This window comes from Falco rusticolus, chromosome 11 (genome assembly GCF_015220075.1).
Source record: "Falco rusticolus isolate bFalRus1 chromosome 11, bFalRus1.pri, whole genome shotgun sequence".
NCBI classification, from domain to species: domain Eukaryota; kingdom Metazoa; phylum Chordata; class Aves; order Falconiformes; family Falconidae; genus Falco; species Falco rusticolus.
In genome coordinates this window covers 16604819-16674550 of record NC_051197.1, presented here as the reverse complement: position 1 = coordinate 16674550, position 69732 = coordinate 16604819, and the positions used below count along the sequence as shown (strand labels likewise).

The 69732-nt window shown below is 44.6% G+C and overlaps 4 protein-coding genes across 7 annotated transcripts in view; all 4 read left to right on the top strand.

Moving 5' to 3' along the window:
* DDAH1 (dimethylarginine dimethylaminohydrolase 1) overlaps positions 1-1328 on the top strand; it is a 61010-nt gene extending 59682 nt beyond the window's left edge. Inside the window, 1 exon segment of the mRNA XM_037404477.1 lies at positions 1-1328. This exon segment is cut by the window's left edge and continues 3298 nt beyond it. The gene's annotated coding sequence lies outside the window, so the exon portion shown is untranslated.
* A 3771-nt stretch (positions 1329-5099) lies between these two features.
* Positions 5100-13380, top strand: BCL10 (BCL10 immune signaling adaptor). Of its 3 annotated transcripts, none has more exons than XM_037404482.1 (3): positions 5100-5264; positions 9543-9831; positions 10973-13380. In XM_037404482.1, the coding sequence occupies exons 1-3, from the start codon at positions 5181-5183 to the stop codon at positions 11338-11340; spliced, it is 741 nt and encodes a 246-aa protein (XP_037260379.1). In that variant the 5' UTR covers positions 5100-5180; the 3' UTR covers positions 11341-13380. The 3 variants fall into 3 exon arrangements, with proteins under 3 accessions (XP_037260379.1, XP_037260380.1, XP_037260381.1); XM_037404483.1 differs by lacking the exon at positions 10973-13380 and adding an exon at positions 10473-10954; XM_037404484.1 differs by lacking the exon at positions 10973-13380 and adding an exon at positions 10405-10471.
* A 903-nt stretch (positions 13381-14283) lies between these two features.
* On the top strand, positions 14284-16706 carry C11H1orf52 (chromosome 11 C1orf52 homolog). The gene is made up of 3 exons (XM_037404733.1): positions 14284-14798; positions 14927-15134; positions 16146-16706. Exons 1-3 carry the CDS (start codon positions 14538-14540, stop codon positions 16226-16228), a joined length of 552 nt encoding a protein of 183 aa, XP_037260630.1. The 5' UTR covers positions 14284-14537; the 3' UTR covers positions 16229-16706.
* Positions 16707-37642: 20936 nt separating this feature from the next.
* On the top strand, positions 37643-68146 carry SYDE2 (synapse defective Rho GTPase homolog 2). Of its 2 annotated transcripts, none has more exons than XM_037404586.1 (7): positions 37643-37888; positions 41368-42096; positions 50306-51405; positions 54138-54264; positions 59699-59880; positions 60752-60983; positions 65639-68146. In XM_037404586.1, the coding sequence occupies exons 1-7, from the start codon at positions 37780-37782 to the stop codon at positions 66139-66141; spliced, it is 2982 nt and encodes a 993-aa protein (XP_037260483.1). In that variant the 5' UTR covers positions 37643-37779; the 3' UTR covers positions 66142-68146. The 2 variants fall into 2 exon arrangements, with proteins under 2 accessions (XP_037260483.1, XP_037260484.1); XM_037404587.1 differs by lacking the exon at positions 37643-37888 and adding an exon at positions 38110-38998.
* Positions 68147-69732: the final 1586 nt, after the last annotated feature.

The window sequence follows — 69732 nt, the reverse complement described above, 5'->3', positions numbered from 1 at the left end:
TAAGAACGAAAACCATGCCAAATGCTTCTTGTTCTTGCTGTTTGCTATTTTTGCTGTTGCCCAAACAGAATTCAGGTGGGAGGACATTTCTGCTGTGATACATATGCATCTAATGGGCATCCTGTACATCTTGTCACCAGAACATTTCTCAGATGCCCGATATAAATCATCATCCTTGATTAATATAAATAATAAAATCCCAAACCAAAAAAGGAGATGAGACACTGAACACTAATAGCTCCCCACATAAAACCCTTGATAACAACTGTTGGGCTATATGACACAGCAGGGCAGGGCAGAAGTTCTTGTGGTTAATAGCTCAGCAATGGGGCTTGAATTACTCATCAAAGGTTGTTTGGGTTTGGGGTTTTTTTTTTTCCTTTGAGCAGTTTAGCTCCATTCAAATGAAAGAGCTACAATGGACGTTACAGATCTTTCATGGATGTTACCTTAGCTAAGAGTTTAGGGAGAGCTGTGGTATGTGGGTTTCTTGCTTCACCAGAATGTGAATACAGTGTCTCTCTCTGCAATGAAAATGTGAATGCATGATGTACCTTACAAGATAAACTTGAATTCTTCCATATCTGCATTTTTGTGTTTTCCATGCTAATACACTCCTTTTTGGTCTTAAATAGATGCCACTTTTTGAAGCTATACTCTGATTTTTTTATAAATTTTTTTTTTGTGATTTCCATGTCATAGGCAACATTATGTCCAGTTTTAAAAACAAAAAGTCAGTGCACAGAATGCTGTTTGTTCACAGCAAATTGGGGATGAAATATGGGAAAAAAAAGAACTTTTGATTTCATTCAGCCTCTTATACATTATATCAGTGAAGTCAGAGCCAAATTACTTTGCTAGAAAACATAAGCATTCACATGGAACCATTTGAGGAAAATAACTGTTTCTCTTATTTTTGCTTTTGTCAATAAGGAAGCAGAAAAGATAAGACTGCTTAAAGATTGGTATTTGTTAAGTGATAGTGAACAAAGTATCATTGGATCTCACATGTATTTTCAGAAAAGTTTTAACTGGACCTATGGAGTAACTGTATAGAGTTGCATGTGAATCGTGTTAGTCACTGTTCTACATTGTATCGTTCTGCAGTGCACAAATATGACTACTGAACACAGAAGTGTTACATTTCATTAAACTTAAAATCTTGTTGCAGTATATATAGTTCCACAGTTTTTGTGCCAAAATCATCAATACATTCCATCATCTGTTCTAATAGAGGTTTGCACTTTGATTATTTTTCTTTTGTGGCTCTTGCAGTTTCAATACTATATATCCCCATCACAAAGGAATAAAGTGTCAGTTGTACTGTGCACTGTGTAGTTTTTGCCTCTTGTTTTGAAACTGAAAGCATATGCATTTAATACTGTTTCATGCCATCCTTTTATTTGGAAGCTTGTTACATGCCTAGAAATAAAGCCAATTATAGACACTAGTGCTAAAAGATTGTTAGAAGAAATCTTGACTCCTTGAAAACAAACATGATTTAGGCTCCACATTTAAGAATAATGTGTAGAGAGGGGATATTGCCTGTGTGTTCTAGATACAATGGTTGTGACTAAATTTTATTACTGCCCAAGATAACTAAACAGATGTTACTGTAGTATAGTATTTTTTTCTGCATTTCCTATATTTACTGTAAGTTACAAAAGGTGAAGCTACAAAGGTTTATTGGGATGACCATTATGGTTAAATTATTCACATAGCTCTTGTGTCTTTTCTCCTCCAGGACGTCAAGAGAGGTGACAGCGTTTCAGACATTGCTTTGTGGTAACATGACAGATGGTCGCACGTTTTATGTCTAAATACTACTTGTGGCGTGCTACAAATAGTGCATGTGGGGCTAATCTCTGCGTGTACGCTGATGCTCTAGTATTATTAGGTTATGATATGAGGATTAACGACCTCGGGACAAGGCGGTTGCTCCAGGCTTCATGGGCATGTGTCAGTGCTCGTGGGCCTTCAGTGCCACCCTGCGGCAAGCCAAGATTCAGTTGTTCAAGGCCTCAGTGTTGGTGCTTCAGCTTCTTAAGAAACCCAACATAAATTAAGAGTACTGTAGTAAAAGAATTCCATCACTTCCGAACTGTACAGCTTTGCTAAGTAATACGACTTTAAACCATAATCTAATACTCTTCTTGGTGGAGAAGCAGGGACAAGGAAGGATTTCATTAGGGCTGATCTCTAAATACAGCCTTTGTACTAATTTAACTACACTGGTTGAAAGTATGGGGTTTATACTGATAAATTTAAATCTGTGCTTACATCTATGTGGATACATTCAGCTTGGTTCAATTTAAAGTAAACTACCACACTTACCTGCATCTTTGTGTACCCATATCTACAGGAGAGTTGGTACCAATTTACTTGAATTTGTTTCTAAGTGGCAATAATTAAAAATAACAAAAGCTATGCAGTCCACTCCCACTTGCCACATTAAGAAGTTTGTCATAGAGTAGCAAAAACAAAAGCATAATAGTAATTTAGGAGTGCCCTTTGCAACATTTAGCTGTAGAATATTAGTTCAGCAAGTAGAGACTTCTGCACTTGAGTGTAGGAATTCACTCTCCACCGTAAGTATGTCCTGCCAAAAAAGCATCAATCAACAGTCTCCTGCATTGTGAAGTCCAGACATTCTGATGCTCTTGGCAACCTCACCCCCAAAAATTCATGAGCTGTAGGTTGGCTGTTTTGGGTTTGTAGTTGAAAACTTGCCATGGGTAGCTGCAGATAACGCTTCAGTTTGGGCAAGGCCCTGGATCTGGATCTAGATCTGTAACTGAACCAAATTCTCTGTCCCTTCTCTCTGCCTGGCACCTTTCCTCTTCCCTAGGGAAGGTGTAGAGCCCTGCCACTCTCACTCTATCAAGGGGCTGAAGGGGCTGGAGGTGTTCTGCCAGCTCCAAAAAGGGGTTGTCCTGTGGCAGGACCCAGACCCTTGAGTTAAGGACCAGGAGGCAAAACGGGATGGGAGCACATGAAGCTCCCAGGTAGAGGCTCCTGCTCTGCAGCAAGGATGGGCTGCTCAATGAGGGCAGAGGGGGAAGAAAACCTGGGGTTATTCACAGCTCTCAAAAACTGACCAACTTGTTCTTACAAACTGTGACAGCATTACAACATTTTTGAGGACCAATACCATGAAAGATTTTAACAGCTCTGGGTTGTAAGCAGTTTCCAAAACTTACTGGGAAATTTACTCTCGAAGTTTATTGTAGATGAGCATTACATCTGTACATACTCATGAAACCAATGCAGTGTCCAAAATCTTCCCAGCTACCTTGGAAGAAATGATCTCTAACTCACTCTTCATTGAGGCTAAATTCTTGATATTGAACTGATACTAACCTCCTGAAATGAGTTTCTTGCTGAGAGTAGTCTTCTTCCAGCTGCCTGGACCATTAAATCCTGTTAGGGTTTATCGGCATTAAGTCTACTAAAATATATTCTATTCTTGTATTCTCCAACCACATGCTCTTCTCCTGATTGCTGAAGTTAATTCATTTCAGTTTGTCTTGTACATGGCTCAGGAATCCAGAAGCCTAAGCCTCCAGACATAGCGTGGCTTTGAACTGTGCCTCTCACTGAGCAAGGTTATTAACAAATACTCTAAATCCGGAATGCACAAGAGCTTTTTTTACCAGCAGTATTGTACGGAGCCTGCAAAGTCTACAATATAATTCACCTTGAAGGGCAGGAGCTGGAAGGCATTTGGCTTAATGAACAAGGTGCGAGTCAGGGGGCTGGGAAGACGCCTGACTGTCTCAGAAGTGCCACAGTGGGCTGGCTGGAGCATTGGATTCTGAAACCGTTCCGTGTATTTGGATGCTTGACACAGATTAGGGAGGATCAGCATAGTCACTTGGACTTGAAAAATGGCCTGTCCTGCAGCTCTCTGGGCAGGAAGATGGGAGATAAATACTCATTTACTTTATATTTCACGTGTTCAATCCAGAGATATAGAGATAGTGTTGAGAAATTCAAATGCACTACAGCAAACTATAGCTTCTTGGGGTGGGAATAACACCACGGAAGGATTTGGGTTGTGAGCAGAGGTGTGCTGCCAAATTACCAGCGATCTGGTCTGCAGGGCTGGATGGTGGGGGTGAGCCACCATCGGGCAGACGCGTCCTGCACAGCGGTGGCAGGGAGCGGAGCTGGCCACCAGTTTGAGGACTGGCAGTGACTGTAACACCCAGCGCTACGGAAATGGGCACGGTCCCCAGGTGAGAATGGCGACTAGTCCTTCATTTTCCAAATGTTCTGGGCAGGACCTTTGCTATCCAATGTGTTTATTGAAAAGCTGGGAATGCTGTAGAACAGATACCACTGCAGCTGGTATTTATACTCTGGTACAATGCAGAGTGTGACTGCGTTAATTAATGAGGCGCATCAAGGACTTTACCAAACACCGTAAAAGGGGTACTTTTGCCTTACTGACAGCAAAACGCACTGCTGATCGCTTCTGCTTCGGTACGCCTCCAGTGTAACTGCTGGTGGGAGCCCAGCTCAGGGCGGCAGCAATAGCCTGAGGTCTGCCCGGCAGCTGGAAAACGGCGATTAACGGAGCCGTGTCCCCTGGCCCTCCCTCACGGGCCTGCTCCGGAGGGCCCGCGGGCCGGGGGGGTTCGAGGGCCGCCGGCGCCCGGGGCCCACCGCAAATCCCCGCGCCCGCCTGGCGTCGGCCATCCGGCTTGCGAACACGGTGACGAGAGGGACCTGCACGCTGCTGCCCCCGGGAGCCGCAGCCCGAGCCGCCCGCTCCGCCCCTCGTCCCCCGACGCCTGGTTTAACGGGGGCGGGGGGCGCCGCGGCACGGCTCCGGAGCAGAGCAGGGCTAAGCCGCCGAGGGGAGCCGGAGCCCCGCCGCCGCGGATCGTCGCTCCCTGCGCCCGATGCGCGGGCCCGGCCCGGGGCGGCCGCCGGCGGGGCGAGACAGCGCGGCCGGTTGCCCCCGCGCGCGCCAGCGAGGGCGGGCCCCTCCGCGAACGCGCTGCTGGGCGGGGCCGCGCTCCGGCGAGCGGCGGGTGGGCGGGGCGGCCTTGGGGGCGGGGTGCCTGCCCTGGGAGCCCATTGGCGGGGGCGGGCGCGGGGCGGGGCCCGGACCGGAAGCGCTGCCCGGAGCCGTTCTCCCCCGCAGCGGTGGTGCCGGCGGAGCGGTTTCCGCTATGGAGGGCGCCGGCCCGGCCTCGAGCTCGGGGGCTGCGGGGCGGCCGCTGACGGAGGACGAGATGGCCGAGGTGAAGAAGGATGTAAGTGGCCGCGGGCCCGAGGGGCCGGGGTGCGCGGGGCGGCGGGGTGGGGCCAGGGCCGGGCCGGTGAAGCGGAAGCTGTGTCAGAGCCGGCGGCCCGGGGGGCGGGGGGGCTGGGCTGGGCCGGGCTGGGCCTGGCCTGGCCTCGCCTCGCCTCTGCCGCGCCGCCCGGAATTCCCCGCCGCCTGCCCGGCAGGCGCCGGCGCGGGCGGGCGGGTCACGCCTGGCGGGGCGGGGGTGGCGGGCCGGCCCTCCTGCCCGCAGCTCGCCGAGAGCGGCAGCCCGCGCCGCTGGGATCCGCCGCCTTCCCGGTGTGGGGCTGGCCGTGTGCTGCTGACACTCAGCTCTGGGGCCGGGAGCGCACCGGAGCGCTCGGTCCCCTCGTTTTCCTGTTTGCCGTCTCTCTCTGCCGCCCGTTGGGGACAGCGGGTGGGGGTCGGTTTGGCGGTGCCTGCCCCGCCGTCGGGCACCGGGGGCAGGGTGCGGGTGCCGAGCGGTGAGCCGGGTGGCCGGAGGTCGCCGCGGGTGCGGGCCCCTCTCTGCAGGGGGGTGGGACTCTGCCTTACAGAGCGAGGCGCTTTGGGTTAAATACCGATAACTGTCTTGGAGGCTTTTTGTTCTATGTTTTCCCGAATTTATACGCCCCCCTCCCCAGTTTTATTCACTAGTGTCAAGAATTTGAGGGAAGATTCCATCCGGATTCGGTCTGGTTTTACTGATCTCTTTGTTAGACTGGGAAGCAAGCAACGTGCTAATCCACCTCAACAAGTTATCGGTTCACTTGGAAAAAAAACCAAATAAAATCGGAGTTTATCAATTATTTATTGACCATCCGTCCTTCTGTTTGTAATCAATAGTGTCTTATATTTGACTTATTTCGGGGGTTTTTAATAGTACTTTAAAGTACAATTAAGAATGTATGGAGTTCAGTTTTAGTTTCTTACTAGCTTTTTGCATATGTAATTTTAATTTTAAATGCTTTGTCACAGTTTGTGAGGCTTGTTTTTCAAGTTATTACTTGCTTCTGTGGAACCACAGGGTTGTACAGCAATAGTTAGCATCTGGTAGTTACATTAAAAAAAAAAAAAAAAAAGATAGCCGCTTATATCAGACTATATATATATGACATGATATGTACATTCATCTGTGTCAGTGACTGAATTCACGGCTGCATCTCACAAAAGTGCATGAATGTCGCTTTAGCCCTTGATCTTACAGGGTCTCCCACAGTAATTAGAGGACTTTTGGAAACCTAATATGTAGAAAGAAATAACATTAGTTTTATCATCTAAATACAGGCCCGTAGATCTGACTTCAGAGCTTCTTCTCTCAGATCTCGTATGTTGCGGCTTCACAATTCCAAGCGCCAGTTCAGTGTAAACTTACTTAGCTGTTTCAAAGCTGCTCAGGTAACTTGATAGCATCACTGCAGTGCTGCATTACCAGAAGTTCTGTGTATATTATGTGCCAGCATACCACAGAAAATTAGCTTGAAAGGTTAACTTGGTCTGGATAAACTTGCTTTGAGGAAGAGCTATAACGGTTGGAATCTTATATTCAAGAGCTGGGAAGGAGACTGTGATCCGTACAAAATCATTGAAATAGAGCAAAGTATATTTAAAGCTTCCGTTCTAATGTGTTTACTTTTTCTGTCCCTAATAACCTGTTGACTTATGAGGCCAGTGCAGAGGGAAATTCAGAATTGATACACTTCATACAGTGAAAAAGACTCATCACAGGAAGGTGTTAGTCAAAACACAATAGTCTTTCTATGCAATAATGACTCACCCTATTCTTCTAGTGTTGTAACGTTGACTGACTTCTGTTTCGGAGTGGAGTTTGTTGATTGATCCTTCTTATGGTACGATGAGATTTCCATGAGAACTGAAAAAAACCCGTATAGCCTACTACATTTGTAACCGTTCAGGTGCGGGCTTGTTGCAATTGGACACTTGAGAGTATTCCAGGACTGCCTAAATTGATGTAAGCTGTAGTGTTGCACTCCTATGCTCTTGTATTTGTTATGCTACCACTAGTGCCAACATGACTGCAGACTAAACTGGATCAGATAATTAATATGGCTGGGGGGGGCGGGGAAAGCACCAGTTCAGTTTCTTGACTGGATCCTCTGATCCACCAGTACAAGGGAGAGGGTAGAAACATGCAGCTGCTGCGCACGGCAGAGTGTTCCTTGCACTTCAGTTGGCCACCATGGAGCTGCACCCTTACGTTCTCAGTTTTAAATTGTATTAAACCTAGTGGTGATAGTCTACTGCCCAAAGCCTTCCTTTTCCTTCCGTGCATGCTCATCTGATGCTTGCTCTAACAGCCGGGTAACCACAGGCTGTTTATTGATAGCTTAATATTTGTTGAATCCTGAAGAATGACTAGAAGACATTTGTTCTCTGCTGTACTAAATGGAGCAGTCCAAGAAGTTTTTTTCTTTAAGAGTTGTTGGTGCTTTCCCTAGCACCAGTATGCCAGACAGTATTTTGCTGTTTGAAATAGTCTGCCTTAAAGTGTGTCTTTATATCTAGCTTTTCCTCTGCTTCTATTTATTGAGCTAGTAAATGGCTATAAGGCAAACTGTCACTTTAATTTTTAAATGCTGCTGTTATGGAATCTAATCTCAAAAAGCAGGAGGATATTTGAAAACGTTCTTCAGGAAAAAAGTTTTGTTTCTTTTCATCCCTTCATTTGTTCTTGTATGTGAAGGTGCTTTTCCTTCTGGCTTTCACATATTCTTTTTTTTCTTTTTTTGAATCAACTGAGACGTGGTGGGGGCGTTAGTTTTTTCACATCAGTAACACTCAGCTAGTGGGTATCTGACTACTTGTGTAATTCTGCACAGAGAAAAATGCTGCTGGGAGAAACTGCCGATTTTGTAGCATTATATAAAATGAGTTTGTTTTTCAAGCACAGAGACGTCATTTGTGACTCTCATCTTCACAGAATAGTAGATACTGAAACCGGAGAGTTGTGAACACATGCATTAATTCTGTTTCAATATTGATATCAAGCAGGCAGGGTTGTTAATGTACAGATTGAAGTAAGATTAATATCATTTACATTGTAGCAATGTTTGTGCTTGTATGTACCAGCTAAACAAGCTGAAGAAAGATTGGGTTTTGTTTTGATAACTGTAAAAATAAATTGGTCAGTATAGGAGAAGACACTTAACTTTTTCCGAGGAGGAAGTCAAAGTGGTGTACCTCCAAAATAAATGGGTAGTCAGGCTAGAAGTGAATCTGGTTACAAAATACAGCATGTTTCCTCAGGAGGAAGATCTCTGAGGCAAAGTGATCTGATACTGGGTGTTACAGTTCCTGAAGATGCCAAGTGGCGTTGCTCCTGAAGTGCTCAAGGCAGATGAGTCTGCTGCATCATACCCAGTGAAGGCATGTTAGGGTCTTTAGGTGGTGGACGGAGTCCCCTCCCGTGGGCAGATTGTTCCACCTCTTCTGGCTATAGAGAGGAGTTAAGCAACCAGTTTACACTTGTAAGCTGAAGTTACACTGCAAAGGGTAGAGTCATTTTGCTTTTGCCACAGTAATCAGTTGCACTTTCAGTGGTCTGTGCAGCGTGTTGGAGGTGTGCAAGTTGCTTCAGGTGTTTAAAATCTATAAACCAAAAGAAGGCAGCCTGATGAAGATGAAAAGCAGCCAGTAAAGTTGTTGAGAGTAGGTACATCTGTGGATGAAAGTGCATGTTATTTTGGGTGCCAGTAATCTGTTGAACTTGTAAATAGTTGCATTTGTTTAACCATCCTTTTAAACAATGCTCCGAGACTGCTTTTACTCAATGTAGAGCAAACATCAATAATTGCAGTATTTTGGAGTTGTGCCTCGTGGATACAAATGGTATGGAAATGTGGCAGTCGTGTAGTCAGTGAAAATGAGTGTCTGTAGACAAAGTGAATAGGTGCTGTTGTGTTTTCTTGGTGTAATTTCCTTTCATTTTTACTTGGTGACTGTTCTGATCTGTGATAACCACAGACCTGGTGTAATTAATATTTTTTGTAAGTATTCACTTTATTACTTAACATGTATTAAAACTCCTGAGTTGACTAAAAAAAAAACTAATGAAAGGGATAAGTAAATTAGGTAACGTGTTTGGGTTTTTTAAATAGATTTTTCTCAGTGTAAAAAAGTGTTAGGTAATACGGTGGCAGCCTTACAAATGGTTTCATTAATGTGTATCAAAATCATATGGGTTTCAAATAACAAGCTTCTAAATAAATGGAAATATTGACTAATACTAGTTTGTTTTGGTTTTCAGGCTTTAGAAAGGATGCGTCCTTACCTGTGTGATAAAATTATAGCTGAGAGACACTTTGATTACCTACGTTCAAAGAAAATACTCACGAGAGAGGATACAGAAGAAATTTCTTCTCGATCTTCCAGTAGGAAAAAAACTGGGAAGTTACTGGACTACTTAGCAGAAAACCCAAAGGGACTAGATGCTTTGGTTGAATCTATCAGACGAGAAAGAACACAAAACTTTCTGTTACAAAAGATAACTGATGTAGTATTGAAAGTCAAAAATGAAAAACTTGAAGCTCTCAAAGGTAAGAAGTTTATAATAATATTTTGTAAGACATAAGTTTTATTTTAAGGGACTGCAAAATTAAACTCCAATAATTATTTAATTCTTAGTACTGATTTTTTTTTTTTTAATTCCTCTAGTGCTTGGGACAACATTCTTGAAAATATCACTAGTTTGGGTTTAAGATCCTAGTACATGTATCCTGGCTTTGCCTTTTCTACTATCTGAACACATCATAAATAAAAAATTGCAAAAAACCTATCATGTGTTGTTATGATGGATAGGTCTGTCTTCACATTTTAGTTTTGCTTTCTATGAGGTTCTAATTCAGAACTTAGAATAGGTGGTTATCTTCCATCTTGCATTTCTCTTGAAGCTATTTACTGCAGTGGCAGGATGCTCTGGTTTTGTTCAACTTTCCACCTCAGCAGAAGATAAGCCAGCAAATGCAACCTGAGGGGAATTTCCCTATATGCCTTCAATGCCAAAACTTAGAATTAGTCACCGTAAATGTTTGGATGTGTTGTTTCATACAGGCAGGGAGGTTTTGTTGACACACAAAACTTACAGTGACTATATGTGCTCATATTTTAAGGCAGATAAAGGAAGTATACTCCTTCTAAACCAAAAACCTTACTTCCCATTCCACACCCATCAAAACAGACATAAAGAAGGAAGAAGCACATTTTAACCCGAGAGATGAAAGTCCTGAAGTTTTCTCTGGCTTCAGGTAAAACAGCCTTCAAATGCTTTGGAGTAGAACCATGTAGCTGAAAGTTTTAAAAGTTTGAAGAACACAGTGAAAAAATCTGTCAAAAGGTGGGTCAAAGGGCTACTTTGACTTCCTAAAATGAAGCTTAAATTATGGTGCATCTTTGTCAAATAATAGCTGATACAGAGATAAGGAAAAATGTCCTGGTTTCGGCTGGGATAGAGTTAATTTTCTTCCCTAACAAGAAATCATTCACATCAGCCTAGATAACCTGCACATATTTTTTTTTTTTAAATTTGTCATGAATATCGGGATGTGAGAGGTGAGATGAAGAGGTTAGTCTGTTAAAAATACTATTGATCTTTTGACATTCTTAGTGATATTAAATCAGAGCACAGTTTTAAGAGTGGACCACGTTGTATTTAAATCCAGTTTCTGTTTTTTATCTTAGGTCTAAGCTGCAGCACCTGTATGACCTCGCTGTATGGAGGAACAAATGATCTTTCTAGATCGTTTTCTGATGAATCTAATTTTTTTGATAAAACAAAAGACAAAGAATCTACCCAGATACATCATCCAGAAGAAGATTATAGCACTGCTGCATTTGTGTCTGCTGTCTCGCTTCATTCAATGAATTTACCGATTGCAGAGATGGGAAATGCGGAGTGTGCTGTTTTCTCAGCAACCCTTCCAGGGCCTGGAGACCCTGGTGCACCCCCACTCCCCCCAGAGCTCCAGTCAGAGCAGCAGGAACCATGTACTAGTTCAAGTGACAATTGCTTTTTGCCTTTAAGATCACGTTCTCTTCAACCACAGTGAACGTAGTGACTTTTGTCTGTTCATCCAAATGGTACTGAAACTTTGTGTGGTGCCTTATAAAAATTAAAAAAATGTGTTCAAACTGTTAACTAGCAAAATCAGAGAAAACAATCTATGCTATTTACTGGTTTTAAGTAGTAATTTTTTTAATTATTATTATATTTTTTTTTTAATTGGGTTACTCTGGAGCTGCTTAATTTTATGTTCTTTAGGAAGCTTCTTCAAAATATGGTATTATACCAGCAAAGGTTTGTTTTTTAAACCAATGTATTCAAGGTTTCACATTTTGCTGCAGATATTTAAACTGCAGTTATAGAACAATTATTTTTTTTCTTCCTACAGAAACCAACAAATTTGCTGTTCTGAATGTTTTCATGACAAGTGAACTGGGAAAGATAGTTAGGAAAAGTATTGAGTGTCAAAAAATAACTTTCTAAACTAAAAGCTTAAGCTTACTTACCAAAAAGCTTAAACTTGTTTACCAAATTTAGTGTTTCTCTGTAGGATAAATTCTGCCCTCTGCATATGTGTGTGCAACTCCGTTTGAAAAAAAACCAAAAAACCAAAAAACAAAAAACCCAAACAAAAAAAACCCTGAATCCAGCAAAATCTGTAGCTATGCTTATTTGCAAGGTGTCTTTTAATTGTCTGAACTTTGTCCTACTAGTAAGTCAACAGGCACTCAGTATCGCAGCGATTCGAGTTAGCAAATATACTTCCACAAGTCTTAGCATATTATTCTTGTGTATTAGTTAAACATTTCTGATTTGAGATGCACTTTAAATATAAATCCTCATTAGTACTGGAAAAGGAATGTAAACTGCTGTAACAGCATCATGTGGGCTGTAAGAAAATGTTGTTGTATAATGCTATTAAGGAGCAAAGCTTCTATGTTTTGCCCCAGTAGGTAAGTAGAGGAGTCGTCCTGTAGCAAGAAGGTATCCATACCTGAAGGACGCTTGGAAATGGTGCACTTCAGATACCTACTCTTCAAACAGATAGGGAAGTTTATGTTTCAAATTGTTCAGTGTCAAATGCATTTTAAACTGTTTCAACATGGGAAGGTTCTCATTTCTCGACACAAGAATACACATGCTGTATTCCTCTCACACTCTACTCTTGAGTTGTAGTCTACTTTTTGTTAAGTATATAATCACTTTAATATTACTAGCAAAGACAAACTCCTACTTGGAAATGTGTTACGCTCTGTTCTGCAGTACTACACTTTGAAGTGATGGGATGTTTTCGGTGTATCAAAGGGTAGGTTTGTATTTAAAGCTTAATTATTTTGGCGCTCATACAGTGCTATAGCTGTGTAATTGCATTCAAATTCAAACCCAGGTGATATTTCTAAACTATGTTCTCTTTTTGTGGAGACAGGCCATCTGCAGGACCTCAATATAGTCTCTAAATTTTTTTCGTGTTTACTCTGGTTTAGGAAGTAGGCTAAAATAAACTACAATGTCCAACTACGCTCCATGCTTGGTACACGAATAGCTTACATTTGATAAAGATGTGGGCTTCTGTTTAGTGTTTATAAAAGTCTTGTTTTCCTTGTATACATCTAAGATCATAAACCTTCCGGATGATGACAGTGCTTTTCAACAAAACTGCTTGGTTCAGAAGGCATAAGCAACATTTTGCTCTCTAACAAAAAAAAATTGAGGGTAGGCTTTAATCCTTCTATTCCATTAACTTGAAATGTAGTTGTACATGCTGGGGCTGTCTGGAAATTGATTTGTCTAAATGCCTGCTGTAACCACTTAAAGAGCTGGGCTTAGGTTTGGGTCCCTTCTTGGAATCTTGTAAATGGAGGAGCACGAACAAGCTTGCTCTTAGCTGAAAAAGAGCATCAGCTCAGGGTGAAGACTGCCTTGCACATCTAAATCTGAACACGTGAAGCATGCTGCCTGCCTGTGAGGGATCGCTCCTGCGGTGGAGCCTGTTAACCTGAGACTTTAGATGAATGTATTGTCTTACCAAATGTTTATAATCTGCATTTAAAAAAAAAATAAATTTTATCACAACTTTTGGAATAAATTCTTTTTTATAATTGCCTGTTTTCCTACCTACCTCTCTTATTAGCATGTGTAGGTTGTAAGAGCAGTTCACGCCAGTGTCTGGGTGGGTGGTTTCGGTTTTGTGTGTGCGGGAGGCTTTTGTTCTCTGTCTTGTTAGAGAGGTTTGTCTTTGTTGGAAAAACTGACTTAATGTGAAACACCTGTGCGTGTAAGACTGCATTCGAGAGCAGCGTGTAGGAAAAACATGCCTATGAGATCTGGAGCTTGGCTGCTGAACTACACTTTCTGTGGTCCATGATCAGTGTTGCTAACCTGATTCTTGCTTTTTTTTTTTCAGGTGACTCAATTGCTCAGCTTCTTAAAGATGGGAGAAGTGTTGCTTCCAGCCATGTGTCCATTGACTTCATTCTCAAATTAAGATTTTTATTAATAGCGGGGGAGAAACAAAACCTTTGGGTGCTGAGCAGCATGACTCAAAAATGGATTTGCAAACGTTGCAGGGGTTGTGGAGGCTCACGCCAGCGGTTGTTTTCATTGTACTCTGTGTGTAAGGTTTCTTTCAAAATAATCATTATAATATTGATCGAGAGATCAGCTGCTCGTGGTTTAGTATCTTTACTGTAAGGAATTGATCATATTATAACCAAAGCCCCTTCCTTGGGCCTTACCCTGCTTCTGTGGCGGCGTGAGTGGCGGGGCAGCCCCGGTGCGTGCTGTAGCCGGTGGGACAGCAGGGACACAAGCCTGGCTGACCGGGGGGGCTGGTACCAGCTGCTCCCGGCAGATGTCAGGATGTGTCGGTGCGGGCAGCCCGCGGGCCTCCGAGCACCGGCGGGGCCGGCCAGGGCTCGTGTGCCCCGGGCGGCTCCGCGTTCTCCCCGCCTGGGCCTGCGGGGGGGGAGGGGAAACGGGGGTGGCCTCGCTCGCGCGTCCCGTCCGCTGTGTCTCACCGCTCGGAGGGAGAAAATCCCCGAGGAGCCAGGGCGAGCCCCCGCGTCTCCCACCTACCCCCCGTTCGCCCTGTACGAGCGGGGACCCCACCCCAAGACGGCACGGTGGGGCCTTCGCCTCCCGAGGGGCGGCCGGGGGCCGGCGGCAGCGGGGGCCGCGGCGGGCCGGAACCCTCGGCGCGGGGCCGGTTTCCGTGCGGGCGGTGTCGCGGCGGCAGGCCCCGCCATGGCGGCGGAGGGTGAGGACCCGCTGGGCTATTTCGCGGCCTACGGCAGCTCCAGCTCCGACTCGGAGCCCGACGAGCCCCAGCCCGACGAGCGCCAGGCGGGAGGCGGCGCGGCGGCGGGGGGGAGCCCGGGGCGGCGGCCGCGGCTGCCGCCGCCCGACGAGCTCTTCCGTAGGGTGTCGCAGCCGCCCGCCTTCCTCTACAACCCGCTCAACAAGCAGATCGACTGGGAGAGCCGCGTCCTGCGGGCGCCCGAGGAGGTGCGGGGGGCGGACCGAGGAGGCGGCCGGGGTCGGGGGGGCGACCCGGGGGGGCGGCCCGGGGCCGGGGAGGGGGGCGGCCCGGGCGCCGAGCCGCGGCGTGACGGGTGCCCCGCTCTCCCCTGCAGCCCCCCAAGGAGTTCAAGGTGTGGAAGAGCAACGCCGTGCCCCCGCCGGAGACCTACAGCCCGCCCGAGAGGAAGCCCCCGCCGCCCCCCGCCCTCGACATGGCCATAAAGTGGTCCAACATCTACGAGGACAACGGCGACGACGCGCCCCGGCAGGCCGGCAGGGCCGGGGTTCTGCCGGGCGAGGAGCAGGAGCCGCCGGAGCCGGGTGAGGGGCCGCGGGCGGTGGGGGCTCCCCCAGCAGCGGCCCGGCTCCCCGGCCGGCCCCGGGCTCCCCCGCCGCTGGCGGGAGCGGGGACCGGCGGAGGCCGCCCCATGGCGCCAGGAGGCTCGGCCGCGCTCGGGTAAAGCGGAGAGCGGCGTGGGAGCTCCCGAAAGCGCCGCTGCCCTGAGCCGGGGCGCGGGTGCGGGGCAGGGTGTGCCTATAGTGTTTGCAAAGCATGGGGGCTAAGAGGGGAATTAAATAAAATGTCTGTGTGACAGGTTACGGAAGAAAATATTTACTGCTCTCACAGTACAAGCTGTAATGGTAATCTAGGAAGTCAAGAAATATTTGGAGGGAGGGAGGACTTACTTTTTTAAAAAAATTGCTGGGGAAAGAGAATAGTCAGTAACAATCAGGAGTCCAAAACCAGAAGAAATTCAGGACTTCCGGAGCACACAGTAATATTTTGGTTCACCAGTAAAGTTGTTACAAACCTTTTGCAAAGGAAGGTTGTTTTAGTGTCTTCCTCCTCCTTTTGCTCTCTGTGTTTCTTCCCCAGGGGCAGTTTCTCTGTCTTGCTCCATTTATTCTGTGTGCTTTTTTTTTCTTTTTGACTGCTACATATTTCTCTTAGTCAGCCTTCATCCAAAAACTGAGAAGATAAACTGTTCATTGACCTTGACATTACTTCCTGCATCTAAAATGTGATTTTCTAGCTTTTTGTCTTATCTATTCATATAATAAGGTTTTTAGAACAGGTACCGTACATTAGCATAGCAAAGCCTCTTCCTAGTTATCCTCAGTGGTCTGTGGTAGTGATAATAAGTAATCATTCCTATTCTGTCCACGTATTGTCCACTTTCCAAAAATGAAGATATCGTCAGTTAATATTACTGTGGCCTTTTTCCAGGCATCTCAGACATGGTTAAGTCTGTTGTTCTGAGACAAGGACAGTGTTTGATACAAAAATAACTGGCTTTTCTGACTTTGATTAACTCTGTCTTTTATTTAAAGATGATGAAAAAGACGATGAACCAGCTTCCGCTAAGAAACGTAAACTAGACTCTGGGGAGCAGGCAAAGAAGAAGAAGGTATAAGCAGGGTGTGCTGGATTTAGCCATAATGAGCCAAATGAGAATTTCAATGAACTTGGATTCTTCTGCTGGAATGGGAAACACATACATGTTTACTGAATTTCTCTCTCCCGTTGGGTAGGGAACTTTATTTCTGTAGTACGCTTGCCTTTTGGAAAGCACAAAATTAAATGGACAGTGTCATGACAGAAACTCGTCTACTGAACAAAACTTAAACCTGTTTATTTAAAAGAGGGATCCATTCTGATGGATACTTGTGCTCATGCCGGTTACAGGGCTTCATGGTATTTTGTTTATCAAGAAACCTGGTAACGTTAGCTTTTCTGGACTGACTTCGTTGTGTCAAAACCTTTTATAAAGGAGTATATACTAAAGATTAAGTAGTGTCCTGTGATATGTTTGCATAATGTTGTTTTGAAATGTATGTAAACACTGCAAATAGGTCACTGGAATAAAACTACATTTGAAAACATATGCAGTATAAATATTGCATTGCATGCTTGGTGAATGGGAGGGTTGAATTCTGTACTGTATGCATTTCAGTGATGTATTTCTAATGACTCAACAGATTCCTCAGGGTTTTGTTTGTAATAAATACACAACTGCAAACAAGAAGAAAACAAAGGACCTAATAATGGGGTTTAATATTTGATAATTATTTTTTATGTTAATGGATCTGAAACATGAGACTAATTGGTGCAGGAAGAATTGACGCGTTTAATGTATTCTTCCTAAAATTGAAAGTAGAATCCGGACATTTATGTGGAAAATAATTATGACAAAGCTGTGATGGAGACTTTACTGCTAAACTGTATTTATTTCAGTACAAAAAGTTGGTAATCTCAAAGTGCTAGTCAGTATATGTTGCATTTGTGATACGCTGCTGCATGGATTTTCGGGTCTGTATATGATAAAGTACCCGCAAAAGTGGGTTAAAGGGAGGGTTTCTCTAGGTTTATTTTCAAGTAAAGGTTCTGTGCCTTAAGAAATCTGCAGTGAGATCAGGCATACTAACAGAAGTTTATGTAATTAAACTACTAATGTAAACATTCATAACTTATTTTCCTTCTGTCTTGGACTAGCTTTAATTTGGCAGAACAGATTCTGTATGCATATATGCTAATACGATGTTAGTATTTTTAAAAGTGATTTTTTAACAATTATTTTGAACCTTAACATATAGAAAAGTGTATTCATTTTTGATGAGTATATGAAGTTAGCAACAAGTTATGCAGTTCCAGCCTTGGCAGCACGATAATGCTTTCTCTGCATCTTTCTTTACCTGCAGACCCTGCAGCCACTCCTTGCCAGTTTTACAGGTTGTTAGGCCACATCTGTGGTAACGTTCCACGCCTTCTGTGCTGCCAGTCTGGAAATGATTCAAAAAATGGTACCTGTTCACAGCTGAGGGTTCCCCATGTCCCAGCTCTCCTAGCACAAACCTATATATCTGACACTGTCATAGCAAGCTCTAAGATGAGGGACAGCATCGTGGGCAAAGCTTATGAAGTGCCAGATGTGTGTACAGTTTCGCAAACCGCTCTGTCTTGGGCTGCGATGGCTGGGCTAGTGCAGGGGCAGCAGAGCAGAGCTGGCCTCTGGCTTGCAAGGTGAAGCCTCCCATACCCTTCATGGTGACCCTGCTAAGTTCCAGCTGGGATAAAGACCCCTTTGCAGCAGTCAAATACAACTGCCTGCTTGCTGAAAGGGAGTTTTTACTAGGCAGAGCACCAGTGTGGCATGACAATTCAGGAACTGTGGGGACCTGGAGCTTGTTGAGTTGAGAGACTAAATGCCATACTTTGCTTTGTCTAGAATGCTAATATAAATTCTCCCTCGTTCTAGTAATAATGTGTGAAACTTCCACTAAAAATTACCATCTTATGCAGACCAGCTCTCTTGCTGGAACAGCTGTCTCCATGCAGGTGAGGATGCCTTACATCATCCACTTCAGGATGTGGATTGTCACAAACTGGTCGTAGGGTCCTGGTTGTCTGAAATCAAATGGTTTCTGTGAGCTTTGCTTACAAAGAAATGAAGGGTGTTTTTCTTGAAGTGCTGAACATGAAGTTTCTGAATGAAACTTTCCCTGTATCTGCTGTCCTATATGTAGCTAGGTTGAAGGTGCTAATCTTCAGAGAACGTGGTACAAAAAAAGACTGCTTATGCTCCTTTTTTAAGAGGAATGTGTTTATACTGTATCTGGCATAGAGAGCTGAGAGTAGGGAATAGCAGCAAGCTCCTATTCAGATATGAAAACTGGAGGTTTGGTTGGTTTCCCAAAGGTTTGGTTTGTGTCCAGGGAGTGAGTTGCAGATTATGGTATGTCTAGGAAGACACTTTTTGAGAAATCTGCCTCTGCTGTCCTATATGTACAGAATTTATCCCAGGTTACGTGGGATGAATGGTACCGTTTCTTGAAATTTGAAGGACTTGACAATGAAGTACGCTGTTCAGTGGACTACCTAATTCCCAAGTCTTACAATAGTTCTGTTTGCAGCTGAATTGCTCCTTGAAGAGCCTTACAGCTGAAGGCTAATGTCACCAGCTCTGGAAATAGGATGCATTCCTATGGCTGTGGTGACCAAGGAGGCTTTTGTTCTGTATTGTTTGCTGTACTATTCTATCGGGCACCTCAGGAAATTACCATGCTAATCACTCCTTTTGTTTTCAAATCATATGATATAGGTAGTATCCAGTTGTCTTGACATTAACACCATCTGATACTCAGCTTCTAAGGTCAAAACCAGCATGGCTAATGTGGGGGAAGAATGATCAGTCATGTTATTTACAGATTGAGGAAATCTTTGTAAGTAGCAACCATGACAGCCTTCCTATTCAGGAGAAATGGCAAAATCAGCCCTGCTTCTTTTTATTAAATAAGACATCTGAAACAAAGCTGTCTGAAGCTATCTGGGTGAATTGCTTCCGCTGCTGGAAGGTTTCTTTGGTTAGAGATGCTTCAGTGCATCATCTTCAGGAGATGATGGTGTGAGAAGTACTAGTACTGCAGCTTCTGAAGCGACTCAGAAGGTTTCTTGACATACAGGGTATACAAAAAAGCCCAGAGCAGGGCAAAGACTGACGTGTCTTGAGTTCAGACATAAGACTATGTGCATTTTATTGTAAGTAAATGGGATTACATAAAAGAAATGTTATGCTTGTATCTTGTAATGCAAACAACTACAGAACTCCTCGTAGTGGAAAAAATGCTGCAGTCCTAGCTGTGGTGAGAATATGGCTGGAGAGGCACAAAATGTTTCTGGTGATAGGCTTGATAGTGTGGTACTTATGAAGCAGTGCTTGCTTCTGCAGGGAAAAAACACAGGTATCTATAGCTGGTACAAAGGGGCTGTTTAGCTCAGCCCAGACATTACCAGATAGAATGGAACTACTAGCCAGGAGGGAAGAAAAGGAGAGAAATCCCACTGATTCTGCCAAGGATCTATAAGGTCTTATTCAGGTACCATAAAAAGCTACTAAGAAGAATGGGCAACAGGCTAAATTATAAATGCTCATCTGGAGCTGGGCTTCTAGGTCAAGATTACTGATAACATCTGTGGCATTCATAGCGACAAAGCTGTAAAATAACCAGCCATTGTTCAAGTTCCTCAATAAGTCACTAGGAGCATTACCAGGAAAGAAGCAGTCATGATAAGCCCTGCAATTATAGGGATGCATCCAACAGTCCCCAAAAGAGGATTCGAGTCTTCTCCATCCCCTTTTTGCATGAATCAAAGTGACACAGATGTACAAACCAAGAAAAAGTGATAATGATGCAGTGCTTAAAGGAAGCAGATCAGGTAACTGAAGAAATGAGCAACAAGAAGATTTTTCTTGATTGTTTTGAAAGTAGAAGAGGGAAGGACTCTGAAGAAGCTGAAGGACAAAGCTTGATGGAACAAGAAACAAACTTGTAGGTTTTCTTCAGGTTTGGGCAGCCAATAATGAAAAAGTGGCTACTCTGTGCATCAGGATGTCAAATGCATTACTGAACACTTCCTAAACTTAAACTGATAGCTCAGATGTTAAAAAAAATCTCTTGAATAGAGAACAGTTTATCCTGGATTGTCTTTCAAGAGGAGAGAGTGACAGCAAACATACACCCCTGCTGACAAGTGGGGAAGATTGCCTCTGAAAATTAGCCTTCTATTCACTCATCATTGCGCTGTTTCTGTGATGATGATCATTATGTGTAACAAGGGAAAAAGGCAGTAAAAAAATGTGTACAAGTTTGATTTGAGAAAATTCTCTTAAAAAAATGTGTCAAGATTAGAAAAACAGTGGCTGGAAGGCAGTTCATTTGCGATGAACACGTTGTGTTGCCTCCAGATGCTGGCACAATAGCAGCTACATTTCTTAGCTTTCCGAGAAAGGCAGGATGATCTGGAAAAGAAGAACTCACATCAGTATAGAAGTACAGCTGTTAAGGATAATGGCTTTCAAGGAAGGCAGGCTGCCTCCCAGAAATGCCAAGGGAGGGGCTGTTGCAAGGCATCCCTTTATTAGCCTGCTATTCCTATGCGACAGCTTGATGCATCCTAAAGCTATTGAAGAACTGATTTGCTTACAAATAGTTTGTGATTAGCTTAAGGTTGCCAATCTGAAAGTGAATCTAGGGAAATGCAGTGTGCTCCACAAAGAGTGATTTATCGTGAACCTGGAATCAGCACAGGAAGAGGGATTTTTTTAGCAGCAGAGAGAAACAGCAGTTGTGCAGTGCTGGCTGACTCTCAGGTGACAGGAAGCTCATTTGCCAGTTTGCTAATTTTGCAAAATCCTGGCAGAATTTGGGTGAAAAGATATAATGCTTTCAGTCACCAGCAGGATTCAATTTGGGTTTTCTTTTTTAGGCTTGTAAGGCCCTTGTGAGGGTTTCTATCCTAGCTTGCTGGTTTTCTCCAAACCACTTGGACTACTGGTGACAGATGTTTGTGCTTTTGCTTTGGGTGTGGGTTTGATGTGAGAATGAGGGAGGACTGTCCTTAAAGCCTGGAAGTTGATTACAGCTGAAACGTGTGTTCTTCGAGGATAAATGGCTGTACTAGTCGAAAGGGACCTGTGGCGATGGCTACAGCTATGCAGCATTTCCATTTTGAGAGAAAATGTAAAAGGTCACCCACAATTACTCATTAGGCTGGGAAAATTGGAAAGGTTGGTCTCCAAATAACTGGAAAAATGCTGGTATCATTCGGCCTGGACGGAGGTGAGCTGGTCGACAGGTGAGTTGCTCTAGCAGCAGCAGAGGGGAAATCGTTGCCCAGGCATGCTCAGGAGGAGTCACCGACTCCTCTCTCAATGATCCACAGGAAGGTGAATGTCACAGAGAAAAAAAAATGTTTCAAAAAGATGGCTAACATGGGATGTGTTTAGAAAAGCCTTGAGCAAATGCACCTTGCTAAGAAATCTGATTCCATTACTGCCAAAGGTGGTTTTGGGATGCATTGACTAAGGTGGAGGTTAAAGAGCGAGGCAAGGAGAGGCAGTCGTTAGCTAGGCAGTCTGCAGCTGTCTCAATGTCAAGACTGAAACAAAAGCAGTATTTCCATAGAGTAAAACGTTGGCAAAATACAGTAAATTGCTGAAAGAAACACAGTGCGTTCATTGCACAGGAGGCTTCCCGTGGGACATGGGAATCTCAGGGAACGGTTCTGTTCCTGAGGCAGACAGGTTTCTAGCAGTGGACTGCTTTCTAAAGGCTTGTAAGTCATATAATTAGGAGCCGAGTAATAGTAGGAAAAACAGAGGGACAGAGATTCCAGTGAGCTAGTTTGCCCTGCGCAGAGTACCACAGACCTAAGGGAGCTTTGTTGTCTTCAGAGGAGTCCACAGAACTTGCGTTGCTGATAGAAATGTGCAAAGATCAGTTGGAACTGGAAGGCGGAGTCGCACCAGAGATTGGAATGGGTTTGTGCTGCTGGCTCCTTTGAACTATTTTCTTCAGGGCACTTGTGAAAAAAGGCAGGAATTTTCAGGGAAGCCAGGACCTGTGGAGCTGGATTGACAGAAGAATGCAATGAATTTAATGAATGGAGATAAGCATTTTTGGTCCTTATCAAATCATTTTATCAGTGCTCTTCACTTAGAAGATGAAGTGCTCTTCATCTTTAGAATGTTTTCGTCTTGGTAGCTTCAAAAAATAAATCTCTGCTTTGCTGTAGCTGTGAGCAGCAACACAAGGACCCTGTGTTTTGCTGTCTTCTAACAAGGTAACTCACTTTTTGAGGCAAACACTGCTAAACTTCTCCCACTGTTTCTTGCTGTAGACGAACTGATAGGAAAACAAACACCGGATTAATACAGGGTAACCCCAGGAAAGTGTAACGGGAAGTTAAACCTAAACCACAAGATTTATCAGGAGAGTATTAACCCACTCTCCTCAAACCAACTGACCAACACTCCCACCCAGCAGCACGCTCTCACCAAAAGCAATTGGGGAGCCTTTCTGCTGGGAAGGATATCATGGGTCCGGTTTCGTTAAACAGGTGACTTCTCTGGCACAGGGTGATAAGGGATGCCTTGAGGAACCAGACCAGGTAATGTGAGAGGCTAATTTCACTTGTTTTGTAGGAAGGATCACAACTACTTAATAAACTCATAAAAAAGGGTTTTACAAAAAAACGTTTCTCTGTTAGGCTTCTGGTCTAGAAAAAGTGTCACTTTCTGTTGTAATTAGAAGATGCTTAAGAGAAATGCACAAATCCCTTCCTTAGGACTGATAAAATTGTGTTTTGTGAGACTAAGAGCTTATATATTGTCTGAAACATTTCAAAGAGTTGTATTATTTAACGTAGTTACAAGGTTGGCAATGGCAAAGGCTTGTTTGGAAGCATATTGTGTTAATAGGTAGGAATACTGATTTTTATACAAGATCTAAGGTTTGCTTATCGTTACTGACTTGTTCCCACAGGAACCTTGGTGCATGCCCCTTGGATAGCTGTAAATAAGCTGTATCTCTCTGACAGTTTAAGTAAGCCATGTTGCTGTGATCTTTGACATAGTAATGAAATACTGCTTACATCTTACAAACTTACGTTTTTCAAAGTATCTGTATAAAGCAACACATAGATTTATGTAAGGCAACACGGAGACTTACATGCCCTAGGATTATTACTTTATTATAACATTAATGGCTTCATTGCATTATTTCCCCACAGAAGCATAACGTATCTCCAGCTGGCAATATGAAAATAAGCAGAATCCTTATCATTAAGTCATTCCAATGCTGGTGAAAAAGGGAGACGTACCTGATACAGACTGGGGGTGTCTAAATCCGGGGCTCCTTTAATGCTGGAGAGCTAGTGGCAAACAAATTCTGCTGTGACCTTGGGAGGATCCCAGGTGTGTATCCCCCCCACCCTCCTGCTGGGGATCCCCTCTTTCCCTGCCTTTTCTCAGCCTTCTTGGGACAGCTGTTGAGCCGGTAAAGTACGTAGCTGGCAGAAAGATGCACGGCCCCATCGGCAAAACCATCCAACGGACCACTGGGCAAATGAAGCCCTACAATAATTTTTGCTGGCTTTCCAGCTGTGCTGCCCCAGTAGAGAGTGCTTTTGTTTACTGCTGGCATAAAGCCTGTTGGAATTTGCGGTACTGCTTTCAACTACGGACCCTGATTTTCTTCTGATTGTCTTTCTAATACTTGATTAAGTGTCTCTTGAAACAGTACATGTCTATTTTGGTTGCTTTCTTGATACCTTGCTCTAGATTTTCTTCGTACTACAAAGGCATTTCAGACAGGTTTTGCACTATAAATTTCACATAATTTTTGAATGCTGTCTGAGGAGAGTTACCATAATATTTCCTCTTTCAAAAATAGTCCTTACATTGATGGATCACAATGGAAAAAATATTTGGCAAACACAATTTTAGTTGAGTGTGTTTGTCCGCAACAAAGCAGTGAAAACCAGTACGAAAATAATGACTGGTGAAATGTCATGCTAAACTTCTATTTGGACAAACTAATTATCGAGTTTCAAAGTTTCTAGCTTAGTAGAGAAAAGCCCGAGAACAAGGGGTTTATAATCTTGTGATTGAAAGAGTAATGGTTGGGTTACATTTAAGAACACTCCAAAACAGCCTTATTTCTGCAAAGTATCAGTAGAAATCAGCAAAAACATGCAGTTGATCAAGAGAGTTTATAACTTTCTTTCCTATTTTGGGGAAGTGTATAACCCTTTTGAGCAGCTTTACGGTTCATAGCTTCGTGTTCATACAGAGCAAGGACTGCTGTGTAAGCACAGGTGTGGATGGCTCAGGGTGACGTATTTGGAGTTATAAAATGTGATCGATCTCAGGTTTTGCCTTGGCTCCTTGGTTGTGGCATAGCCAAGGGAAAAAACATTTTACCTCATTTTAACAAAAACCCCACAACTAATTCTAAGGAAATTGACAGGATTATAGCAAAAGGCATAATTTCTGAGGGCAGTTTGTCTGGTCATAGAACCAGCCCCAGTGCACTGCGTCCAAGTTTCCTTGGAGCAGGCTTCTGTGGAGGATTGTGTTGCTGCTGTAGTGGGGTAACTCGGGGCAGGATTTAACAGTCAGGCCCTGCAGTTCACTTAGAAGTTAAATTAGCCCTTAAAGGCAACTTTTTTCCTCAGGACTCTTCAGAAGGAATCAGAAGAAACTACCATTATACTTGAGAGAAGAAATGGAGTCCTAGAGATGGAACTGACCCACTCACTGTATGTGTTTAGGTTTTTAATTAAAAGACCTCATTTAAAATTTTCACAGGATTTTGGCAACTTAGGAAGCTGAAAGTTAACAGTCTTGTTTGCTGTGGAAATACCTGATGTGATTTGCCTAAAAGGGCTGAATATGCCATATAGTAGGTGGAAACTTCACTCGCTGCCTGCTTTGCCTGCAGTGAAACGGCAACACTGAGGGCTACACAGTTGTCTTCATGGATTGCTCTGAAATTCAGAGTTTGGTAAGTAGCATGAAGAGGCTTAAGTGAAGCAGTTATTTGATGTTGGGAATATTTTGCAGACCTCGATTTTTTTGTTTTTCCTTTTCATTCTGCAGAAGTCCCATAGATTTTAATAGCATTCTGCAGAACTTGACCTGAAAAACTATCACATTTAGTGATAGCACCCAGGAAACTCTGCAGGATTTTCCATCAGATTTGTTTTATATCCAAGATTATGCATATGCACTTGAGTGTTAAGAACCAGAAACAAAAGTGGCTGGCAAATTGTCTGTCCTGGTACTTGGGAAATAATCCATTTCAGAAGGTCAAATCCATCTTGAACCCGTTTGGTTTTCTCAATTATAGTGCACATCGCTTTTGTTTGTTAGGTAAGTAGCTCTTCTGGTTTTTTAAGACTAAGCAGGTTTACTGGCTCTCCTGGTTAATGCTATAGGGTTGCTGGGAAGCTGTATGTGATATAACCGCTTCAATTCCATTTCTCCTATCATGCTGAAGAATGCTGTTCAGTCTGTACTACATTTACATTAATAAGTCATCTGGGAGAACAGGAGAGTGCCTGTCCCGTGAGCCAGGCAGTGCTGCGGGCTGGCACTGCTTTGCCCCCATAGGCACCACGCTCAGCAGCAGTCCAAGTGCATTAAATGCTCCTGGAGTGCATCTTTCTGGTTCGGGCTTTGTCTGAAAGGAATCCAGCTGATGCACTCTGAAAACCAAAGCAGAGTCTGCCGGGCCGATAGGGAGAGTCACTTCAAAAGCAGCCTCCCGATCCAAACCGAAATACTTGTGCAGTCACACCCCACCTGAGCCAGGAGCACTGCACGCGTGGCACCCGGGTGTCTGCGGGACACACCTCTGTGCCCAAAACATGCCTTGCTGGGAAAAACACCGCTGTGTTCAAGGTTTGTGCTCTTGGTACCATGCCAGTGTTGCCTCCTAAATGTAGCTTTTTTCCTCACCTTAGATTTTTTTTATTATTATTAATTGATTCCCTGGATCTTGTATTAAGTACAAGGGGTGGTGGAGAATGGGCGCAAGGGTAAATTGCAGCACTGATCATTGCTTATCTGTTTCCAGACTGGTAACATTTCTCTTTAGAGATGCTGCATTAATTCCTGCAAGAATCTATACATGTGTATGAAGCTCAGCAATGTATGAATTCCACTCAATGAAAATTCTGTTGGATATGAAGCTAATCACATGTGAATTTACATTGCCATGGGCCATGGCATGGAGCCTCTGGTTCTTGATAGAGAATGAAGCCTTGTTGTGCACTTAGCAGTAGCGTAAGGACAGTGATTTGTGGATTTTAACTCCTAGAAAGAATGGGTCCCTTTCCCCTCCCTTTGCTTCCTTTGCAGGAAAACTTAACTAGCATCTGAATTTAGCAAGCTTACAAAAGCATTTTTTCATTTCAGTATAGATGTCTCAAAAGATTAATTTCTCCTTGAGGACATTTGGGCAAGGTGGCAAGAGAGATTGATCATTTCCAGATGCTCTTTGCTGATAGGCAAAGAAAAATTCTGCTTCAGGTTAACATTTGTGAGTTTATTTAAAAAAAAAATAAAAAATTGTATGCAAATCTGACAGGGAGACCGCAAGCCAGTACAACAAGCATATTAAAAGTGCCTGAGATGCATAGATCTGCGTTGTCATAGCTGCATTAATAAGATGGGGCTTGGCCCTGCTGAATAAGCTGAAAGCATTTGGAGCTTCCCTCTCTGTATGTAGCTGGCAAGCAGAGGAGATGGATGTACTTTTCAGACAGAAACACAGATGCCGTGTTCCCCATGCTTTACAGTAGACGATTGGCTCAGCAGTGTTTGCTGAACCAGACGTACAAAAATACATCATTCACCTTTTCTTTGATGCTTTGGGTACGTTTCCTAATGGGACTCCTAAACATTGCACACTAAGTGCTGGCAAGACTTGGCATAGCGAACGACAAGTAGTTTGACTTTGGGCTTCTGGGGTGTGCTCTGAATTAGCGAAGCAGGGAGAGCTGATGTCTTATGTGTTATCTGAGAAGATACCCAGTCAGAGAGAATGGTTGTGCATTGGCATCCTGCTGGCCACACTCTCTTTTGCCTCCCCGCAGAGCGTGAGCAGCGTTGGCAGCTGCAGTCACTACCGCTGGCACAAGAAATCAATGCTTGCTTTGATACTGGCTCTCTTGCCTGGCAGGAGTCTCCAATGGTTACAGCGTGAGGACTTCTTAATGGGGAAAGCTGAGCATCAACCAGTCCTGTAGGAGACCCTGATGCCTGGGAAGAGCAGATTCTTTTTCAGTTGGTGCAGATCTCTAAGGCAACAGCAGCCCCCGCACTGAGCACAGGGAGTCACAGGGCTCACGTCTGTTGGCGGTGAAGGAAATGCCTTCTTGGGAAGCTGTCCTTCCTAATGTCCATCCATAACAATTGTTGTCCTTCTCAACTGATGTTTGGAACCAGAAACGCCAGTGGAGACCGGGATGCTTTTGTGAGTCAGGGACTGGTTTTCACGGGGTGGGCAGAGGTGGGGGCAGCCAGCGGGACCAGCCGCGCATGCTGCTGCTGGTGCGCATCAGACCCTGGAGACACGGGCTCCTGCTGAAAGGATCGCTCAGTAAACCTGTCTCTGTTCAGATGCTGCTGACTGGTTTCACTAACTGACCACCGAAGAGGCCAATACACACATTGTAGCTCCCTAGGGAGGGCTCTGCTCCTGTGTGTGGCAAAGCTCACGGCCCTGGCAGCGTTACAGCCAAAGCCACAGAGAGAGGCGTGTGAGGGCTGCGGTAGCGGTGAGGACTGGGGACAGTAAAGTCCTGCTTCAGGTAATGAACCTTCTATGGAGCTGTGTCACGGTGCTTGCCCCAAAACCCCACAGTGAGCTCAGCTGTGGCAGAGTAAGTGAGGGTAAGGAGGGGATGAGGGGAAGGGAGGAAGTAAAACCAGGGGTATCGCTCTCTGGGGTTGTTCAGGTAAAGCAGGTAAATATCTAAGAGTTTTCATTAAGCCCATTTGCTGTTTAGAAAGGAAAAATTGCTGGCTTAGGGCATTAATTCATTTCTTGTGTTTCAGAAGCAGGCGAAGTGGAGGGGGAAGATGATTCTGAGTCAAATTTTTGGAGTGTTTTCTGTGAGTGCGGGATGTTGGTGGGAGGAAGGGGCAGGACTGGGGAAGGAAAAGGAATGTAACAGGTTTTGTCCATAAAGAAGGAAAACATGCTGTGCAAGCCAGGGTGTTCAATCCTAAGACAAGTTGTTAATGATATCTCGGCGTAAAAGCTCTGAGACTCAATACTGGAGTTAACAAAGCATCAGCTTTACTGCACCAGTAGCACTGCTGAAACAAACTGTCGGGTTTGGGGTTGTTAATAGAGCACAGGAGGCAGTCTTTGGTGCTTGCTTAGGGCTCTTTTCCCCCTAAATACTTAGTAGTGAACACATATGAAGACCTGAAGAGACACATGTGTGTGTCCCCACACACATGTACCTTTCCCAGCCTTCAGGCTTTGACCTGCCAACAGTTGCCTGGACAGGGTCCTGTCTGTCGCAGAAGTGTGTAACGCGTCAGCTCAGAAAGGCTGCAAGCTTGGAACAGGGTCTTAGCACACAATTTAGCCTGTGAGACCTGATGAACTATACGTGTGATCAGAATATGTGATGTGGGGATACATCTTCCGAAGGGATGCTAAAACTGGCAGCTCTGCAGCTTGACCTGATTTTTCTTTGTTGCTGGTGGTAAAGGCAGAAGCCACTACACAGTTAAAATCTGTTTTGTTGTGTTTGGTCGGTTGAGTTTTATTTTGAGGAGGAGTGGGATAATTTTAGTTCTTCAGAACTAAAAATTAGATCAAAATCCTGGCAGCCGTTCAAGATAAATGAGCAACCTTGCAATAAAGGGGTTTCTGTCACCTTGGAAACAACAGTTCAGAAAAGCCAGTTGGAGTTAATTTTAGTTTCAGACTTCCCTCTGCCCTTGTCCCTCCCATGCAAATTTGGTTTGTACACTCAGTGTATCCGGTTTAGCGATGTTTCTTTTCTATGTAGACGGGGAATTTGCCAGGCAAAACTGGAAGAACACTGAAAATTACTTCACACCTGATATTTCAGAACAGAAACTGGTGTTTGGAAACACACAAAGTTAACCTCATTGAAAAATAGATCTAAAAAAATCAGTCTTTTTAGATCTTCACAGCTCAATGTAAAAAATCCAGAAGTTGAAATACTTGGTTTTTACATACTGATGAGTCTTTTTATTCTGGAGAAAAATGTGGCATTTGGGAACAAACTTGAGCAATGAGAAGGAAGGTTGGGGGGTTAAACAAAGAAAAGTGACTTTGAAAAATGGATGTAATCTAGTAAATATACATGGTCTTTCAGAACCCCACCTTCGTGACATCTATCTGAAATTTGTTGTATTAGAAGGCTGTGGGTCTTTGTTGTGGACGTTACACAGGCATGGCTGGAAACTCAAGTAATTAGAGATTAGGATAAAGTAGTGCTTCTATCTGCTAAAGAATGTAAATATTTTGAATATTTTCAATAGCTCACACTTCTCAACAACAGATCTCACCTGAAGAGTGCCCTTACTGTGAGGGCCCACTAGAGAAGCCTTTGTAGACTTTCCCGTCTACTTGATTGAAATCAGCTGAGATACAAGGACTTTCCACTCCCACTCAGAAAATATTTCAAAGTGAAAAGTAAATAGATTTTCAATTCTTTGAAAGATTAAATCGCATTTAAATATATATTTTATTGTCCAGGTAACACTCCTGGAAACTCAGAGGAACCGATGAAGGACTGGATGACACCCCCTGTGACAGCATCTGGTGTCACCTGTGCCTGCTGTGCGGTCTGTTAGGCTGGATGGGAAGAGATGCCACCTAGGACAATGTGCCATGGTCTGAGCAGCCACAGAAGACTAGCAGGGCATTACACTAATACATCACGTGACACATGACTAGATAGAATAGTGGACTAACATTTGGGTTAAATATTTGGAAATGCTTCCTAACCACATGATTGGTGAGACTGTCGGGATAATAGGACCATATAACTTAAGATATTTAAAACGAGATTGGTCTGAATATGGGCAAACAAGAAGACGTGCGATTAAGGGAGCACGCATGAGATTATAGATCTGTTTTTCTTCACCTCCATTTTCTTGGATTAGGCTGTGCCTCCCAGGGGTGACTGAATGTTGTAATGAACATAAGAGAAGCTTGACTGTGCCATCTTCCCATCAGCTGCTGTATTTTTGTCATTCCTTGTTGTCACAGCAGTGAGTGAGTGTTGGGAGCAAGCTGTCAGCAGACAGTAGGCAGCAACCCTGGCAAGTCTGCAAATGGGGGACTTCGGCTGGAGCCGGCAGGATCCAGTACTAATCTTCTCCTTGCTTCGTTGTTTTTTACAAGTCAAGAAAGCTCATCAGGTCAAAACACATGCTCCATAGTGGCTGGCCTAAGTAGGGAAACTTTTTTTCTATGGTGAAACACAGTCTTACTCTGTTCTACTTGATAGGTGTGCTCCAGGAGATGCAAAAAAACTCTGGGGTTCACCTGTGTAGCTATACAAGAATGCTTTTCTAGTTTTCAGCCACTGTGCTGAAGCGGTGTTGTTCAGATTCTGCAGACAAGCCGGGTATGAGCATGCTAATGCATGCACAGACTTCATTGTCATAGTTTCTTACCATTAACTTATCTGATTGCTCCATTTGATGCACACACAACAGAAAGAAGAGAGTATTTCACATATGAAATTCCACAGATCTCTCAGCAGCCTGAGGTGATATGCTGGGTTTCTAAGGCTTCTTTTCCCCATATTTTTGCTTTGTAATATCCAGGATAACTATTATAAAATGATCATATATGCACACATAGAAAGTTTTTTTACTAATAAAATTACTTACCTTGCACAAAAGAGCAGAATAGACTAGATCCTTTCAACACATGAAAGTCATTGGCAGATTTTGGCTACAGAAACAACATGAGTTACTTAAAATTTAAGATTATAAAAACACATCTTTAAGGCATCCCTGTGATTATTTTAAGTACTTTGAGCACAGTACACTATATACACTTCTTAAAAAGGATCACCCTTGCAATTTAAGGACTTTTTCACTTCCCTTTTTAAATACTGCCTTTCCTTTTACAGCATTTAGAAGTACTCTGTACTTCACTCTGACTTGAAATGCAGAGTTTTGAGGCTGAGGATTTAAAAACCAGTTTGCTATTTCTAATGGTGAAAGTAAGGAACTTTAAGAAAGTGGATTCCCCTATGAATATATTAAATGTGTTCCCCCATTCTGGCATTTTGTTGGTTGTTAGTAGGTGATTGGAAGCCATTCAGGATATTCTTCTTACAGCATTTATTCTTCTTACAGTGTTTAAGTTTTGCAGGATTTTTAATAAGTACATTTTGCATATGCAGCATGTTTTAGGACCCTGTGCATAATGGGATTTATGGTAGATGTACCTTGCAACATCTCCTGGACTCTGTTGTGTGGACTGGCAGACCCTGGGCTGTGCTAAGGGTCTGTCGGTCGGTACAGCACTCCCCTACAACATTAACTGGAGCTGCTACAGGACACAGCTCAAAAACTTCATGACTCTAGCTAGTTAGGGGATGAGATTCACAAATATTGTGTTTAATCCAAATTTGGATTAATAGCCAAATACTGTGAGAGACCAAACGATGGCACAGACTTTGTGAAGGCACAAGGCCAAGAGGAAGGATGTCCCACAGGCGGATGTGGGTGAGAGCCAAGAGCTTTACTTCTCCCCTGCAGAAAGCAGGGGCAGAAACGGCAGGACTGCAAATGTGGTCCTGGCCTAGAGAGATAGGACAAAACAGACAGAGAAATGCTTATTTAGTGATTTCAGTTCCTCTGTAGAGGATATCCTAGTGTTTTGAGCATAAATCTGAATGCATCTTTCTTTTGCCCAAACATTTTACACTCTTTGTCGGTGTTTATTTTCTCTTCAACCAAGGTGGAGTGTCACCCGTCTGCTGGTTTTGCCTCCATGTTAGGAGAAGGTAATGGTGATGATGGTCATGATACTGACTATTTTTACCGCATGGGTAATGCTTTGACTTCTTTGTATCCAAAATACTTTGGTATTTTTAGCATATCTTCAGTGAGACTGGCACCCTACCATAGCACTGGCATGCTGTAAGATTGCAGCCAGAGGTGGTAATGACAGCCCTGAAGTTCAGTAACATGTTTTGAAAAGCTCAGAGGGATGTTAGCTTGCATTCTCTAAAAAGACAAATACCAACTTAAAAAAATAAGTGCAAGATACTAAAAAGAGCATGAATTACTGTCTGTTTAAACAAAGCACAGAAGGCAGAGCCATGAATGCTCCTGCTGCTTAACTTAGCTGATAGCTATGAGCAGAAGTATTTCTACAACACCGCTTGTTTGAATCTAGGCTAACCTTACGTGGTTCTTAAAATCCTATCCTGTTTAACTTTAATCACACCTTAACAAGGCAAGTAGACCATGCCACTGGAGCAATGGGCTCAGCACTTCACATCCAGGCAGGGTAGCCACCATCCTGATGCTACAAGTCACATTGCCAGAGCCCAGGCGGCCCATGCCACAGGAGTCAGAGAGGAACTGGTGGTGGTGGTGCCTTCTTAGAGGTCCATTACCTCTTTGTGAGGAGGCACCTTGTTTGGCTGGACACGGCCCAGCACCAGCAACGCAGGGGTGGTGCACTGGGTATAAGATCTTGACTGCAGTGCCTCTTAAAGCAGTTCTGGATTAAGGAGGTTTCTGACAAGGATGCGCTCTAGAAGGGAGTTGATGGTCTGAGCCAAACACTTGACTGCTCTTGGAGGCTCTAAAATTTGCTTTTAAAAAGTGCAACCCCAACTGCAAATGGTTTCAGACTGGGGAGCAGATGGTGGAGCCGTGTTGGTAATGAACACCTTCAGCTTTGTTCAGCCTGTTGTCTAGCTACCTCCTCAGGTTTAGAATATAAATGTTTCTTTCTCCCATTAGTTTGTCTTCCTAAGAAGATAATCAGCTGTATCCTGGACCCTCTGGGCCTCTGGGGTGCCTCGGCTGGCCAGTTCAAAATAGGGTCTGGGGGTAGAAAAGGTATGGATGACTGTAGTGGTGTCTGCATCTGAGAGACATCAGTCATTTGGCAGGCTGGGGATAATGCACACGGCTGTTACCGCCTGATAGAGTTTCATGGGACTCTTGTTTCAGTCCATTTCGATGTCAGGAAGGCAGACGCTTTCAATAAAAAGAGTGCTCACAGATTTTATTGGGGCATTCAAATGCTTCCAGTTCCCAGCTGTCATCAGCTCCGCTTTAGTCATATAGTTGTCACTTTATCCCCCTGTCTGCGACAGGTCTTGAGAGAGGAAAGACACCGATTTGCAAAGCTTTGATGAAAAGGAGACTCATTCACGTTTCCAGGCACTTTTAGTTTTACTCACACAAATGAATCTCACTGAAGTAAAATAAGGTATATCTTTGCACAGTTACATCCTAAATTAATATGTAACTTTTATTTCTGAGGACAGACATCTGAAGACATCTTATATGCTGTGAGGGATGGAATTTTCTGAAGTCAGACCAGAGCAGTTCAAAACTGAGCGTGCACGCAAACAAAAGCCTGTGTCCTTAGGAAAGCACAGCTTCTTCAGCGTATCTGCTGGGGCAGAGCTGATCTCTGACACTGTCAGCAAGGCTGTAAAGGTTACTCTTCAGTCTTTTATTAGGAACTAATTATCTGCGTAATTTCTTCATTCAGCTATATCAGTGCCCAAACACTGCCACCTATGCAGCAGCTTCTTCACTCCGGGGATGTCATTCTCATTGATGCACTTTTTTTTGCAGCTTAAGTTTGACTTTTTTGCTTGCACAGTCATTCACAATTCTCACGTCATCAACTCAGAAAAGATTAATTGATTGGCGAAATCTCAGTCTGTTAATAAGAAAAACTTTTAAAAATGCTTCTCTTTGTACCTTCAGAAGAATACTGCTTTCTATTTGTTTAAAGTCACACCATTTAACCGGTCCTAAATATTTGCCAATCTCCTAATAAGAAGCCTCTTCGAGTGGATGCAGGCTCTAGTCCCATCGTCTTGAAGTAGCTTCTACTTTTTGCAGAAGGCTGAGTAAAAGGACTCGCGTTCAGCAGTGTGTGCTTTGCAGCTCCTGAACAAAACAGGCTGAGCTGAAAACAAAAGCTCAGCTTTGACTCTTACTCCACTGGCTCAAGTTAGTTCCAGCCAGATCCTTAATGTTATTTTATCTGCAGGGTTGTGGGGTTTTTTTTGTGTGAGATCAATGCCAACTCTATTGGGCAAATACGGGATGCATAGGGATTTAAAAAATATCCAGCTGCCAACAAGAAAAAGTGCTTTGTAACCACAGTTTGGAATGGAAACAATTTTCTAAGATACAGATCAAACTGTGTTTATAGACTCAACTACTGGCAGCTTTTCACCGAGCTATTTCCTGTGTGCCTATTGCATAGAGGAATAATCTAAATGCTTAAGCTAACATTTAAAACCGTATAGAACATGAAGAAAATACTGTGTGAACCAGCAAAGGAGACACAATGATGATGAATTTTCTTTTGTTTCCGTAGCTAATACTCATGGGAGAAGGCAGTACTCCACACCAAACATCACCGCCCCAGTTCTTTGCAGGATTTGGTCCTTACTCTGGCTAGCAGCGACTTTTACTGAAATGGCTTTAATTGCTAAGAGAAAGTATCCAGGTAACAAAAATTTCCAAAAATGCCACCTGAATAAAAAGAACTTGCTAAAAGTTACATACAGTTACTTCAAGTGCAGTAAGTTGTTATTCATTAGGGAGCTAATTCAGACAGTCTAAAGCACAGGTAGACAGGAGGAATCTGATTTCCCATTAGAACAGGTGGGAAATCTGCAGGTGTGGAGATGACAGTGAAGGTAGGCATAGACTTCTTTTGTTCACTCAATTTGAAATGGTTGCAACAACTTTTTCTTGCAGAAACAGCCCAGAGATCATCTGCTAGCTGTTTTGAATATTTTCAGTGGGTTTTAACGGAGCAGATTCCCTTTTCCAGACTTCAAATGCATGCCCTTTGGTTCAGGCATACATTTGCTGGTGGCACAGCTAACCTCCTGATAACATCAGTAAGGTCAGCGTAGTTGAGCTGTGATGCCCATGCAGAATTTTACCGGGGATTTTGTCACTGATGTTCTGCTCAGCTGGACTTCTTTCCTTCTACCCAAACCATGTGCGAGCTAGGGAGAATGGCAGTTCCAGTACAAGGAAAGGTTTTGAGTTGGGAGAGTAATATAGGTTGAACGGGAGCTCTGGAGGTCCTCTGGTCAGCCCCAACACAGAGCAGGAGCTGTGTAGGTGAGCTTGGCCAGGGCCAGCCAAGTTTTCAGTGTCTCCAAGGTGGAGTTCCCACAGCTTTTCTGGGCAACCTGTTTCAGCATCTGACTATACTATGAACACCACCACCACCACCAAAAAACCCCCAACATCAAATATGTTTATACTTTTGTTCTTTGACTGTATCCTTGCAGATCAGGACTGCAGTGCTGGAAGGTATAGTAAAAGGCTGACTTTTTCATACTGATTCCAGCCTGGAAATCAAAGGGGTTTTTGGGAATGAAAGCTTAACCACTCAAACGGGTAGGATCAGGTTGGAGGAGGCGGCGCTGGGCTTTGCCTGGGCCCATAGGTAAAAAAGGAAATGTAGCTATGAATTGATCTGCTGGAGGCAGATGCATTAATTGTGCACAGTGAGTGCACTGTCAGAAAAGCACTGACAGTTTTGGTTTTATGCATTTCTTGCCTGCTGCTTTGCCTGAGATGCTGCTCCTAACCCAGCCCACGCATGCTGTGATGCGGCTGTCAGAGGGGCAGGATGTGACCACGCAGGAACAGGGGCCAGGCAGAGCTGTTGGGCCTTGCAGCTCCTCACCTGCACAGTAGTGAGCGTTGGGAGCCTCAGCCACCACCATCTCACCTGATTTTTCCCAAACAAAGGCATTCTGGAATGGTTTTACATCTTGCTCCTAAAATGGTACACAGATATTTCCCAATATGTGTGTTTAAAGGAGTGCAAATGGTTTCAAAAGACAGGATGGCAGAATGGCATTTCAAGTTGTTGCAATGTGACGTAGGATAACTATTGGGAGATTTATTTTAGATGAAGAGAAATCATAACTACTCTGTAATGGGCTTTTCTACATTGTAGAAGTACAGGTATTACTGGGTTACTACTGGTGGTGTCTCACATATAAACATTCAAAATTTTAACCTAATTTTGTTCTTCAGGAAGATTTCCTTTCAAATGATTGAATCATTAAACCACCCTCAAAAATTGTTAAGAGGGGAAATCTGTGAATGTGTGTGAATTTGTGAGCTGCCGTGGTTTTCCCCAGGACCAAATGAGCGCTTCCTTTGGCCCACTGCGGGGCTGGCCGTGTGCCGGGGGTGCTGTGCTCGGGTGCGGGAAGGCTGCATCCCACCTGCCACTGACGGGTAGGAGACGGCGAAGGAGACCCACCGCGAGATAGGCGTGTTGCAGATCGCTTGTAGGACGTGTCGTATCCTACAGGTTGCAAAACATATTCCTGAAGCTGCTTATAACAAAACGAAATGCAGGAGGCACGGACCCATGGAAGTGTTCACCAATGAAAGGTGCTGCAGCACTTTATCTGGGTACAAAAATCAGCGACGTGCCGTTCCATTCCCCAGGGCAGGTTTCGGGGCTGTGCACTTGCTAATGGAACTGATGTTCGATGCAGCTGAGCAAGACGCACACAAACCCCGAATTTTCGCCCGCGTCAGCAGCCTGTGCAGCATCCATGCTGCCCTCATGCCACGTGTCTTCCACCTGTGTGGCATTTCGGTTGGAACACTAGAGTGGCCACCACCGAGGCCAACCTCGCCCCCGCGTTGCTGGCACTGCTCTGGGCAAAGGCTCTCGGAGGGCCAGCCGTGCTGCCCGGAGCGGCCTAAAGTCCTGCCGGGGAGCGGGGCTGCCGCAGCACGGCCTGAGCCCAGAGGGGAGAAATTAGCTCGCAGCCTACAGATTGGTTTCTTGGGGGGCAATTACCGTGAGGGGGAAAGCAGCATTTAAAACGTGGATCCCCAGCGCTGTGGCGGGGCAGACCGTGCGCACGGTGACGGAGGATGCCCGGGTGCAGCCCGGCAATGGTGGCTCACGGGCTCGGGCGACCGTGCCCGGGGCAGCCCGGCCACCTGCCCGCGGTGACCCCAGGTGCTCAGGCCGCCACCGGCAGGCACAGCGGGCCCCCAGCCCCGCACCGTAGGGGCCGGGTCCCCTCCGGCGGGCCGGGGCGGCACCCCTTCCCCTCCGCGCCGCAGGGGCCGTCCCGGGCGGTGCAGCCCCCGCCGCGGCAGCGGGCGCCCCTGGGGCGGGGCGGGGCGGGGCGGGCGGCGCCCCCCGGCGGGCATGCGCAGTGCGCGCCGCCCTCTCACCCCGCTCAGCTATGCCAAGTATGTGCGCGGCGGAGCCGGGGCCGGGCGCGCGGAGCCACGCCGCCATGGGGCAGCGCGGCCCAGGGCTGCCGCCGCCGCTGCGCAGGGGGGCTGCCGGCTCCCGCGGGCCGGGGGGCAGCGCCCGCTGAGGGCGGCAGCACCCAGGTATGGCCGACCCGCTCCGCAGGACGCTCTCCAAGCTGCGGGGCAGGAGGTCCCAGCGCGGCGCGGCGGCGGGCGCCGGGCACCGCCACGGCGGGATCTGCGCCCCGCAGGGTAAGTGTGCGCCGCCGGGCCCCGGCTGTCCGCCCGCCCGCGGCCACCCCTTCGCCAGCCGAGCGGCCGGTGCCCCCGCCGCCCAGGGACTCGGAGCCCCGGGGCGCGCCGTGCCCGCTCCCCGGGGAGCCGCGGGCCGGGGCCGCCCCTGGTCTCGGCTCTCGGGCCGGCCCGCAGCGGTAGCGTCGTCGCGGCAGTAACCGCTCTTCCTCTCGGGGTGAGGGCTCCCGCAGCGGAGCCGGCTCCGGGCTCGCACCCGCGCCGTGCGGGAACCGCCGCGGCTCCCTGCCCCGCCGCCGCCTGCGGCTCCTGCGCGCTGCTTGGCTGGCTTCTCGAGGTGCATTTGACGGCTTCCAGAGCGGTGTTGAGTCCTGCTGTAGTTCCCCTTAAACTCCTAATTATTTTATAGTTTTGCTAGAAAACTTAGTGGCGCAAGAAAACGCGTTGAAAATAGCCGCCAGAAGGGCCGGGACTTGTGTCCCGGTGCGGGCAACGCCGGTGCGCGGCGGCGCTTCCCCCGGGCGGGGCGGGGGCGGCCGTCGCCCCCTTGGGCTTCACACGCGGCGCCTCCGCGTTCGGACCGTGCCGCTGTTGTTACCGCAATGGCTTAGCTTTTCAGTGTATTTTTAAATTTTTTAAATGCATTTAAGTTTCCGTAGGTAGAGGGGAAGGTGAAGGGGGCACCCGACTCCTTAAATACTGCATCGAAGCCTCTTGGGAAGGAACCGTTGTCGCGTTCTGTATTTGCACGGAGGTCTGGGCTGCCTTTTTAGCATATGTTAAATATATTAAAGTACAAATAGACAGTAGGCAGCGTTCTTCTGAGTGAAACTTTGCTCCAGAACAAAAACTCCGTGCCTGACCTGTGTATCTCTGAAAGCTTTGTATTTATTTAAAATTGGCTCGTTACTGTAACATCTAACGACCTGGAAAACTCACTCTGTGATACTGAACCGCTGGTTGTGCAGATACTTGCATGTGAAACAGTTTGTTACTAAAATAAACACAGGCATAAGGGCTTTCAGGAGCAGGGCCAAGTTCGAGCAGAGGGGAAGCAACGCTTGCAAATATTGCTATCGCCTGCAAAAACTGCAGCTGGAAGATGTATGGGTAAGTGCATCATTTAGAAGAGATTCAGTGAACACTTCCAATCGATGACCTCTGTCAGCACGTTGGCTGGGTGGGAGACTGAGAAGGGCTGCTTTTGGGTACGTGTGGTAGCTGGCGTGTCTCTGCAAGCAGTAGGATTACGGGAGTGTGCTGGAGGTGCTTGCTTATTAATGTTTCTGTGGTAAGCTTTTGCGGATGGTTTGTTATCGAGGTACCCGGATGCATGTTGAAAACAAAGGTGAACTTGCTCTGTGCGTTTGCTGTGGCTGGGACCAAAGGGCAGCCAGAGGCTGATGCCAGATGTGGCACTGGGTATATATTTAGGCACCCTGTACTACTTAGGAGCCTGCCGCTTTGGGAATTGTAGGCTGCCTTAACGGCAGGAGGTTATGTGGAAGGGCCTGCGTGTCTATGCTGAAACAGGACATAATTTTCTTTGTGGAAATATAGCTCTCGGATGCTCCCATCTATTTGTGCCACTGGAGCAGGGGCCGTGCCTTGGGCTGGCCATGCAGAAGTTGGAGGGCTTTGAGGTTGCCGTCACCGGCGGGAGGATGCCTGCCCAAGAGGTCACCGATCCAAACTGACTTCTTGGAAATGCAGCCATAGCCCTGCGCCTGCTGCAGATTGGTTTCCTCTTCTTTTGGTTAGTTCTTATTTGAAAGAGTAGTAAAATTGTGTGAAGGGGAGCCTTTACGGTGGCACGCTTACGTTTCCAGGCTCTGGGTGGGGGAAGGAATACAGCTGCTGCCAAATCACTGAAACTTTGCCAGAGATCTGCGTCCTCAGCCCTGCTTTCACGTTTTCCCTAGATTCTGTTAACATGCTGACTTGGGCCCTAGTGTAGCAAAGCACTTCAGTGAAGGTGTGTACAGGCTTCAAAACGAGCACGGTTAATTTTGTTAGTTCTTTGAACCAAGTTAATTCTTCAGGTAACAAATGGTGTTTATATTGTAGTTTAGCTAAACAAGTAAACCTCACTTTTAAAATAAAATCATTAAATGATGAATCTTTCATCAAATGAAATGATGGTGTTTCAGATCTTATCAAGGATCTCTTCTATCATTAAAAGTACAAACCTAAAAAAAGGGTCGAAGGGAAGGTGTTCAAGTGACAGTCTCGTTCCTGTCTCCCTGTCTACAGTGAACTTGGCTGGCTTTACAGAGCTGCTCCTTGAGTCCTCCAGAGAGGTGCCCGTATTTTAAGATCCATTATTGGTGTGTAAATAATTTTTTGCTGAGAATAATGTTCAAGCAGTATCAAATAGCTGCTTCCAGCTGGAATTTCCAGTTGCAGAGGGCTTCGCATGAAAACAAGTTTTCTGTTTTATGAGAAGGCAGTTATCCTCATTTAGACTTGGTGGCTGAGCAAACCCTGTCTGGGTTGTCCTCCTCCGCGGAGGGTTGGCTGACCTCCATTCCCTGTTTGTAAGTTGGATGCATTTGCAGCTTTCCTTCCAGTCCTAGCGAAGGGGCCGGTGCTTGCTTGGGCGTGAGGTGCTGTCTTCTTGCACCCCCCTGGACGGACTGCTGTGGTGCCCTGCAGCCTGCTGGGGGTACCAGGGGTATGGCACTGCTGCTGGTGGGCTGCTTGGGCGTGCTCAGACACGGGGCCTAAACAAAGTGACTTTTTTGATGCATGATTAAACATTTGGCTGTTGCTTTAAAGAAATTGTGTCAAGTTCTGGGAGCAGTCAGTGGAATTTGATCAGGTGTCGCATGCAGTTTTTGTTGTGTGATAAGGTACTTCAAAACTTCCCAGCATTTCTTCCTCCTGCCTTCCTTTCAAGGTGGTGTGTTTCATTTTATTCCCCACAAATCAGGGGATGCTTCTGTCTTAAGTATAGGATAAAGCTGGTAAGGACAGCCCTTTCTGGAGGTTTTTGTGCAGGAGATAGCCTGACCTTTATTTATATGTAAGTCTAGAAGGGAGGCTGTGTGGGGTTTTTGTAGCCATTTAAGTGGTACATTACATGGAAATCGGGGACTGTTTCTTCATTGATGTAAGTAAACTGGAGAAATACTATGTAGCAACTTTTCAAACCAATTCTACCTGAACTTTGCAGGAAAAAAGCAGCTATTTCTATGTAAGTATGCGTGACCTTTCAGCAGAGCTATCTCACTGCCATTTATATAAATTACATGGTGTTAAAAATACAGCCAAACAAGCCTGACTCTATTAATTATGTACTTGTTCTCCTGTGAGAGGCTGATGTGATCACAAAACTAGATTTCAACTTATCTTTTGTCCTCTCGAATGAGGTCTAATGCAGATGTCTTGTGGCAGCGTATGTGTTCATCTGTCAAAAGCAAAACGATAAACTAAATATTTGTCTTTCCCTCTCTTTTTGCCTTTCTTTCTGGGAACAGATTTAATAGAAAATGTTTACATAGCTTCGAGAAGCAGGAAGGAGCCCAAGTCCCCCCAGGCCAGCGAGGTCCCTGAGCACAAGCCACAGGTGAACAGCGTTACTGTTTCTAAGAAACGCAGCTGGCTACAGCAGAGCACGCACCGACCTCCTCCTCGGGAAGAAGATGACCCCTGTAAGGAAACGCACGGGGCCGTTATCCTGGTACCCAAATCTCCCATCCCGCTGCCTGAGCCTGTGGTGCCACGGGCTCCTTCCACATCCCCAGTGGGGCGGCAGCGCCCCACACGAAGCTGCGCTCCTGTGGGTGCCCTACCAAGCACCGCGAGCCCTGCTGCGCCCAGGAGCGCTGCTTTGGACTTTGGTGAGGATGATGATGCAGATGATGAAGGAGAAATATGGTACAACCCGATCCCTGAAGACGATGAGCCTGATTTGCCAAGGATCTGCCTTTCTATTGTGAATAGCCCTGGTGCTGTGGGCTCCGCGGCTGTTTGGTACCACCCCACCCCTGGGGGTGACTCTGGGATGGCCATGAGTCCCAGTGAGGGTCCCCCACGCTGCACAGAGAGTGTGGGGAGCAGTCGGATGGCTCAGCCTAGCGAAGAGAGTCAGGCTGATGCCGCGCATCCTGGGGAGCACGTGCAGCAGCACTGGCAGAGGTTTGCCTGCAAGGCTCCCAGTGTGCCAGCAGTAGAGGACAATCCTGCCTTTAAGTGCCCTTCAACAGGTAAGAGGCTTCAGGAACATAAAAGTGCCATGTTCTCTGTTTTCTTTTAGAGGAATAATAAACCCTCGTTATGTCTCTTTTCTATTTCTCCCCCTTTTTATCTTTATCAAGCAAACTTGTGGAGTTATCATTTATCAAGCAAAAAGGTGGAAATACATGTCATGTTCATAAAAAAAGACTCAAATTGTGAGACTGATACCTACTAAATGTAGAGCTGCACAGTTTTTTGTCAGTCAGTTTGTTCACGGCATGTCCAGGTGTAGTTGTCCTCTGTGCTCTTGGGCCTCCATCTTGCTGAAGATGAAGGCTTTACAAAGCGAGCTTGCCAAAGGCTGGTAATGTGAGGACACGCTGGCTTTCCTTTGTTAGCTAGTGTCTAACCCTGGCCTTGGATTCCAGCCTCGAAGCTACTTAACGTCTGCATAAGTTTCTTTAACTTGCTGTCTGGGACTTTTTATTAAAGACTTTTTGGAAGACTGTATAAACGCTATTCATCACGTCGCTTTCTGTAATTGCTGTCTTGTTGGCTGTCTCAGGCTAATCTAATAGACTGGAGAGGAGTGGTTTTCACTCTCAGAAGCCAGCCTCTTTGTTTCTTGTTATCTTTGGCTGAGTGTTTGGTAGTCTCATTTCCATAATTCCATTAGCGTGTGAGTTCAACATTTTATTAAAGATTTTTCCCAGTCTATTAAAAAAAAACAAACAAAAATAAAGCCACACCGAACAAAAGTAAGCGTAAAACCCCCAACCCTTTCCAGAGAGGTATTATTTTTAATTAGTGATGTGTCTTACATTATCTTGACCTTAACTCTAGTATCCTGTTGAGAGTTAGAAACAGTGTAAACTTCAAGACACAGGGAATTCCATGTTCCCCGGTTTGGAGAAAGTTCACCTTTTCTTTGCACTGCCATTTAAGAGCCTGTATTTCTGTGTGGCTCAGGAGCGAGGACCTGAAACGCTGGCTTTGGAGCCTGGAGCCCACGGCTGGGGTTGGTCTCGCCATCCCAGCAAGGCCCTGGCCCCGCATCCCTGCCGGCCGGCAGCCGCTGTGCCTGGATTCCCAGTGCGGAGATTGCTTCTGGGAATGGGGCTTGTTTTTAAAGGCACCAGAGCAACCGCTGTAAACAGCGGAACAAAAAAACACTTGGTCTTCTCTTCTGGGAGCTCACATTTTGTTCTTTTTGTGGAAGTGCTGCAGATACAAGTGTATTTTTAGTTGCAAAGTGTGTTAAAGTTGTCGGGTGTTTATTTAGAAATAGCTCACTTTATTGCTGCATGAAATACTTAGACCAGTTGTATTTGCTTGCAAGAGGGATGGAATACCATGTCATTAGGTAGATTTTTTTGTCATCTTTGGATCTCTAGGTGCTTTGGAGACGTCAATAAGCATGGTTATTTAAGAAAGCTGTATATGTGTATCCTGCAAGCTGTTTGAACCCCCGTTTAGGTGGTTAATCTCTCAGTATATAGGTGACTTTTTTAAAAAAAATCAATCTCTTTATGTAAGAAGAAAAAGGTCAAAATTGTTTTCATACTGAAGAAACGTTTATTTCTCAAAGCAAAATTGCCCATTTAAACTGTCTCGTGAAGCCAGGAGGAGTGTTATATATTTCACTCGATAGGTTTGTTATGCAGTGAGTTAATTAAGGTACTTTAAAAGCAGCTTTCCTTTTGCATGTATTGAATAGTGATCACATTGAATAGATTAATTGATGATGAAGTGGACCCCTGCTGCTCAGTAATTGGCTTTATTACGGAGAAGTGGCTTAGTTCTTCTTTTTAATCCAGTTAAGGTATCTACAGTTATTTTCAGTCAAATTTAAAATGACAGCTCATCCATACAAAATCGCTGCATGAAGGGCAACATGGCCAATTTAACTTTGTGTTAGGAGCTTGTCTGATTATACAACCGCTATGAAATAGCTGTCTGCAGAGAGCTGGGTATGGTAAGCAGTAACTCCTGACAAATAAGCAGCAATAACTCCTGACAAATAAGCAATTACTGCTTTGGGGGAAAGTCTGCTTACCTTCCTTATTGATAGGAAATTATGTATGTCAATATTGGTTAACATTAGAGTCTAAAGTATTAGATCTTGGGAAGGGTAGACAGAAAATGTGGGGAATATAAAAGCCAGCAAAATATCTTAGTTGTTCGTTTTGTCATTTGCTGTTTCCTTCTTTGGATAAGGGAATCAATTTTACCTTCCAAACATTACACGTTGCTGCCTTATTTGGATTTCCCACTTAGTAGAGGGAAAATGGTCGTGGATTTTTTATTTTTAGAGTCTCATTATTAGACAGAAGATTAAAAAAAAATGAATGATAGAATTCAGTTATTGGGGGAATCTACAGCAGCGAGTAGATATTTCTATAAATGTTATCAATAAGATGGATCATCATTGTAGAGGTGCTAATTTGCTCCATAGTCTTTAATTTACACCATTAGTTCCTGGTGTTGATCTGGTTACTTTCTACAGTAAATGCCGTTTGTGTTAATAGGATTTGTCAGGTAATTCCTTAATGAATAATTCTAGACATGATGGCTTTTAAAAAGAAACTGATTAAAAATAAGGCGCCCCTATAGCAGAGCTAGGGGAAATAATTCATGTATTTTGTTTGTAGCAAGGATATCAGAGGTAAGAATAAGAAGGTAACTTGGTTCCGAGTTAGTAATGTAGAAACATAGTGCCAGCTCTTGCTCTCAGGTCTGGGAGGAGTTTAAGTGGAAAAGGACCCTGGGTCTCCTTGCACAGGCAAATGGTTATGATTAGAAAATAGGATTTTTTTTTTTTAAATAAATACAGCATGAAAAATTAGAAATATAGTTTTTTTGCATATGTAAAATGTTAAAGTAAATTCTCTTTACAGCTTTTCAGGGTTGAGCTCTAACTGTATGTTTTTGTAGATGTATCACCTGCAAAATGTTGAAGAAAACCAGCCCTTTATAATGTTGGCCCCTGTGACAGATTTACGTTGTGGAGCTCGGAATAGTGCCTTCTGAAGAATTTGTAATATTTTTGCTTTTGGTGAGGATTACTGTTGGGATTAGTGTCCACCTAGTCAGTGGAATCATGTCATGTGTCTGTACCTTGAAGACATCCTGGTAGGACTTACACACTGTAGGTTGCCAGGCTCTGCACTGTGCTTTTGCTACTGAAAATGTACATGTCTTGGCTATCTGGATGGAAAATCCTGGTAGGAATCACCATAAACAGGTAATTTTTTCCCAGTGTTGTAGGAAGTAAAGATTGATGGCATATTCCTGCTTAACCCCATTACATGCCAGCTGGAGCTTGGTTTAAATCACACTAAAACTACATTGCTCTTCTCCACTGAGACTGTGACCACCATCCTGGTTTCCAAATACATCTGTTGGGGCCAATGCAGGCAAATATTTTGCATGCTTAAATGTTGCAAATAAGCTCCCAGCAATATACGTATACTGGGCAGCAAATCCTATCTACCAATTTCCTTCCACACGTTGCAAATACTATTTGCTTAATTACTTTTTTCCAGATGGAAGATGCTTTGTGATATAACTCTTTTCCACGTGCAAGGAGCTTTGGTTTAATGATGTGGAAAAGCATTCGTGCGAAATATTTGTGTTATATTTGAGATGCCAAAATGGTTTGGTGTGTGGCAGAAAGGTCCCTCTGCTCCCTCTTTCCCCTGCAGACCTGAAGCCAGTTTGTCGATGGGCTTTTGGGGAGTTTGTGTACCTTTTGAACGTCAAGGGCTTATCCATGCATGTGTCTTTGATCCATGGAGTGCCAGTGCCATAACGACCTGCTGGTGAAAAGCAAAAGGGTGTAGCTTTTGTGAAGTGGAAGCAGTAAATTTAAAATAGCTACTGCCTTTTTCAGTTTCTGATTTGTGTCGAGTAACTGTTTATATCTTCTGACTAGGGAAATGGGGGCAAAACTCCTTTTCATGCCACAGAAGACACAGCGAGGGGAGGAAATCTTGGTGGGAGCAGCCCAACTGGACAGTGCTTGGCAGCAGCCACACAGCTGCCGCTTGTGTCTTGGTGGGATGCCAGTGTCTGAATAGAGCTGACTGGTTTACGTGCATTGCAGAATCATTAGTGTTTAAAATATCTGCAACAAACTCATGCTTGTTTGTAGATACCGAGCTCTTCAAGTCCGGTCAGACATCTAAAGTACTGTTACATGTGCTTGTTCTTCTCTCTGATGAGATGCTGCTGTCGAGGATGCTCTGAGGATTGCCACTGTGATGAAGAGCAGGCAGTGGTCAGCCCTGTCACCTCGCAGCAGGCATGAGTCTCCAGAGGTTATGCTCTAATCACCTCCTGTTTCAATCAATAGGCTATTTAAAGCAATTTATTTTATATCTTTTGCTTCTGTAAAAGTGATCCCTGGGTTGATGGGTTTATCATGACTTAATTAATGTCAGTGTGCATAGCATTTGAAGAAAGCAAACTACCTTTACAGAGCTCTTGGAGGTAATTTTTGTGTGTGGTGGTTTTTTTGTGTTTGTTTATTTTTTTTTTAACCTTTTTAATAATTTCTCCATTCCCTAACTCTGAAGCGGTCTGGAGAATGGTAGGGAAATTAAATTACCTATCAGGTTTAGTTTGGTGGAACTCAGCATTTCCATTAGCTATGAGAGTGGCCAATTGGGACTTTACAGCTTTTCTGAGGAACTTTAAAATGACTCAGAAACCCTACCTTAAGCGATGAGGAATGTAACACGTATAATAGGGTAATCAAATGTGTCTGTAGAATAGGATGTGTTGCTGGCAGTGGGTATGACTGTGATATATGTGCCCAAGCACATGTAAATAATGTTAAGCAGGGTCAGACGAGCTTTTTTGCTGTGCTAGATCACTACATCTGTCTGGCAGGCACTGTGTCGTATGTACTCAGACAGTTTGAGTCCTCTCTTCCCTTAGGGCAGCGTTGTGTTGGGCTACGGTCCGGTCCGTCAGCGCCAGCCTGCTCGACCAAGGGGGCCGCAGCAATTGCCCTGCAGAGCAGACACCTGGCCGGGTGGGGTGGGAGAGGGGGTCTGGGTTTGTGAGGCACTGTGGGCTGTTTGTGTCTCTCCAGCTCTGTTTCTTTGATCATGAGAAGGCTTTATCCTTTCACGCAGCCGTATCGCTGAACAAAATAAGAAGTGGCTTTGCTAGTCAAGCTGCACAAATAGCTGATGGAAGCAGTCACTTATGATGTTGAGTCCATTTGACTTGGATTGCAATTTTTTTGCTGTATTACTCATGCTGGTAAAGTTTCTGGAAAGCATAAGGTAAATGTAGTAAAGATGGTATATCATGGAACAGCTCAGGCTGGACAGGACCTGGGAAGATAATCTGGTCCACCCTTTGGTGGGAAAGGGAGCCTAGATGAGATTACCTAACACCCTGTCCAGTTCCATCTTGAAAACCTGTAGTGATGGGGACTCTACTATGTCTCTGGAGAGGCTGTTCTAGTGATTGAGTGTTATCATTGTAAAAAATAAATTTATATATACACACACACACATATAGTCAGCTGTGTACATAAAACTGACCATCCCCTTGCTGGTCTGGTAGTCACTTACACAACAGGTGCCTCTTACGTTTCACCTCTTTCTACCATCCTGCTGTAAGGATATTTTTGAAGTTTAACTGCTGAGATGGGGTGTGTGGTGGCAGAGCGAGTGGGGACAGGGACAGCGAGGAGCCTGTTTGCAGCACAGCCTTGCAGCTTGTTCAAGGAACAAGGCACAGCTCAGTTCCTCCGGCACCCGTGTGGGAAAGCGACGTCGGATGGGTAGGCTGGGAAGCGACGTGTTCCCAGACTGTGCTACAGCTCCTTTTGCAGCTTATTCAGAGTAGTCATGTACACTCTTTAAAATTGCATGCATACCTCAGCGCATTGCTGGCTTTAGTGGAACAGCATGTGGCTGAACGCTGGTGGGAATACCATCCTGCATAATACTCGACTGTTAAGTTTCTCCCAGCCACATATTTCATTTTAACTGGTTGGTGCTGAACACAGCAGAAGTCGGACACATAAAAGTCAGAATGTTAGATTGACTCTTCAGTTTTAATGAGCTGGAGGGCAAGTTTAATTTGCTGGCTTGCTTTTCCAAGCCTGTGCCAGAGACTTTTGACAGAGAGGGAAGATGAATGTTAGCAGGCTGCGGTGTGGCACGGATGGCTACAGAGCACTCCAGGCCAGCCCACCCGTGGGACCGTGCCGTGATTTGCAGTACAAGGGAAGGCTTTGTCCGCTTTTATCAAACGCCACATTTCTAACTAGCTGCTTGCCAGAAAAGCACAGCAGGCGTGCTAGAAATAGCCCTTTCTCTGCGAGGGAACTACTTCCGTGAGATGCAGGACTAAATTCGTTTTCTTCTGTCACTCTGGAAAAGATTCTATGTACTGTTCTCCGTAACTGAAACTTTCCCTTATAAAGATACTCTTCCAAGCAACTATCTGCAATGGTTACTGAAGGCAAACTTCTGCTGGGACCAGAACTAGTCTTCATAGGGTTGTTGGGTTTTTTGCAGGGGGACAGGACAGGGATGGGGTCAGACCAAACCCACAACAAATCACTTCGGTCAAAGACCAGATCGCCTGATTTGGCTGTATAAGTGAAGTATAAAAAGTAAGTTACAGCTAAATGGTGAAAATTAATTTGGATGAACAAGGGACTTGTAAAAATCACTAGATGTATGGTGATTTGGACTTGAAGTTTAGAATGCAAAGCAGTAAGCCTTTGAGAAATCTGTAAGAGAAATCTCTGTGAAGTATGTCTTGCTGGGTATCTCATGAAACCAACACTTTTTTCTGTTTATATGCTGTAAATTGACTCTCCCTTTCCCTGTCTAGGAAGCGGGGGGATGCCAGGCAGATAGGGACGCTGGAGCCTCGATGTGCTGCTGGGGCTAAGTCCACCAGGCAGGGTTGGTGTGCTTGGGGTCTCCACAGCACCATCACCTGCACAGGGGAGGCTACGCGGGTCCTGTTGGGAGCTGCTAACGATTGCAAAGTGCTGAGTACATGGGGTGGTTATTGCTAGCAAGAACCACTGCTGGTTTCCCAAGGGATAGAAAAGTGACTCTAAGTGGAAGTGCTTATATAATTTTATTAATATCTATCATTCTAACCTCAGTTCCCCTCTTGCATGCTTCATTAACTGGTGTAAATTCATTGCCTTTCCTACGGTCATTACTGCCTCATGCTGGTGACAGTGAGAAAAGCTTAAGCTGTAACTTGGTCTCTGGATTTCCTCGACTGTTGGAGCACGAGGTGAACAGCAGGTTCCTGGACTATGTGCAGTGCTGGCTTACGTCTGGTTGTGTTCCTTAAATAGTTGTCTTTTACTGCTAAATTGAGAGAATCTTTTTTGCTCTTTAGGATCAGTGCCTACTGTTGTTTGGTTTTTTTTTTATCTTGAAAGGTGGGTGATTTCACATGAGATCGTCACTTGGGAACCATGTACTTCTAAGCTCTGCCGTAGGATGGTTGTGCCAGGAAAGATGGAAACTTGCTGGCAGGAATAAGGCAGTGCAGGGTGCAGCTTTTGGAAGGAATAAATCCTCGTGTTGTGCCGCCTCCTCCACCCTGTGGCAGAAAGGAGGTGCTGTGAGAAATGGAAGAGGTGTGAGGCACTGCCTGCACCTACACAGGAGGGATTTAGGGCTCTTTGGGATAATAGACTGACATGCACAAGAGTAGCCATATTCTTTACTAGAGATGAGTGTCTGTCTTCTGGACCTAAGAGGAGTGGGCAGTGCTGATGGGCTGGCTATGTAGCTAACTGCTTTGTAAACAAGGCTGCATTTGCCATATTCCAGTGTTTTCCCAGTTAAGGCTGATTTTGTTGCACCTGTGCCGCAGGAATGCAGCCATGTCTGCTTGTATGGGAGATACAGCACAAACGGATCGAGCTGAATGTAGCGGGTGAGATAGCTCATTCGTTTATATGTAGTTTCTGGCCCTTTCATCTCCGTAAAGCAGAACAAATCTGGCTTTTGACGATGAACTGCCAAATCTGGCTGAACGAGTCAGCAGAGCGCAGTTTTCTGAATGCTCGTGAACATCTGACTGACTGACTGAACGATGGTTGACTGATTGAATTGCTTTTATCAAGGTATGACAAATCAACATGTTTCCCCTAGTTCAAGATTTATTTTCTCATTGCTGTGAACTACAGTTACCGAGTCGTTTGAAAATGACTGTTCCTTCTTTTTTCCTCTAAAGGGTCTGGAGTTGCACTTGCGCACAAGGCTGACATACCCTCAACAGAGGTTTCTCCTCCAAGTCCCAGTCCTCTGAAAAAAAGCGGATCAATCAACTGGCCTTTCCCTGATAGAATTAAATCTCCCAGGACTGTGAGGAAGCTTTCCATGAAAATGAAAAAGCTGCCAGAGCTGAGCAGGAAGCGGAGTGTCAAGGGAGCTTCAAGCCATACTAGTTCAGATAATCCTCCCCCCCTGCTGAAGGGTAGCTGCCAGGATACAAGCCATACGGTGTCTTTGCCATCTTCTGGAAACTCAACCACAGCTGCCAGCAGGAATGTGATAAGTCGTTACCACCTTGACAGCAGTGTGTCATCGCAACACACCTACAAAAAGAAAAGCTCCAGGAGCTCCAAATCCTTCAGCAAAGGTGGTTACCTCAGTGATGGTGACTCTCCTGAGCTTATAACAAAATCAGGTAAACATGGGCATGAAACCAAGTGTGGGAAAGGAAAGGAGAGCCTTCCAAGTAACAGCGGTAAACCAGAAATAGATATTGACGCCTTCAGACACTACAACTTTTCTGATCAACCCAAGTGCTCTCAGTACATCTCTGGACTCATGAGCATTCACTTTTATGGTGCTGAAGACTTAAAACCACCAAGGATAGACTCAAAAGATGTCTTTTGTGCAATACAGGTTGACTCAGTAAACAAAGCGAGAACAGCCCTGCTTACATGTAGGACAACATTTCTAGATATGGACCACACGTTCAACATAGAAATTGAAAATGCTCAGCACTTAAAGCTGGTGGTGTTCAGCTGGGAGCCCACCCCACGGAAAAACCGGGTCTGTTGTCATGGAACCGTGGCTCTTCCCACTCTCTTCCGAGTGACAAAGACGCATCAGCTGGCTGTCAAACTGGAACCGAGGGGGCTGATTTACGTCAAGCTGTCACTTATGGAGCAGTGGGAGAACTCTCTTGATGGCCTCGATGCAGATCGGGAGCCCGTGATGTTTGGGGTAGATGCTCGGAAAGTTGTAGAGAAGGAAAATGCGGGCTTGATGGTGCCGCTTCTGATGCAGAAATGCATTCTGGAGATTGAAAAGAGAGGCTGTCAGGTACTGTGCGTATTTTCATCTGTTTTGTTAGTATTTCTGTGTCAGGATAGCTGCTGTTGGAATGTGTGAGCAGTGAGTGGGAAAGGGGAAATGAAAAACACTTCTACGTGCCCCTTTTTTTTCATTTTTGCTTTGCAGCTCCTGTTTGGTGAACACTAGTCATTGTAATGTGGGAAGAATAACAGGACTGTGTGAAATCAGTGCTTCCAACTTGGCCTTTGTAGAGGAGCTGTACGCTTGCTCACAGGAGATGCTCACAGTAGTGCTTTAGGGCTAGGGGTAGTGAAATGAACCTGCAGCCACCAGCGTGCAGAGTCACCCTCAAAAAGCAGAGCTGAGATGAGAACTTGGAAATGCTTGATTCCTGAGGCATGGGTAACTCTGTAAGGACATGTGTCTAAATGCAAAAATTAGTGTAATGCTGCCTCCTACCCCAAACCGAGGCATTGTGTGCTGCGACACAAAGCGATGAGGGCAGGTCTTTTGACAAAACTTTACTTACATGTGTGCAGTCTCAAGCCGACATGCCAGAGACTTATCTCTGCCCTTGCTTTGTGCACAGCATTAAGCTGAGGAGGAGACTCTGAGGGGCTGAAATAGTTGTTTCCCCATGCCACTGCTCCTTGTCTTTCTTCAGGTTGTTTTCAAAATTAGGACAGGAGGTGAATGCTGTAAAGCAGCAGTGCCCAGTGCCTTCCCTTCATCCTAATACAGTTTATTGCTTGATACAACCTAATGGACAAAAATACGTGTGAGAAACGAGGTATGGAAACAGATTGCCAGTTATGGATGCTAGGCAAGAAGTCTGTTAGGAAGAATTATGCACAGTCCTGAGGTCAGATGTTCCCCTTGGCAATTAATTTGAGACTGGTGGGAGGACTCTTGCATGCTGTTCCACAGCATGTGTGAGCCTGCAGTTTCTTTTACACCTGTTCTTGCTCAGGTGAAATTGAGAAGTAGTCACACCTACCACTGTTACTATTTTAAATTGCTGACAGGTTGGATATAGTCCCAGGTGTTATGAGATTAATGCTGATATTTATAACCTAGGTCATAAAGTATAAAGAGAAACAGTACTTCTATGTGATTACTTTGCTGAAAGTCACTACTGATAACTGTATGTTTCTTACTGTGAATGCTTCCCCTAACATAATGCAAATCAGTGGAAAAGAGAAGTTTTATTCTTTCCAATGTATGTGTCCCATGGTTTCAGCTTTTTATTTTGGGCTTATTAGCACCTAGTCATGCAGATGGTATTGGGTAATCAAGGCAACATTGGTAATGAAGTGATTGGGATCTGAATTGTCTGAATGTACCTGGTGCTTTTGAGCATGAAATCTAATTTGTGTATTTGCACAGGGAGAACCAAAAATGCGAAATATACTGTTAACTTCTCTTTTTAACCATGTACTTGTCAGATGGTTTTGACTTTCCTATAGACTGCAGACTACTGTCAAGATGTATTATCTCCACCTGAGTTTCAGATGTGGCATTAGAAAATTTTAAAAGTTCAAAAAAAATTTCTTGGGCAAATACTAGAATCATATTCAGACTTGGGGAAGAGGGAGTACAAATTACATTGGGTAACTTTCCATTTATTTAAACAGGAAATAATATATGGCCAGACAAATTCTGTTGTTTGCAAACCTAGATGCACATAATCTAAGGGGGTTTTGGTTTGGCTGGGGTTTTTTTCTTTGTCTTTTGAGTCCATGGTAGTTTTGGACTAACCGTTGACTGCTCAGTACAACTGCCTATAAAGCTCATGGAAATAAAATGAGTTATGTTTAAGATTTAGTTCCTTCAGATCACGAGTGCTTTGTGTAAATGGTGTTGGGGAAAATGAAAAATAAATTATCATAAAATGCAAAATCTGAGTGCATGAAAGCACACGATTTAACTAGCAATTCAGTCCAGGAGCCTTGTGGGTTTCATGTTAAATAACCCCTGTTTTGCATGAAACTTTTCATATAATTTGAAACATGTGGAAGTCAGCATCTTGTCATCTTTAAAACAGCATAATATAAGTGTAATAATGCAGTATTCACAGTTTTCTTGCAACTCTGGTTACTGCAATAAAATAAAAAGTATATTTTGTTCAATATATAACTTAATCTTCTAGGAAAAATGTTTTTGCTTGTTTTGTTTGTTTTTTTTCCAATTGGTTTAGATAATATGTTCTTATTTTTAGTAGATAGTTGGATGGCTACTTTTTTTTGCTAATGATTAATAAATGTATTTTGGTATACTGTAATTTGGTATACATAAAGCTCAAAACACTTCTCATTTCTTTCTGCTGAAGTTGCAGTTCTATCTTGTATTATTAAACAGTTATACTAGGATAAATAATGGTGATCTGACTGAGTAGGATAAGAAGAAAACAGATGTTTCACCTATATTTCTTTGTTTCCTGAGTTTGCATAAAAGCAAAGCAGCAAATGATTCAAATTTAAAACTCATGTTCTGTTGATAAAATACTGCTCAGTGTGTTCACTGTTACAGAAAGCATCAGTGTTATTCACTTACTGCTCAACAGTCCTGACTGTGTCTCTTGTGAAACGTTTGATGCTGTATGTATGTGACCGTTTGGTGTTTGCAATGTTTGAGTTTCCTTAACGTATGTTTCCAAACAGCTGTTTTACTGTGCTTCCCAGGTGAGACAATGCATGATGTCAATTATTAGTCCCTCTGCAGGAAAATGACTGATGTGGGGCCGTTGTTTTTGCTTCTAGGTGGTAGGCCTGTATCGGTTGTGTGGCTCGGCAGCGGTTAAGAAAGAGCTTCGAGAGGCATTTGAGAGGGATAGCAAGGCTGTTACTCTCTGTGAAAGCCAGTACCCAGATATTAATGTCATAACAGGTAATACACTTATCTGGTTCTCTTTTAATGTAGAATTGTGCCGTGTTCCTAACGTACCTTTTAAAAGGTGAAATTGTGCTCTGAACTAGTTTTCTGTTGTCATTGAACAAGCTGTTCACTGCTGCTTCGTGTTGCTAAAAGCCAGGTGACGGTGAGTGCTGTAGCCTTGGGGGTGTGCAGCTGCGAAGCAGCAGTGGTTTGGAGGGAGGAGGGTATGGAAGGAGCCGCTTTCACTAGCTGCTCTACCAGTTACAGAGGGACGTGGAAGTCTGGAAGGAGCAGAGATCCCCTCAGCTGTTGGTTTGTATTGGAGCACATCCTGAAACACTCGGTTGTGATCAAGCACATCCCCTGCGCTGGATGCTCCACAACATGTGATCCGAGGGCCGTCTGGGATCGACCCGTTGTCCTCCCTTTTCTGTTGGAGATTGCAGGGTTTTTGGAAACAGATTTCCCATAGTCTTGTGCAGGCTAGTTAGAGCTGCAGGGAAGTGCCTTCCTTTGATCATTGCTTCTTTTAAAACATCATTAAATAGCAGCTTTCTCCTGCTCACCAGAGTGGCCCTTTACTTGCTGACACCAGGCAAGGGTGAGGAGCGCTGGGAACACAGGAGCACTCTTAAGAAGCCTGTCTGCATCCACACCAGCTCTTTACACGAGTGTCTTCACTAGAGTTGCACCGCACAACAACAAAGTTGTTGAGGTTTGTTTGGTTTGCTTGAAAGTGGAGCGGTTTTGTAACTATTGATAACTTGTTATGTAAGCCAAAGTTGATTTAATTTCGGGTATCGCCAAGTAAACCAATCACTCCAGGAAATTAGTTGGAAGCATTTGTTTCCTACATATCCAGGGATGGAAAATACAGCAACAGTAGTCGGGGTATACATTTTCTGTGCCAAAGCCCTTTCTGTAACATTCGACATCTGGCTGTATAGGACAGTCCCTACCCTGTTTGGTGATTTATTTCATTTCAGTGTATTGGGAATTAATTTTGTTCATTACACTTTATAATTATGCAAAGTGTTATCAGAAGTTACTACTCGGCGACGTTTACTGAGGTAGAGCTTTTGGTTCCGAATGTGCAGCTAGTCAGTTTGCCCTGCTTGCCTTGGCTGGTTTCGCTGTCGGGTTCGGTGTTGCTCACAAGCAGCGATGTTCTCAGCAGCAGAAGCTTGTGTTTGTGTTTCACCCTGATGGCATGCACCCTTTATAACCAGGAGGTGTACAGTGAAAGTAAATAGTATAAAAACCTTTTACACTGGATAATTTTCTCTCTTTACAAACAAATTCAAGAAGAAAAAGCAGTGATAACTTCTAAGATCAGATTGTTCCATGAAATTATTGAAGTCCTGTTTTCTTCCTGATTTTTGTAAATCAGCTCTGAAGGGCAGAGGGGTGAAACCTCTCTTGCTTTCTGCAAAACATTAGGAACTGTCTGATGCTGATTTGTAGGCAAACAAATGGCAAACTGCTATTTGGTTAATGTAAACTTTTGGATAATGGAAAACTTCATAATATTTTAAAATCTTAGAATAATGAAAGTGACATTGCACTCCCATGCTTCAAGTAATCATTACAGTAGAAGAGTATTCGCAGAAACTGTTCAGGAGTGTCATGGGAAGGTGTGTGGGAAATTAATTCTCATCCATATACAAAACAGCCTGTAACATTTCATAAGCACTTTGGTTTTCCTGAGTACATTGTACGCTTGGAACCAACCAGAACTGGCTGAAACTGAAGTCTGAACTGCAGGAGAGCTCGGTGCTGATGCAAAGCCCTGGAAGGGCAGTGGTGCAGCCTGACTGATCTTTCCATCACAAGTTTATGATGTAGTAGTTAAATAGAAAAGTGTACTTCAGTTTTTTAATACATGTTGCTGCAGGCGTTGTTGGTGATGGTGGATTTTTGTGTCCGTGCAGGTCCTGCTGGACTCTTGGGTCTTTTTTTTTTTTTGATTGTACTACTGAAAGGTAGTTTTTTGCATCCAGAATTTCTGTTGTAAGAGTGAAAAGACTACAGCCTTGGTGTCTGTCTTACAGAAAGAATACTGGGTATGCTATTGTATATGTTATACTGCAAGAGTTTACTTACGTGCTCCTTACAAGGAGAAGATAGTTTTAAGAAATTACATTTCCAAAACCTGAATTCTTTCCCCTGGAGCCCCGCAGCTGTGCTGTGCGGTTGGCTGCAGTGCCTGCGTCAGTGCTGTGTTGCGAGGACTGAGCGCAGGGACCTGCGTGAGCTGCGGGGGAGGGGTGTTTGCGCCCATAACTTCTGCTGACCAAGATGCAGCCCGCTGTAATTACTGCAGAGAGTGTGGTCTGGGTTGAAAGGGGAACCTGCGGTTTTTGCTGACAGACCTGAGGTACTCATTGTGTTTAGCACTAGGAATAAAAGAGCCTGCTGAGCTCTCTTGCGTGTCCTTCGAGAGGTGGGTTGGGGCGGAATGGTTTTTCCCTGATGTTTTACTACTGTATTTGCAATGCCGAGGCTGATGCACGTGATTCGTACTGCTGTGTATGCCAAAACATGTGTTCCATAAAATATGAATCCTCAGCATAAATCTTGGCTGATTTGAAGAGAAGTGCCGCCTTGTGTCCTTTTTGAAATTTGAGTAGCGCTCTTTTCCAAGAAGATTAAAAAGATTTGGTTGGGGTTTTTTTTGACAGCTCTCCAAAGACTGAAGAATGAACATTTAATGATTAAATCTTGACTGAGAAATGCTCTTGGGATTGGCACAGACTTACGCACAATTAAGTGTGCTCGTGGCTCGAACTGAAGCGTGCAGCCCGTTTTCAGAGCTGACCAGTAGTCATGTTGTTGCACCGTGTCTGCTCGCATCCACGTGAATTCATATCTCTGCATAAAGTATGCAATACTGTTAACAGTTCAGTGGGTCAGAAAAATCAGGAATTAATGAAGTGGATGGCAATTTCTGCTCGCTGTCTAAATTTGTTGTATGTGGCTGTGTCAAGGGGAATGTGCTAGTGGGCTGGCAGCAGTGGGAAGCATAGATTCATGGAAAAATAACAGCAGCCTCTTACAGGGCTAATTTAGCTGAGTGAATAGCAAAAGGATTTAGAAAGGCCAAGGGGCATTCATGGCTCTCAAACTATCCTGTTATTCAGGGCTAAACAGGAGAAAGTCCTTTAGCAGGTGGTAGTCCTATGACTGTGGATGCTATTACAGGAATTCCTACTAAATGATTATTAATAGACAGTTGTGAGTGTTTCAACAGTATAAGCTGATTTGATTACGATGTACCATTTCCTACTGTAAGCTGATTCTGATTTCAGCCTCCCCCTCCAAAAAAAGCACAGCTGAAACAAATACCCTGCTAAAAGTCAGCATTTCTTGCTAGCATTTTGCTTACAGAAGAGGGAAAACACCCCAAACTACATTGTACGGCACCAGCCTCAGCCACGTTAGTCTCAAATATTTTAACCAGCTAATCCACGCCTGGAACATGGGCCTCTAAAATTTGAGGAAGAAATAAAATTTGTTGGGGGGGGAGGAGTATGAGTTATTAAGCAAAAGATAGCCACTTAAGTGGAGCAGTAGCAAAAGCGACATATTCTTTTTAAAACAAACAAAACCCACCAACCACCAGAGGGAATATGTTTTTAGGAAAATATGTTGATGGTTGTTCGCATGCTTTATATTCCTGATGGGATGTTGCCATTTTAAGCACGGATAGAGCTGTTGGGTGCTGGTCTGCAGAGAGGTTTTCCTGGCTGCCCTGTGCCTTGTGCTGCAGAGCTCTGGCTCTGGCTGCTTTTTGGGTTAGCGCCGCTCGTGCGATGTGGCTTCAATAGCAGCGTTACTGTTAAGTGCGGCATTATTTTTAAAATAATATTTATACGGGAAGGAGCTAACTTTTACTTGCATTCTGCATGTGAACATGGCTGTGGAGGGGGAAATGTTAACTTTCATCCTCTGTATTTTTTTAGAAATGACCTCATGACAAAGCCTGCTGTTACACAGCTCAGTTTACTGCTGGGTTATGAAGACCGAGTTTACAAAAACTGTTGGGCTGTGAAGTGGCACAGTGTGATGGTATTTGCTGTGGTTTGGGATTTTACAAGGCTATGAGGAGCGCGTACTGAAAAATCTTCTACTTTTCAAACTTCGCCTTTTTGGAGGACAGGCTGTTAATAATGACAGTACCTGCTTTCAGAAAGTTTTGGGATTTTTTAATCCACCATTTCTTCTTGAAGTATTGGAATTCAGTTGTGATCTAGCTAAAATGGGTAGATATTTGTGGCACAGAATGCATTTTTTTTTTAGGAAAATAAAAGCTGCTGGGAGGCAGGCTTGTTTCCTTCAAAGCTTTCTCTGTCAGTTCTACTGGATGTGTTGTTGCTCCTGGATAGCATCCTGCTGTGTCCTTTCTAGAGGGCTGCTGTTAAAAGTTTTAATGTTTTGGGTCTTTTAATGGTTATTGTTACAATCCCTGCAACCCCACTCAAACTGAATATCAGCCAGCCTCTAAAGCCAGCCTACAAGAATGCAAATGCTTATTCCTTTTTGTTGATTTGCACCTGCAGAAGGAATGGGGGTTAAAGAGGCGCTTGCCTGGTGGTTGCATCCCCCAGAAACAGCCTTCCTCCAGCATGTCCCCAGCTCCTGGAACGGTGTGGTGTGGCTCTGCAGCTGGGATGGCTCAGCGCGTGGTGTGTGAGCTAGTGTCTCCTGTGTACGTGAATTACATTTGTCACAGCAGAAGCGTGTGGTGTGCTGGGGGTACAGAGCATCCAGAGGCAGGGGGGAGTTGGTGTTTCCCTCTCGAGGACATCTGTTTGGTTTGTGCTTTGGGAGGCAGGAAAACTGTGTGCTTCACCAAACATGCCACTGGCACTGGGCTGTTTGCTCATGATTTTACAGCTGAAAACAAACTGAACAGAAAAATTAACTGCTGGTTGTCTAAAGGAGGAGGTGCCACCAAGCTGAGGACTTTGGTGTTTGTAGGAGCTCCTTTCCTGTGATAGGAAGTGTCCTGTTGAGACACTTGGGGAGAGGGACCTGGAGGGATGCTCGCCCTGTGCCCGGTGTGCCTGCTCCTGCCCAGGCAGCAGCCCCTGCACGCACCCCTCCGGTGGCAGCGCACCTCCCTACCCCTTCGTTTGCGATGAGCTGCCTTGCGTGGGCTTGGAGAAGCTGCCAGGACAAGGGGTGCTGGTGGCCCCGGCCTGGGGGGGACGTTGCAGGTAGCCCCTGCCTCTTGGCTGGCCCCGGGGAGCCCTCATGTGCCTGTTGCTCGCTGTGCCCTTTTGCTGTCCTCCCCCCGCCTCGCTCCCGAGTGCAAGGTTTGTCGCTGACACAGAGGATTTTCTCATGGGACGGGAGAGGCTGTGGTGCTTTAGTGCTCCCAAAAATAATTTGAAAGGGAATCTGCAGCTTGTTAAAGGCAGGTGTTCTTGTGTCTCTTGTGAAGGTGTGCTCAAGGATTATCTGCGAGAGCTACCCTCTCCCCTGATAACCAAGCAGCTCTACGAAGCGGTGTTGGATGCCATGGTGAAAAATCCCTTGAAAATGACAGCAAGTGGTTGTGAGAACGACCCGAGTGACTCTGAGCACACAGCAGCCCTTCTGGATTGCCTGCCAGATGTTGAGAAGGTGAGCGGTATTAGAGGGTTCAAGTAAATTGCATGCTTCAGAAAGTAAAGGAACATTTTCACACTGGAGATGGAATGTGTCAAAATGTGTACACCTATTTGGTGACTTAACAGTCCACTTGGATTTTTTGATGCCCCACGTCTTTGAGAATACTTCCATGCTGTGATTAATTGGAAGGTCTGCATCGCTGGGTTTACTCCAGATTGCATTTTATATTGTCCTGTAAAACTGAATGAAAAGCTGCGATTGCTACTTTTACATTGCTCGATTGAAGATTATTCCTGTGTGTTGTCCTGCTCCGTTTCTGTGAAGGTCTCCGATGTATGTATGCTGTAATTACACGGACAAATGCATTCCTCTTTCCTAAATATGTGCAATAAAGCCTTCACTTCCCATACAGTGTAATAGTGCTGTGCTGTTACGTGCCAGATTCACCTCCGTGCAAAACCACAGCCCGTTTCTGGGGTGAGAGAACGCGAGTACCTGGAAATTACCTGGAAGCTTGTTCTGATGCTGAGGTCATATTGAGGGTTTCTTTATTTTCTGATGTGCCTGGGTCATCTGGGCAGCTGCTGCAGCTTCTCTCCCTTCCCTGATGTCCCCTTTCCACTGTGAGAAAACTCATCCATGTAAAACTGAGGTCAGGCAAGAAACAAGCTGAATTTTACCAGAAAAGCTGTCTTAATTAGTCTGCTTTGGGATGGTCTAGTACAGCTTTTCTAATTCAGCATTTAAATGTTCCATTGATGGGTGCTGGTAGAAAAAACGTAGCGATCAGCCTTGATCTTGCCCCTCCAGAGCAGTGACATTAGGATGTCAACACCCCCTTTGTCTAGCGTTTTGTTTCCTGAGTGGTATTTTGTTCTTTTAGGCTACCCTGAAGATGCTGTTGGATCACCTGAAGCTGGTGGCTTCTTACCACGAAGTGAATAAGATGACATGCCAGAATTTAGCTGTGTGCTTTGGGCCTGTGTTGCTGAGCCAGAGGCAGGAGACCACCAACCATAACAACAGAGTCTTCACGGACTCAGAAGAGCTTGCTAGTGCCCTGGACTTCAAAAAACATATAGAGGTTCTTCACTATTTACTCCAGCTGTGGCCAGGTACGCTTTCATGAATCTGATCAAGGGAAAATGTCAAACCACTACTGCTTGCTTTTACTGTGTGACAGTCTATGTTAATTCACAGGATGACTGAGCAGCATCAGAGTTCTTAAAACATGTGGTACTATGACATCACCTATTAATGTAAAGAAATCATGACAATTTTATAATCTACTCTTTGTATTTGGTCACTTTGTTTAATGGGAAGTTTGTCGTTTCAGTTGCTTTCTTACCAGATGGCAGAGTTTGAGTATGTTAGAAATGGTGATGAGTATTTTATGTGAGTAAAGACACTGGAAAAAACAAACTTAGTGACAGTAAGGTTTCCGCATCTGAATTAAGTGGTTTGGGGATGGATTTTTTTTTTTCATTGTGCGCCCCCGATTTGACCATTCCGGTTTATCTGTGTATGGAACTCATTAGTTGTTTGGTCCCTAAGATACCTGAAGGGTTACTTTATTTCTGCCCTTGTAATTTGGCAGAGCTGGGAACATCCTTACAGTAAGACCTGTGCAAATTCTAGTTGTTTTTGCAGAGCTTTGTATAAGGAAAAATGTTTTTAAAACAAAATGCAACAGAAGACCCAAATGAAACAAACCACAAAACCCAAAGTAAAATACTCTTAAGTACCTTTTAGCTCTCGCTTCCGAACTTGAGAGGTTATGTGCTTTTGCACAATTTGGGGTCAGTTCTCGCTAACAAGGGAAGTGAAATTCTAATCTTCCTAATAAAATAACAAAGTAGAAGTGAAGGTAACTATTTCTGCTAAGATTTAAGATGGGAAATGATTGCCCAGTATTCATGTTTCCCCTGGTATTCAGAGAGGCGTAAGTGGGAATAGTCGGGACGACATCTGGAGCCCTGGGTTTCAGCCTGCAGGGAACTCCCCGGCGTCGCTGCCGGACCACAGCCTTCTCTTGCACAAGCGCGGCCTGAAGTCGGAGCGGGCAAACGTGTAGCAGCTCTTCAGTTAACGGGGGGAGTTTGAGGGTCGTGCTGTGAAACGACTTAATATTGGATCTAATGAGTTTAGTTTTGTTTTCGGGTAGTCTTTGGCCAAGCAGTGGAAGGCTATGCAGAAGAGGGGTCTGCTGTGCTCTGCTGTGGCTTCTTCCTTTTTCACAGTGGTCTGGCTAACTGGTGTGGGGAACTGAGCTGTTTGGTAACTTGAAGAACTTGATATCCACTTCTCAAATCTGAGCAGTGTAAACCCTTTAATTCTTGAGGCTAAGAGAAGATTCAGCTCATCTAAACAGCTTCTCAGTTGTTCCCTTTTGTAACACAATGATTGCTTCTGGGAAACCGTGGCATTTCTGCACCAGCTGATGTGTGAAATGGAATTACAGTTAATCTAAGTGAACAATACGTATGATTTTGTTTGATTTTAAATTTATTTTATTTTTCTTTGAAGAGGTCTGCTTTTTGTGGGAGACCTGGGGTCACCCAGGAAACATGGAGGGTCGTGAAGGGCCTGACTTGGCAATACTGCATTGGAGCCAGCTGGGTGGGCTCTGCTGCTCGCTGTTGAGGACACAAAATATTCCCCAATGCATTTAAACAGTGTTTGGGAAAAGGCTCCCGGCTCCAGCATCCCCTCTGTTGCAAATATTATAAAGAGCAATTGCCATTCTTAGCTAGGTGGTTCTAGAAGCATTGTATTCTGGAGGGCCCAGGAAGGGCTCCTGACATGTAAGCATGCATTGGCAAAGACCTATATCTGGCAGATTCTATACAATAATTAAAAAAAACCAAGCAACCACCTGTCTGGATTTGTTGCCTATTCCTAGACACGAGGTATAAATGAGTGTGCACTAGCAGACAAAGTGCAGGATAGTCATGTGAATGTGTAGTCTTTGTCTTACCAGTTCCTAATCAAACTATGCAAGATACATGATCTTGCTGTTAATTAAACAGGGTTTTGTGATTACAAAAAAAGTAGAGGAATCTGCGCTGTATTGTTACACAGGTCATCTTAACAGTCTCTGCTCTACTTAGCCAGCAATATTTGTTAGTTTTTTTATCTAGAGATGTTTTTAAAATATTTGTAAGGTGGGGTTTTTTGAGGTCTTTTTGGTTTGGTTTTTATTTTCATTATGAGAGAGAAAACTTTTTTCAGAAGGTTTAATCCTTTCTTGGGTAAAACTATGAAGTATCAGGACAAGTGAAGTAAATACCAAAGAGTTGACTGTGAGCTCGCTTGACCAGCCCAGCATAGCTGCCAGGTTTGTGAATAGCCCCCTGAGGTCTTTCAGGTGCTTGAACATTTCTTGCGGTATATCAGGTTATCGGATACTGATTAGTTAAAAGAATATTCTGGGCAAGACAGTATTTCGGCCATCGTGGGCTGCTACGTCATTCCTCTTACAGCAGTTTGCACCCAGGGGGTATCGCTAGGCTCCTTCCTACTGCCACAAACCTCGCTGGTGAGAGCTGCTGTGAATCGGGGCGTGCTGCTGGTTAAGGGTCAGTGAGCCCCTGCGCCTGCCCCCGTCGCTTAGCAGTGGGAAAGGTGAGTTTGGGAAAAAAGTCAGTGTAGACAACTAGTGTACTGGAGCGCAAGTCTCGGTTGTGTTGTCCAATTACAAGCAAACTATTATAAATCAGCTTACAGGCATGGGAAATCAGGCAGTGCCAGCCACTGCCCTGGTGTTTGTTCAGCTGAGCGGGTGAGTTGCTTTCCAGCACTCAGGCGCAGGTGCTGGAAGGATGTCACCGGCAGGACAGCTTGAAGAGCTGCTTGTGGGCGATGTAAATGGCAATACTTTTAACATTTTTTCCATACTCTGCTGACCTGCTGGTGGCCGTGCCCTGGAGTCACCTCCTGTAACAGCTGACCCTGCAGCTGTGGCACATACACGCTGGCCACGCTCACGGTCAGCGCTGCTGGGGTGCTGCCGGCGGCTGGCTCTGCTTGCTGCAGCCTCACAGAAACCTCCTTTGCCTGAAAATAAGAGCAAGATGGAGAGTTGGTTTGACATACTGTGCAGCTTCATGGTGGGCTTGAGGTGATTGAGGACACTTGTGCTCCCTAGTCAGCTGCAGCTGGGCAGCCCCAAAGCTGCTGACCACCAAAAATGAAAAGCAGCTTTCAGTCAGGTCAGTGAGCCCGCACAGGAGAGAGGGGGAACACGGGTGGAGGAAGGGGAAGACCAAGAGCTGTCTGGGCAGCAGTAACTGCACAGGAGCTAATCCTGAAACCCTGGGCATGGTTTATGGCATGGCTGCTGTAGGGAGCAAAAGCAGGTAGGTGTACCTCTGCCCACAGGGAGCACGCACCACGGTAGAGGGGGCAGGAGTAGGGTTACCAGTAGTGTTTTCCTTCACCTTGAAGAGCAAGCCAAACACTATCCCTTGGTGTGCGAGAACTGTGCAGGACATTGTGCTAAAAGGGAGGTAAAACAGGAATGCAGAGATGTGAAGCAGGTGAGCACCATACAGTGTAAACAGAACAGTTGGACCCAACAGAAGGGTTGCAGTCAGGTCCCTTACGTTTAATCTTCTGTAGATTGAGACAGCTTGATAATCAACACGTTGTGCAATACTTCAATTTCCGTATTTTTCCAATGGAAAACAAATAGTCCTTGTTAGGTTAGACCATGTAATACTGGCAAGTTATTGTTAACCCATGGCCCTCCTTCTTAATGGAGCATAGTCTGAACAGAAGAGCTTTTGTTACAGCAAGGGGAGTGGGGGCAGAGCAGTGGTAGTTATTGCATGTTGCTTGCAAGAGGTAAAGTGAGACTAAAATCCCCTGGAGAGACCTGTAAAGCAGACCCAGAAAGAGAAGCATTGGGCACGTCTCAGGACTGAGCCTTTGTATGTGTGTGCGTGTGTGCAAGGAGAGACTGAACTGCACGGGTTTGTGTGCGCTGCTTTTTCAGCGGTGAATGGGAATAGAAAAATCTCTGCTGCTAATTAGAAGAGGTAATGGTCTGTATAAAAGCAAAAAAAGCTTTGCAGCTCAGATGCTTAATAAGCAAGGTGGGTAAAAATATTTGTACTGTTTGCCATAGGAAGCCGGTAACAGTGGAGGAGGCTTAGTAACTCACAGTGTATAATCGTGAGCTCAGGTAACACTGCCATCAAACCTGTTTGAGTGTATGTCTGACACGGGGTTGTGGCTGCTTAGAAAAGTTAATGCAAATGAGCTTCTCTAATAGCGCAGAACGTTAGGGCAAAAGAGAAGTGCAAGAGTTCAACTCTTGGTGTGTCTTCAGCTTCTCTAGGTGTTTCTCAGCAGTGGTATTTTTGTGTTTTAACCTCTTTTGCTGTGCCTGCTTTCTGTTACTCCTTTAGCCTGGACAAAGCGTGCGAGCTGAGCTGTTTGCTTTTCTTTGACCCAGAGCCGGATGGTGATTAACTTGTGCAGTGAATTTAATCGGTGCTCTTGGAGTTTCTACTTTTGGACAGGCTTCTCTGTTGCAATTTGAATCTGGCATGAGTCTTGAAAACTGAGCTTTTATGGTAGTTTTTCTAATTATTTTATATCAAACAGTGGCAGAAAACGTAGCAGTGGAATGTATTGGCTGTAAGCTTGCATGTATTCATGCATGCTGTTACCGTGTGACATCAAGGGAGGACAGTGGACATCTGTCATGGACTTTTCTTGTTGCGGCACGGGTTCAGTCCTGACTAGTTTAACTTCTCTCTTCTAGTACATCACTGGCCTGCAAAAGAACCAGCACATCTGAATGCATTTCCCGAGCACACATCCTCCCAGAATTACCTGAGACCCAAGAGGCAGAGACCTCAGATGCTGAATCTAAGCGGTACCGAGATGTCTGGGGTGCTCAGACCAAGGCCAGCAGGTCTGGACAGCCCATCAAGCAACCGCTATGCTGGAGACTGGAGTAGCTGTGGGGAGAACTACTTCTTAAACCCGAAAGACTGCCTGAGTGAAGCAGATTATGACGACGTCCCTTCGGAAGATACAGAGAGCGGGGATGACAGCAGCAAAGCTGAGGAGTTGGATGCCCCAGTGGGACAGGTGCCACCGGTCCCCAGGGAGCACGCCTTCCAGAGCTATTTGACAATGCAAGCAATAGACTCCGCCGTGGATCACAGAGCAAACCTCAAAGACCTGCAGGAAAGTATTGATACTCTGATAGGAAACCTGGAAAGGGAACTCAACAAAAACAAACTAAATATGAGTTACTAGATCCTGTCCTGCATGATGCTGCCTCCTCACGCCTCTGTGCCCCGCATCAGGCTTCCCACAGCGGTGCGAGGAGTGACGGTGCCCCTGGACACCTTGTAAGACCACCTTGCGTTAACAAATTTTAAGCCATTCCGTTACGTTGCTGCCTCTTGGTTAGAAGGTGTTGGCCTGATTCAGGTGTTTGGAGGCAAAGCTTAGCGACTGTGAGGTAATTCCACATAGTGGCATCTCTCCCTGAAAACACGGTGCACTTAGGTGGTGTGGGCAACACCTGGGGGAGGGTGAAGCAATGTCTCTGCTGTCAGCGGTAGCAGAACTCCTCATTCCTGAAATCCTGGCTCCGGTACAGATGTTCCTCTTGGCAGAGGATGAACGCTGCTTGGCCTCAGTTTTGCAGCATGGACTTCAGATAGACTTGTTTTACTGTATATGCAATGGCTGCTATGAAAAATGCTTTATATATATATATAAAATATTTATATATGAAGTTTTAATTGTACAAATATTAACGTATTCCTGCATTAACACTTTTCAGTAATAATTTAAACAAGCAAAAATTAAATATTTTTCTAACCTTGTTTGTATATATCTGTGTATAAATGTGCATGTGTCTGTTTGTAGCCACCTTTGGACAGGGGAGGTCTCTCAGAATTACGAAATGTCCCTGTTTCTAGGAAGACGTGTTCAGTGATGCCAGGATGAAGTTACCCCTTGGGTAACAGAGTGTTTGATTTACGCACAGAAACACAGCCAGAGAGAAAGCAGGGTGAATGATTAATATAAATGACCTTGTGTGTTGCAGGGGCATTGGTTTGCAGGTGTTGACTATTAACTCTCTCTCACACAGACACCCCCCCCTTCTCATTTTTTCCCCCCCCTTTTTTTTTCCCTGTTTTTTTTGTTTGTTGGTTGGTTTTTTTCCTCCATGGTTTTTCTTAAATATAAAGAAGGTTTGGAAGGTATTTACTTCTAAAAATAAATGGTTCTTGTTTGTCCTTGTGACCTATTAAATTATTCGATACTTATTTTCTTTCCCCTTCAGAGTTTTATGTTATTTTTGTTGAGGTACCATTGTCTGGCTGCTGGTAGTTAGATGTTCAAGCCCTCTCTGAAGGGCTTTGGCTCTGGAGATGCAGGATTCAAATTCTTTACAAAGGCAGTTACTTTTTTTCTCTTGAGTTGTTTTTTGTTTGTTTGTTTGTTTTTTTTTAAATCTCCCAAAAATAGAAACCTGAGTTGTTCCATGAGGTTCGGTGAGTTGAGTGATGTTACTCCTGGGGAGTTTGGGTGGGATTGCAGCTCACTGTGACCTTACTAAATCCTGCTATCACCATCTCGGATCTGTAGTCCTTTATGGTGAGCAGTTAAATTTTTCGTGTTAAGGAAACACATTCTTGGTTTAATTAAAAAAAGTTACCAAATCATACACGGATGTTTCGATAGTCCCTTTAACCAAAAGGCAATACAGAGCCATTCCTTGTACTTCACGGGTCACCCCTGTGAGGAAGGGGGCACTGGGGCGGCGGGGGGAGAGGGTGGTGTGTTTTGAGAGGACGAACACCCAGTCGCTCTCAGCTGGCTGGGCAGAACTTAATTCTCCTCATCTTTTTGGTACGATGTTGGCATCCCGCCATGGCTTTCCGTTCACCCTGTGGGTAAGTGCTTTTCTGCTAACCTGTACTTCCTTATATTGCTTAATTGAAGAGTTATTTATTTACAGTAGTAAGGAATTAAGAATCGCTATGGCATACTTCACCCCTCTTTTCTAAGGAATTATTTTAGCATGGTTTCAAATGGTTTATTCAATCGCATTAATTTATTTTTTATGTGTTAAAAGATGCAAAACAATTATTGCAATATAATGATAATGTATGAAAATGTAAATTTAACCTGAAGCATTTATCAATAAATCGATGTATTTTTTTAAACTTTTATACCTACAGAATGTGCATACATTTTAAACTATAAAGTTAAATTCTAAATAAAATTTGAATTAAGAACAAAATTTGCCTAAGCCTAGTTAGTGCTTATTTAAACCTGTCTGAGCTGGTCCCATCCATCTGCACAGGCTGCACATGTGAATTAATCATGTGAATTAATTCCATAAAGACATTGAGCTTCTCAGAAGATGCTTTGTTCTGTTGTCATTTCTAGATTGAGCCAGCATTTCGTTACATAATTTAAAAGAACACCAGGCCACTACTTAATTTAAATTCAAAAGGAATAATATTCTAAGGACATTGTCAAACCAGTGTTGTGGCAGCATTTCTTCTTCTGTTGCAGGATGCTGATGCTTTTGAACATAGCCTGGCTTCTGCACCGGGTGTGTAGATGTATTAGCACTGGTTAAAAGTTGTTTGCATTTATACTTATTTGATGAATGGTATGTTAAGTTTTAATTGTCTATAGTAATCTAGATGATGTAAATGAGCATCGTTAGAATAAGCGTGAACTTTTCCCACAGGAGGGTTCTGTAACTCAGTACAGCAGTGCACTGCTCTGTTGGCTTCAGTATTTTAACCTTACAACAGGGGAAGTTAATGAGTTGACAAACTGTATTAATGTTAATCTAATTAGTTAATTAAAGTGTTGGTATTGTTCAAATGAAACATTTGCTGTTAATCTAGTTATAACAACTTGTATTGTTTGTAGAACATGTTGTGTATTTTAGAAGTCCTCTCCTAAGGAGACGTTTTCCAAGTGGTATTTTTGTTATATGTTGTCCCTTACATATATTCTTATAGATACTATTACATTTTGTAAAATTACTTATATGATCCAGTCAAGATGCATCCTTCTCATGATTGTTACAGACTCTCAAGGAACAGGATTATTGTGGGAATCGCCCTAATCTAGAAATTGGGAGATTATAACAACCTGCTTCTACTAAAGTAGTAATGAACATTTTTTTTCTTTATACGAAGGAGCAGCCTTGGGCTGCGTGTGTTTTGCAGGGCAGAGCTCCTGTTGAAACCCGTGGGCACAGCCAGGAGCTTCTCTTACTGTACTAACCTTTGTTGTTGCCAGCTTGGTGTAGCTCGGTTTGTCAGCAGGAGCAGCTCCTGCTGGAAGAGGTTAAAAGCAGAGGCAGAGCCTGCAGTTGAGTTCAGAGAGCAGATGTCCTTGGAGCGTATGGACTTCCTCCAGGTGTGACCTCTGCTGCTGAGGTAAAGGAAATGGATGTAGATGCTCTTGCAGAAACAGTTCCAAGACTTGCACCAAAATTGCATACAGTGTTATACCCAAGTACCGGGCCAGTGATGGCCACATGCTGGGCTGGGTGGCAACCAAGAATTGTAGTTTGTACTCCCCAGGGAAAAGCAGAAATGCATCTTTTGGCCTGTGCTGCTCTGCTGCCAAGTGTTAAGGGTACGATAACCGGGGTGGGTCCAGGAATGAACCAGGCCCATTCATGGAGCATTAATCCACTGCCGTTTGTTTGAACGGGATTGTCCAAATGCTGCTTGTGCTGTGTGGCTGACCCAGCTGACACCAAATCCCTTCTGCCCCTTTCTCAGCTTCCCACAGCAGCTCATTACAGGAGCACGCAAGAGGTGGTGAGGGGTGTGGGGCAGGGGGTGGCAGCATGTC

Bases quoted from the DNA above. Each gene is read 5' to 3' on its own strand.
- BCL10 (XM_037404482.1), top strand. From the start codon at position 5,181: ATGGAGGGCGCCGGCCCGGCCTCGAGCTCGGGGGCTGCGGGGCGGCCG. The intron at 5,265-9,542 runs GTAAGTGGCCGC...TTTGGTTTTCAG, and splicing joins TGGCCGAGGTGAAGAAGGAT to GCTTTAGAAAGGATGCGTCC. The intron at 9,832-10,972 runs GTAAGAAGTTTA...TTTTTATCTTAG, and splicing joins AAAACTTGAAGCTCTCAAAG to GTCTAAGCTGCAGCACCTGT.
- C11H1orf52 (XM_037404733.1), top strand. From the start codon at position 14,538: ATGGCGGCGGAGGGTGAGGACCCGCTGGGCTATTTCGCGGCCTACGGC. The intron at 14,799-14,926 runs GTGCGGGGGGCG...TCTCCCCTGCAG, and splicing joins TCCTGCGGGCGCCCGAGGAG to CCCCCCAAGGAGTTCAAGGT. The intron at 15,135-16,145 runs GTGAGGGGCCGC...TTTTATTTAAAG, and splicing joins GCAGGAGCCGCCGGAGCCGG to ATGATGAAAAAGACGATGAA.
- SYDE2 (XM_037404586.1), top strand. From the start codon at position 37,780: ATGGCCGACCCGCTCCGCAGGACGCTCTCCAAGCTGCGGGGCAGGAGG. The intron at 51,406-54,137 runs GTACTGTGCGTA...TTTTGCTTCTAG, and splicing joins TTGAAAAGAGAGGCTGTCAG to GTGGTAGGCCTGTATCGGTT. The intron at 54,265-59,698 runs GTAATACACTTA...TCTCTTGTGAAG, and splicing joins AGATATTAATGTCATAACAG to GTGTGCTCAAGGATTATCTG.